The sequence below is a fragment of the Oncorhynchus clarkii genome, chromosome 20 (genome assembly GCF_045791955.1).
Source record: "Oncorhynchus clarkii lewisi isolate Uvic-CL-2024 chromosome 20, UVic_Ocla_1.0, whole genome shotgun sequence".
NCBI classification, from domain to species: domain Eukaryota; kingdom Metazoa; phylum Chordata; class Actinopteri; order Salmoniformes; family Salmonidae; genus Oncorhynchus; species Oncorhynchus clarkii.
The window spans coordinates 58936061-59008149 of record NC_092166.1 but is presented as its reverse complement, the minus strand read 5'-3'; the positions used below and the strand labels follow the sequence as shown (position 1 = coordinate 59008149).

The 72089-nt window shown below is 42.5% G+C and overlaps 3 protein-coding genes and 1 non-coding gene across 4 annotated transcripts; 2 read left to right on the top strand and 2 right to left on the bottom strand.

The window, feature by feature from the left end:
• The first annotated feature begins 30534 nt into the window (after positions 1-30534).
• LOC139375605 (neurotrypsin-like) lies at positions 30535-71649 on the top strand. Its single transcript, XM_071117395.1, has 14 exons — positions 30535-30672; positions 45538-45580; positions 55709-55951; positions 62155-62293; positions 62426-62604; positions 62708-62855; positions 63008-63186; positions 63332-63473; positions 63705-63928; positions 64030-64171; positions 65932-66219; positions 66307-66429; positions 66634-66905; positions 67087-71649. Exons 1-14 carry the CDS (start codon positions 30535-30537, stop codon positions 67695-67697), a joined length of 2871 nt encoding a protein of 956 aa, XP_070973496.1. The 3' UTR covers positions 67698-71649.
• On the bottom strand, positions 46437-49281 carry LOC139375604 (E3 ubiquitin-protein ligase TRIM21-like). Its single transcript, XM_071117394.1, has 2 exons — positions 49139-49281; positions 46437-48504 (listed from the first exon to the last, which is right to left on the bottom strand). The coding sequence occupies exon 2, from the start codon at positions 48500-48502 to the stop codon at positions 46850-46852; it is 1653 nt and encodes a 550-aa protein (XP_070973495.1). The 5' UTR covers positions 48503-48504; positions 49139-49281; the 3' UTR covers positions 46437-46849.
• On the bottom strand, positions 50610-52817 carry LOC139376621 (E3 ubiquitin-protein ligase TRIM21-like). The gene is made up of 2 exons (XM_071119410.1): positions 52680-52817; positions 50610-52488 (listed from the first exon to the last, which is right to left on the bottom strand). Exon 2 carries the CDS (start codon positions 52484-52486, stop codon positions 50846-50848), a length of 1641 nt encoding a protein of 546 aa, XP_070975511.1. The 5' UTR covers positions 52487-52488; positions 52680-52817; the 3' UTR covers positions 50610-50845.
• Positions 54060-54112, top strand: LOC139377754 (U7 small nuclear RNA). The gene has a single exon (XR_011628227.1). It is a non-coding gene; the product is annotated as a U7 small nuclear RNA (small nuclear RNA).
• Positions 71650-72089: the final 440 nt, after the last annotated feature.

The window sequence follows — 72089 nt, the reverse complement described above, 5'->3', positions numbered from 1 at the left end:
CAGGAAAAACAGCCCCAGACCATTATTCCTCCTCCACCAAACTTTACAGTTGGCACAATGCATTCGGGCAGGTAGCGTTCTCCTGGCATCCGCCAAATCCAGATTCAATCGTGGGACTGCCAGATGGTGAAGCTTGATTCATCATTTCAGATAATGCATTTCCACAGCTCCAGAGTCCAATGGCAGTGAGCTTTACACCACTCACGCTTGGCTTTGCACATGGTGAGCTTAGGCTTGTGTGCGGCTGCTCGGCCATGGAAACACATTTCATGAAGCTCCCGACAAACAGTTATTGTGCTGACGTTGCTTCCAGCGGCAGTTTGGAACTCTGTGGTGAATGTTGCAACCGAGGACAGATAATTTTTACACGCTTTGCGCTTCAGCGGTCTCGTTCCGTGAGCTTGTGTGGCCTACCACTCCACGGCTGAGCCGTTGTTGCTCCTAGACGTTTCCACTCCACAATAACAGCACTTCAGTTGACTGGGGCAGCTCTTTCTGGGCTGACATTTTATGAACTGACTTGTTGGAAAGGTGGCATCCTATGACGGTGCCACATTGAAAGTCAGTGAGCTTTTCAGTAACGCCATTCTGTGGTCAATGTTTGTCTATGGAGATTGCATGGCTGCATGCCCGATTTTATACACCTGTCAGCAAATGGTGTGGCTGAAATAGCCGAATCCACTAATTTGTAAGGGTGTCCACATACTTTTGTATATATAGTGTAGGGGTTTCCATAATCTAAATAGCCTACTGGTAAAAAGTAGTCACAACGTGCATGCGTGCTGCTTTCTCTCCATGGCTCAGCTGCAGTGTCTTCCAACCAGTGCTCTCAACATATACACACCCCCTCCTGCCCTTCCCATCAATCACTCACTAACTAACAGCCTGCTCACTGCCTGGTAGCAGCAGGTCACAGTGAAATATATATTTTTTGAGAGAAATGCCATTGTGGCCACAGTGCAATTTAGAAGTAGCCCCGATATAATTTTTCAAAGTAGCCCAAGTTGCAGAAAACCACAGGCATGGCAACTCTGAATGAAGCAGAGATATTACTCCTTCTTTGGGATTGTGTTGGCAAATTGCATTCAATTTAAAGTTACCCTGCCAACTATTAGCCCTCTCTAAAAATAAACAAAAACAAACACATAACCCCATTCCACTATTAACCCAATCTAATAATACTCCAGACGAACGTAACACTACTACTCAACACCCCCTGCAACTGCTCTGTCATAAAACCTCGCTATCTCAAGTGTTTCTCTGCCGCTGCCACCACAACCTCTGTTTTCTGGGACTTTCCATCCATTTCTGCAGTACAATTGACAACCATAGCTATGATTGCCAAGAAACCCACCTTACTGAAAGTACATATTCTTCCCAACACACTTGATTAGTCTCTGCCTACTCACAGGAATCGTCTCAGGATCCCTCACCCTGTACCCATCTTCCTCTACCACTCTCTCAGAGGTGGAAAAAGTACCAAATTGTAATACTTGTGCAAAAGTAAAGATACCTTAATAGAAAATGACTCAAGTAAATGTCACCCAGTGTCGTGACGTTGTATTGATCTATGTGACGACTGCCGTTCATCGATTGATTAACTGTTTATAATTACGTGATTAAAATAATTAGGCAATTATTAACTCAGTAACCGGGGGCACCATGGGAAAGTTTGGTTTTATTGAGTTTCTATTTCCCAAATGAACTCAAAGAATATCAGAAAATCGATTTTACAACCGTCGCTAATTCATTAATTTCCTCTACAGTCTCATCCTGAACATCGCATAATCCGGGAATCTGCACAAACCCGAATCCCATTAAATATGTCCGTACCACACCAATTGAGTTGATTATTTATTTACTAACAAGCTAAAATTCTCATATAAAAGATACACATACACAAACACACATTCTAGGCTATTGATTAGAACTTAGTACAATGAAACAGGTCCCTAGTGGGCCAACACAATATGACACGTGTTACACAAAATGGGGATTTAAAAAGAGAGCGAGAGAGAGAGAGTGCACAAGAGAATAGCACACTTGGGCACATTTGTAAACTATGCTAAGTTTAACCCTAACCTTGCCCCGAACTGCCACTCTTATGGGTCAGAATGTAATGAAGAAATTACGTGTCGAAGGTCTCCAATGGGGTCTCTGAGTTCTGACTTCTCCTCCGATGGCAATACTTCTGTTGTTACCGGGTGTAACTCTCTGATAGTCCACACAATGTCAGCGTCCTTTCTCTTAGTGGTCTGTTTCCTCGCCCTTGTTCTGAAAGGGGGTCTTCTGAGTACTGTCAGCCGTGTAGCTCAGGCCTCCAGTGTAGGAATGAAAGCAGTGTAGACACACGATTCCTTGGAGAGTGGTAACCGGGTGGTCCTGCTTGAATTCACCCTCTTAGACACAGCATTATTGCATGTTACTGTTCTGAGGTAGGTTCTCCATAGGCCCATCATACATTCCCTTCCTCCACAGTGAGAGGACAAAGGGATTTTGTCTGCTGCCTTAAGATTTACAATGGGTGTGAGGTGTCATTAAAAAAAACACCTCCATACCTCTGGATCTCTCCCCCTCTGGCAGGTATGAGAGATGTCTCTTGTAGGAATGTGGTCCACTGTAACCTGACCCGAACAGGCCAGTCATGACACCAGTAAAATACCACATGAATATAAGCCTAAAAGTATTTGGTTTTAAATATACTTAAGAGCCTGCTTGGTGTTAACATCCACTTCCTCATTCCCCTCTACTCCCACATGAGCTGGTACGCAGAGGAACATCACAAATACCCCCCCATCTGTCTCATCCTACACAAGCACTGCGAAACCGCATACAATACATCCTGTCTGCTCCGAGACACAAATTAAGCTCATCAGCGCTGCACAGGAGTCAGAGCAGATGACTACCCTGTCTAGCCACACCTCCTCCACCCACTCTGCAGCCCAGAGTATGGCCATCAACTCCATTGTGCAAACAGATAAATTATCAGTTGCTCTTTTTGTCACTGCCACCTTCGACTCAGGAACACTAAAAGCTGCACCTGTCCTCACTTCTCTGCAGTTGCCACCTACAATCAATAAAAACCCACTACCCCATTCCACTACTTTGACCCAATCTGCTCCTGCCCGTGCCACCAGCCTGGGAGGACGGGACACCACCCCTCAACACACCCTGTAACTCTTCTTAATAAGTAAAATCTAGTATACCCAAATACTTCTCTGCAGTTGCCACCACAACATCTATTTTCTGTGATTTACTTTCCATTTCTGCGGTTCAATTGATAACCATTGCTCTGAACACTAAGAAGCCAACCTTACTGTAGCATAACTCACTGTTACCCTATCCCTCTGTACTGGCACAAATCTGTTACTTACTGGGATCCTCTCAACATAAGCACCCCAACAATTGACACACACAACTTTATCCACCAAAACTACACAATCCTCTGTGCCATGCCCTCCTGCACACTTCCCGCATCTGGGAATCTCCCTCCTACACACTGCTGCATCATTACCATAAACATTGTACCTGAAACGCCGTAATGGGTTCGGGACAAAAGCTCTCAAGGTATAACTGACACATCCTAACTTGTCTTTATCTGGTAAAGACTGTATCAAAACTGTGTCTTCTCTGTTTTACCACACTCTCCACCGGGTTTGTGTGTGTGTGTGTGTGTCTGTGTCGGTTGTTAAAAATAAGAGATTTGGAGCTTTACTGATCAGTTACCATACCAACTGTCTTAGCCATGGCGATTGGTCATGGTAGACCTGTGATACACACCCTAACCTCATAAAAGCTTCAGATGTGTGTGTGTGTTAATGTGTTCTGTGCTCACTCAGCTTGTGTGTTAAGTGAAGTTAATCTTCAAAGCTCTTCCTATTATTACCCAGTGACTATAACCATCAGAATATGACAGAAGCCGACTCGTGGCCTGATTCCACCCGCCTAACTCTAATTCTTCAGTCTAATTCTAAATTCTAATTCTAATGTATTCTACACATGTGATTAACCCTGGTCACATCCTTCCCTGTCTAACAGTATGAGTGTTATTGTTCTGTTGTAGGTTCTCAAATCAATAATAGGAACTGGAGATAGCTCTCTCAACCAGTCAGATATGTAGTAAAGCCCTTGTGTTGCCATGACAACCGGTTGTTGGTAAAATCAGTACTGCACCATGTGGCTCTTGTAAAGCAGGCAAAGGTGAACTACAAGACAGGTATGTAACAACAGGAACAAAAAGACATGGACAGGTTCTCTCTATGTGTGTGTGTGTGTGTAGGGTTGGGGAATAACGAATTAGCCTACATGTACAGTACCAGTCAAAAGTTTGGACACACCTACACATTCAAGGTTTTTTTTTTATTTTTACTATTTTCTATACTGTAGAATAATAGTGAAGACATCAAAACTATTAAATAACACATATGGAATCATGCAGTAACAAAATAAGTTTTAAACAAATTAAAATATGTTTTATATTTGAGATTCTTCAAAGTAGCCACCCTTAACTTTGATGACAGCTTTGCACACTCTTAGCATTCTCTCAACCAGCTTCACCTGGAATGCTTTTCCAAACGTCTTGAAGGAGTTCCCACATATGCAGAGCACTTGTTGGCTGTTTTTCCTTCGCTCTGCGGTCCAACTCCTCCCGAACCATCTCAATTGGTTTGAGGTCGGGTGATTGTGAAGGCCAGGTCATCTAATGCAGCACTCCATCACTTTCTTTCTTGGTCAAATAGCCCTTACACAGCCTATAGGTAAGTTTTGGGTCATTGTCCTGTTGAAAAACAAATGATAGTACCACAATGCAAACCAGATGGCATGGCGTATCGCTGCAGAATGCTTTGGTAGCCATGCTGGTCATGTGTTCCTTGAATTATAAATCAATCACAGACAGTGTCACCAGCAAAACACCCCCACACCACCTCCTCCATGCTTCATGGTGGGAACCACACATCCAAAGATCATCCGTTCACCTCCTCTGCATCTCACAAAGACATAAGGTTGGAACCAAAAATCAAATATTTGGACAGATTTCCACCAGCCTAATGTCCATTGCTTGTTTCTTCTTGGCCCAAACAAGTCTCTTATTCTTATTGGTGTCCTTTAGTAGTGGTTTCTTTGCAGCAATTCGACCACGGAGGCCTGATTCACACAGTCTCCTCTGAACAGTTGATGTTGAGATGTGTCTTTTACTTGAACTCTGAATCATTTATTTGCGCTGCAATCTGAGGTGCAGTTAACTCCAAATAATATGTCCTCTGCAGGTAACTATGGGTCTTCCTTTCTTGTGGCGGTCTTCATGAGAGCCAGTTTCATCATAGCGCTTGATGGTTTTTGCAACTGCACTTAAAGAAACTTTCAAAGTTCTTGACATTTTCCGGATTGACTGAAACATTTCAGAACAAATACTAGTCGAATAAGACATGGGAGAGATGACGAATTTTGGCAAATAGATTTATTCATAGACTAATACACTTGAAACAAATAGCCAAACCCGAAGACTGCAGACATTACTAGGCTAAACTGACAACAGAGTGAAGAGCAGAAATCTCAACTAGTAAGCAAGTCGCAGCAATGGAGAATTGAGTGTGTCAAACCGCCATAAAAAATCAAATGAAACGCAGCCTGACGTGATCATTGACAGCTGCCTTGAAGGACACAAATAAAAAATGCTTTCGGCAACTAAGATCACAGTGACATTTAGGCACAACACCGGAACAAAAAGTGAGAGCAAGAAGGGGTGACCTGCAGAGTTCTGGAGGTACCATGAAAAAAAAAATCACTTTATAATGAAGCATTGCATATCATCGCATTTGCGTAGTGGAATAGAGCAGTAGCCTAGAGGAGAGGCACTTACAGAGGTTGCACACATGGTGAACATTTTAGTAGCCTAGGATCCCGGAAAAAAAATGTGTCCTTTTATATAAGCATTTTATGAAATTCTAAGTCGTTTTTACATGACTGGAGATTTTGGCAGAATCTTTTTTAATACAGCACAAATGAGTGACACTGACAAACAGAATCTGAGATCAATAAAAACGATAATCAATAGCCTAGGCCTAGGTGTGTAGAGACACACATATTGTAGGCTACAATATGAGAAGGAAATTACAGTCTTAAAAATGCCTGCCAGTTTCACTGACTCACCACCCAATGATGCACAGCTAACTCATGCATTCGCGCCAAAGGTCCATCTCTCTCATTTATCTTATTTTGGTAGCCTACAGCATAAGGATTAGTCTTCTATTTTCAGCAGGAGCCATTTGCTTTCCAACCTGTGTTTTCCCGTTATTGTAGGCTATTTGAAATATTGCAAATGGCCTTTTATGTCTGCATGCAGTTCACTGACCGATTTGTCGCAAGTTCCCGCCTGTAGGCTATGTCTTGTTATTGGGCTACAGTCAATCCACACCTAGGCACATTTTTTAAAAGAAGCTATTGATTCTTTGTGGATAAATTATAGGCCTTCGTACGGTGTAGTAGGCTATTCTGAATTATTTAATTTATTTCAGAAGAGACAGCAGTAATCTAGTTCTATAACTTTGGCAAATTTATCAGGGGTACTGCAGCTCCTCCAGAATACGTTGCCCGGCTATGATTCTATAGGCCTAAGAAAATAAATTATGAAGTTCAACACTGGAGAGATGAGAGTTGCAGGCTCATGTCTATCAGATCAAAGAGAGGGGGAGCAATCATATAAAGTGAATCTCATTCTAGTTCTGCGAGAGATACAGTTGAACTTCTCACACAGCCACGACGACGTGTTTGTCTCAAACATAGGGTTTGTTGTGCAAACCATAAGACCGGGCACAAATTAAGAGAATAATTAAAAAAGACTCAACTCAAATGAACTCTGATCGCTTTTATTCGTATTTTGACAATACAAAAAGTGAGGTACCGGATCCGGCCAATCAAGTTCCGGAAATAAAACAGTCATAAAAGGAGAGGAACAGGATCTGGCTCAAATTAAACACTGTTGATAGGGCCTATCTACATTGGTATGAACCCCACTGCTGCTCTCACATTTAGCTATTTGCACCTTAGGCATTGTGGTTGTTGTGGATGGCTGTTTACAAGCGTATAGCCTATTTGTATTTTAACACAATAATGGTTGAATTCAAGAAGTTTAAGCTGGCTATCAATCATTGTTTTTGCGAACAGTGGACAGCCAGTGAAAAACAGCGCAGTTACAAGTTCGAGGGAGTTCCTACCTTCTAAACTCCTCCGTGGTATTGTGCTCCATACTGTCAAAATCAAGTTTATTGCTCAATCTAATTCGCACTGGGGGAAAAAATCCTTAGGCCTAAAGGACTCGCACACTTTTGATAGACTGTAGTTGCTACATCCATTTTTGGACTGATAAATGAAGGATATACCTGTATACCCATTGATTCTTGAAGAATATAACTTATAAATGCCTCATGAGCTTAGTTCAACTGCTCAACTTCGTTCACCCCATGGTAACTGAACATTTAAGCTTGTTTTTCCTCCAATGTTTGTAAACATTGTAAATGTAAACAAACACTGTATAGCCTCAAAACATGGTAATAAAAAAACAATCGATCGTTGTCTCTGATTGAGAACCATACTTAGGCAGCCTGTTTTTCCACTATGATTTGTGGGTAGTTGTTTTCTGTCTCTGTATCCTTGCCAGACAGAACTGTTTCAGTCTCGGTCATTCTCTTTTGTTGTTTTTGTCATCCAGTGCTCAGTTTCTTTATTAAATTTACCATGGACACTTATCACGCTGCGTTTTGGTCCGATCTTTCATACTCCTCGTCAGAAGAGGAGGAGAACCGTTACAGGCTTTCTTGATGTCTATAGTATTCTCTCTGGTATGGAATCTGGTTTCCGCTCAGGTTATGGATGTGTCACGGCAACCTGAAAGGTACTAAATGATGTCACCATTGCCCTTGATTCTAAGCAATGTTGTGCTGCTATTTTTATTGACTTGGCCAAAGCTTTTGACACGGTAAATCATTTCATTCTTGTGGGCCGGCTAAGGAGTATAGGTGTCTCTGAGGGGTCTGGTTTTCTAACTACCTCTCTCAAAGAGTGCAGTGTATAAAGTCAGAAAATCTGTTGTCTTAGCCACTGCCTGTCACCAAGGGAGTACCCCAAGGCTCAATCCTAGGCCAAACGCTCTTCTCAATTTACATCAACAACATAGCTCAGGCAGTAGGAAGTTATCTCATCCATTTATATGCAGATTATAGTCTTGTACTCAGCTGGCCTCTCCCCAGATTTTGTGTTAAACGCTCTACAACAAAGCTTTCTTAGTGTCCAACAAGTGTTCTCTGCCCTCAACCTTGTTTCGAAAACCTCAAAAACAAAAGTCATGTGGTTTGGTGAGAATAATGCCCCTCTCCCCACCGGTGTGATTAATACCTCTGAGGGTTTAGAGCTTGAGGTAGTCACCTCATACAAGTACTTGGGAGTATGGCTAGATGGTACACTGTCCTTCTCTCAGCACATATCAAATCTGCAGGCTAAAGTTAAATCTAGACTTGGTTTCACACCTCTTTCACCCCAGCTGCCAAACTTACCCTGATTCAGATGACCATCCTACCCATGCTAGATTACGGAGACATAATTTATAGATCAACAGGTAAGGGTGATCTCGAGCGGCTAGATGTTCTTTATCATTCGGCCATCAGATTTACCACCAATGCTCCTTATAGGACACATCACTGCACTCTGTACTCCTTTGTAAACTGGTCATCTCTGTATACCTGTTGCAATACCCACTGGTTGATGCTTATTTATAAAACCCTCTTCGGCCCCACTATCTGAGGTACCTACTGCAGCCCTCATCCTCCACATGCAACACTCATTCTGCCAGTCACATTCTGTTAAAGGTGTTGGGGTGTGTCTCTTGTCGTGATGTGTGCTTTGTCCTATATTTTTATTTTATTTTTAATCCCAGCCACCATCCCCGCAGGAGGCCTTTTGCATTTTGGTAGGCCGTCATTGTAACTAAGAATTTGTTCTTAATTAACTGACTTGCCTAGTTAAATAAAGTTCCAATAAAATACAAATAAATAAATATATAACCAAAACACAGGAGGTTGGTGGCACGTTAACTGGGGAGAACGGGCTCGTGGTAATGGCTGGAGCGGAATAGGTGGAATGTTATCAAAAACATCAAACAGATGGTTTCCATGTGTTTGATGCCATTCCATTCGCACCGTTCCAGTAATTATTATGAGCCGTCCTCCCCTCAGCAGCCTCTACTGACAAAAAGGATTATATTGCTTGTTATCACTTGCTTCATGTGTGGAACCAATGATGTATATAAACCCTAGATTACTTTCAGGGGCGCTGTATTAAAGCCACCACGCAGCCATTTTGGTACTTCTACTCCATTGTAAAAAAGATTTTGAAAACTATAAAAATGCATTTATTAATGTCTACATTACTTTTTGCCAAGTACATTCTATTACAGACGCCTTATTAATACATACTTTTAAATTATGTTTTGTGAACTAAATATATACACTACTGTTCAAAAGTTTGGGGTCACTTAGAAATGTCCTTGTTTTTTAAAGAAAAGCACAATTTTTGTCCATTAAAATAACATCAAATTGATCAGAAATATAGTGTAGACATTGGTAATGTTGTAAATTACTATTGTAGCTGGAAACGGCATATTTTTTCATGGAATATCTACATAGGAGTACAGAGGCCCATTATCAGCAACCATCACTCCTGTGTCCCAACGGCATGCTGTGTTAGCTAATCTAAGTTTATAATTTTAACCTCTAGTGACTCCCCATCCCGCATGAGGGAGCGTAATCATCGACTGACACTAATTAGCATAACGCAACGGACGTAAATATTCCTAGAAAATATTCCTATTCATGAAAATCACAAGTGAAATATATTGAGACACAGCTTAGCCTTTTGTTAATCACCCTGTCATCTCAGATGTTCAAAATATGTTTTACAGCCAAAGCTAGACAAGCATTTGTGTAAGTTTATCGATAGCCTAGCATAGCATTTTGTCCAGCTAGCAGCAGGTAACTTGGTCACGGAAATCAGAAAAGCAATCAAATTAAATCGTTTACCTTTGATGAGCTTCGGATGTTTTCACTCACGAGACTCCCAGTTAGATAGCCAATGTTCCTTTTTTCCAAAAATATTATTTTTGTAGGCGAAATAGCTCCGTTTGTTCTTCACGTTTGACTGAGAAATCGCCCGGAAATTGCAGTCACGAAAACGCCGAAAAATATTCAAAATTAGCTCCATAATATCGACAGAAACATGGCAAACGTTGTTTATAATCAATCCTCAAGGTGTTTTTCAAATATCTATTCGATAATATATCCACCAGGACAATTAGGTTTTCAGTAGGACCGATTGGAATAATGGCTACCTCTGTATTTTACTCGAGAATCACTCTGGGAGCATCAGGTGACCACTTGCGCAATGTAGCCATTTACGGGTATTCTTCAACATAAATGCGCAAAACTACGTCACAATGCTGTAGACACCTTGGGGAATACGGAGAAAAAGTAATCTGGTTGATAGCCCATTCACTGCTCAATAGGGACGCATTGGAACGCAGCGCTTTCAAAACATGAGGCACTTCCGGATTGGATTTTTCTCAGGCTTTCGCCTGCAACATCAGTTCTGTTATACTCACAGACAATATTTTTTTACAGTTTTGGAAACTTTAGAGTGTTTTCTATCCTAAGCTGTCAATTATATGCATATTCTAGCATCTTGTCCTGACAAAATATCCCGTTTACTACGGGAACGTTATTTTTCCATAAATGAAAATACTGCCCCCTAGTCACAAAAATTAAAAGGAAAGAAAACCCTTTTGCAATTATGTTAGCACAGCTGAAAACTGTTGTCCTGATTAAAAAAGCAATACAACTGGCCTTCTTTAGACTAGTTTAGTATCTGGAGCATCAGCATTTGTGGGTTCGATAACAGGCTCAAAATGGCCAGAAACAAAGAACTTTCTTCTGAAACTCGTCGGTCTATTCTTGTTCTGAGAAATGAAGGCTATTCCATGCGAGAAATTGCCGAGAAACTGAAGAACTCGTACAACGATGTGTACTACTCCCTTCACAGAACAGCGCAAACTGGCTCTAAGCAGAATAGAAAGAGGAGTAGGAGGCCCCGGTGCACAACTGAGCGAAAGGACAAGTACATTAGAGTGTCTAGTTTGAGAAACAGATGCCACACAAGTCTTCAACTGGCAGCTTCATTAATAGTTCCCGCAAAAAACAGTCTCAACGTCAACAGTGAAGAGGCGACTCCGGGATGAGTACTAATGCTAACACTGCAACACTAAACACTTTAATAACGTTTACATATTTTGCATTACTCATCTCATATATATATATACTGCATCCTATTCTATTATACTGTATCTTAGTCTATGTCGCTCTGACATTGCTCATCTACAGTTAAAGTCTGAAGTTTACATACACCTTAGCCAAATACATTTAAACTCAGTTTTTCACAATTCCTAACATTTAATCATAGTAAAAATGCCCTGTCTTAGTCAGTAAGGATCACCACTTTATTTTAAGAATGTGAAATGTCAGAATAATAGTAGAGATAATTATTTATTTCACATTTGATTTATATCATCACATTCCTAGTGGGTCAGAAATGTACATACACTCAATTAGTATTTGGTAGCATTGCCTTGAAATTGTTTAACTTGGGTCAAATGAGCTGGTGTAACTGAATCAGGTTTGTAAGGCCTCCTTGCTCGCACACTCTTTTTCCGTTCTGCCCACACATTTTCTATAGGATTGAGGTCAGGGCTTTGTTGTCCTTAAAGCCATTTTGTCACAACTTTGGAAGTATGCTTGGGGTCATTGTCCATTTGGAAGACCCATTTGTAACCAAGCTTTAACTTCCTGACTGATGTCTTCCTGACTGATGTCTTGAGATTATTATATCCACATAATTTTTCTTTCTCATGCTGCCATCTATTTTGTGAAGTGCACTAGTCCCTCCTGCAGCAAAGCACCCCCACAACATGTTGCTGCCACCCCCGTGCTTCATGGTTGGGATGGTGTTCTTCGGCTTGCAAGCCTCCTCCAAACTTAAAGATTGCCATTATGGCCAAACAGTTCTATTGTTGTTTCATCAGATCAGAGGCCATTTTTCCAAAAAGGATGATCTTTGTCCCCATGTGCAGTTGCAAACTGTAGTCTGGCTTCTTTATGGCGGTTTTAGAGCAGTGGCTTCTTCCTTGCTGAGCAATATAGGTGTCGGTATAGGACTTGTTTTGCTGTGGATATAAATACTTTTGTACCTGTTTCCTCCAGCATCTTCATATTGTCCTTTGCTGTTGTACTGGGATTGATTTGCACTTTTCGCACCAAATTATGTTCATCTCTAGGAGACAGAACACGTCTCCTTCCTGAGTGGTATGACGGCTGCTTGGTTCCATGGTGTTTATACTTGCATGCTATTGTTTGTACAGATGAACGTGGCACCTTCAGAAATTCAGAAATTGCTCCCAAGGATAAACCAGACTTGTGGAGGTCTACAATTTTTTTCTGAGGTCTTGGCTGATTTCTTTTGATTTTCCCATGATGTCAAGCAAAGAGGCACTGAATTGGAAGGTAGGCCTTGAAATACATCCACAGGTACACCTCCAATTGACTTAAATGATATCAATTAGCCTATCAGAAGCTTCTAAAGCCATGACATCATTTTATGGAATTTTCCAAGTTGTTTAAAGGCACAGTTAACTTAGTGTATGTCAACTTTTGACCCACTGGAATTGCGATACAGTGAAATAATCTGTCTGTAAACAATTGTTGGAAAAAATACTTGTGTCATGCACAAAGTAGATGCACTAACCGCCTTGCCAAAACTATAGTTTGTTAACAAGAAATTTGTGGAGTGGTTGAAAAACTAGTTTTAATGACTCCAACCTAAGTGTATGTAAACTTCAACTGTATGTTTCCGTTAACTTGATCAGTGATTTTTTTTCAGACATTTAGAACGTTTGTATAGAAATGATGTGTGACATGCAACAATTCCATTGAACTGTCTTGTGTTTATAAAAACAGCTTGACTTTGTCACACCTTAAAAATATATAATTTTTGCAAAAACCTAGAATTTCGAGTAACAATGATGTGGTTGAAGTGTTTCCGTTATCCTATTAGTCAAATTGTGCATTAATAAAGTGGTGAAACCCTGCCCACCTGTCTTTCACGTCTCAGGTAGGCTGTAAAAGCCAGCATGGAAAGAAAGCAAGAATTGACTAATAGCTTATTTGTCATATTCTAATAATTCTCATGTGCCTACTTATCGCCATGGTAACTTGTACTCACATAGACCTAGATCTGAAGCGGTTGGATGAAGAAACTTAAAATATAATTCTGAAGCAATTTAGGCATTCTTGACAGTCTTTGTATTGAAAATAAACATTATTTTATAGTTAAATAAATATATTTTTCAAGCAGTACCCATTTAGAATTAAATGTGGAGTGGAGCTTTATAGTTACGTGAAAATATCACTTGACCCACATTTTTATTTATTTTTTATTTACCTTCAAAATTATTCGGCTATCCTAATAAAAAAAAGTAAACACTGTTTCCATCATCATCATCAATAAATAAAGTTTGACAAAAGACAAATCCACCCCGTAGAACGGATAAAAAAGTATTCTATCTCTAGAAAATTTATCCTACACGGCTGTTTCCATTACACATGTCGCAATTATCTTTTTTGCAACATTGCTTTTGACAGACGAAACCAGGGTCAATGAAAACCTGCCTGACTGTAATTCAAAGTTACAGTCAGGGATGGGCAAAAAACTACAAATTCTAAAATACAATTACAAAATAGCATTAAGATCAATGTGTCAATATAAAAGAAGTAACTATCTGGCCCAAACAGTAACAATATTCTCAAAGTAACGGTTACCGAAATGTTTTACAGTGATATGTTGTTGTTTTTCTACCTTAGCTGAATGCACTGACTGTAAGTCACTCTGGATAAGAGTGTCTGCTAAATGACCAGAATGTACTGTAAATGTATATGTGAAAATGAACATACCAAAATTAACTGCATAGCACACTGGGTATTATTATTGACCGTATTTCAGGGCAGAGCTCATTGGAATAATACTCAGCATGCTTTGCAATTGTTCATTTTTACATTGAACAAAAATATAAATGCAACATGCAACAATTTCAAAGATTTTACTGAGTTACAGTTCATATAAAGAAATCAGTAAATTTAAAATAATTTATTAGGCCCTAATCTATGGACTTCACATGACTGGGCAGTGGCGCAGCCATGGGTGGGCTTTTGAGAGCATAAACCCACCCACTTGAATGCCAAGCCAAACCAATCAGAGTGAGTTTTTCCCCACAAAATGGTTTAGGACCTGATCTATGGCTTTCACATAATTAGTATTTTATTGTTCCCAGCACAAGGTGCACCTGTGTAATGATTATGCTGTTTAATCAGCTTCTTAATATGCCACACCTGTCAGGTGGATGGATTATCTTGGCAAAGGAGAAAAGGATCAACACTTTAAATGTTGCATTTGTATTTTTGTTAAGTATATTATACTTTTAGATACAGAGAACAGACTACTGGAATGTGTGTTAGAATAATACCATTGCATCCATTTTGGATATCTAATATGCACCTTGTTCTCTGAAGTTAACTTTGATTCCATCTATATGGTTGTGTGATATGTCTTCAGAAAGTATTCATACCCCTTGACCCATTCCAAATGTTGTTGTGTTACAGCCTGAATTCAAAATGGATTAAATATATTTGATTCACCCATCTACACACAATACACAATAATGACAGATTGAAAACATGTTTTTCTAAATTTTAGCAATTGTTTCATTTACATAAGTATTCAAACCCCTGAGTCAATACGTATTCAAATAAGTCTCTAAGAGCTTTGCACACCTGTATTGTACAATATTTGCACATTATTATTATTATTTTAAATTCTTCAAGCTCTGTCAAGTTGGATGTTGATCATTGCTAGAATGCCATTTTCAAGTCTTTTCAAGCCACAGATTCTGAAGTAGATTTCAGTCAAAGCTGTAACTAGGCCACTCAGGAACAGTCAATGTTGTCTTGGTAAGCAACTCCAGTGTATAGTGATTAAGGTTACTGTCCTGCTGAAAGGTGAATTTGTCTCCCAGTGTATGTTGGAAAGCAGACTGAACCAAGTTTTCTAGGATTTTGCCTGTGCTTAGCTCTTTTCCATTTCTTATTATCCCCCCAAAAACCTCCCTAGTCGCTGCCGATGACAAGCATACTCATAACATGATGCAGCCACCACCATACTTGAAAATATGAAGTGTGGTACTCAGTGATGTGTTAATGCTTTGTATTCAGGACATAAAGTTTGTTTTCAGGACATAAAGTCATTTTTTTGCCACGATTCTTGTAGTTTTATTTTAGTGCCTTATTGCAAACAGCATGCATGTTTTGGAATATTTTTATTCTGTACAAGCTTCCTTCTATTCACTCTATCATTTAGGTTAGTATTGTGGAGTAACTACAATGTTGTTGATCTATACTAAATTTTTTCCTATCACCGCCATTAATCTTCTGAACTGTTTCAAAGTTACCATTACCATGGGGAAATCCCTGAGCAGTTTCCTTCTTCTCCGGCAACTGAGTTAGGAAGGACGCCTGTATGTGGGGTACATGGATGAGGTAGTCATTCAAAGATCATGTTAACACTCTATTATTGCAAACAGAATGAGTCCATGCAATTTATGTGATTTATTATGCACATTTTTTCTCTTGAACTCATTCCGGCTTGCCATAACAAAGGGGTTGAATACTGATTTAAGAAATTTGAAATTGTTGCATGCTGTGTTTATATTATTGTTCTGTATATGTATCTACTGTAGTTTATCAAAGTTGGTATATTTATGACATATTGGCCTTACCCAGGCCTCCTTTAAAGCACTCCATAATGTTTAATCTGTAGGTGTTACAAAGGAAATATTGCTCATATAATATTTGCTTTATAGGTCTGTAATTTGTGTACTATTTTGATTTCAGTAAAACATACCTGCATTTAGAAAATATTTAGACACTTTGACTTTCCATATTTTGTTAGGTTATAGCCTTATTTTATAGTGGATTAAATTATTTCCCCCTCATCAATCTACACACAATACCCCATAATGACAAAGTGAAAACAGGTATTTAGAAATGTCTGCAAAAAAACAGAAATACCTTATTTACATAAGTATTCAGACCCTTTGCTATGAGACTCGAAATTGTAACTCAGGTGCATCCTGTTTCCATTGATCATCCTTGAGACGTTTCTACAACTTGATTGGAGTCCACCTGTGGTAAATTCAATTGATTGGACATGATTTGGAAAGGCACACACCTGTCTACAGTCGTGGCCAAAAGTTTTGAGAATGACACAAATATTAATTTTCACAAAGTCTGCTGCTTCAGTGTCTTTAGATATTTTTGTCAGATGTTACTATGGAGTACTGAAGTATAATTACAAGCATTTCATAAGTGTCAAAGGCTTTTATTGACAATTACATGAAGTTGATGCAAAGAGTCAATATCTGCAGCGTTGACCTTCTGCAATCGGCCCTGGCATGCTGTCAATTAACTTCTGGGCCACATCCTAACTGATGGCAGCCCATTCTTGCATAATCAATGCTTGGAGTTTGTCAGAATTTGTGGGGTTTTGTTTGTCCACCCGCCTCTTGAGGATTGACCACAAGTTCTCAATGGGATTAAGGTCAGGGGAGTTTCCTGGTCATGGACCCAAAATATCAATGTTTTGTTCCCCGGGCCACTTAGTTATCACTTTTGCCTTATGGTAAGGTGCTCCATCATGCTGGAAAAGGCATTGTTCGTCACCGAACTGTTCCTGGATGTGTTGGTACCATTCTTTATTCATGGCTGTGTTCTTAGGCAAACTTGTGAGTGAGCCCACTCCCTTGGCTGAGAAGCAACCCCACACATGAATGGTCTCAGGATGCTTTACTGTTGGCATGACACAGGACTGATGGTAGCGCTCACCTTGTCTTCTCCGGACAAGCTTTTCTCCAGATGCCCCAAACAATCGGAAATGGGATTCATCAGAGAAAATCACTTTACCCCAGTCCTCAGCAGTCCAATCCCTGTACCTTTTGCAGAATATCAGTCTGTCCCTGATGTTTTCCCTGGAGAGAAGTGGCTTCTTTGTTGCCCTTCTTGACACCATGCCATCCTCCAAAAGACTTTGCCTCACTGTGCGTGCAGATGCACTCACACCTGCCTGCTGCCATTCCTGAGGAAGCTCTGTACTGGTGGTGCCCCGATCCCACAGCTGAATTAACTTTAGGAGACTGTCCTGGCGCTTGCTGGACTTTCTTGGGCACCCTGAAGTCTTCTTCACAACAATTGAACCACTCTCCTTGAAGTTCTTGATGATCCGATAAATGGTTGATTTAGGTGCAAAATCTTTGCCTGTGAAGCCCTTTTTGTGCAAAGCAATGATGACGGCATGTGTTTAATTGCAGGTAACCATTGATGACAGAGGAAGAACAATGATTCCAAGCACCACCCTCCTTTTGAAGCTTCCAGTCTGTTATTCAAACTCAATCAGCATTTGGGGGATTCAGTTCATTTGCATGGCAAAGAGACCCTTGCAATTCATCTGATCACTCTTCATAACATTCTGGAGTATATGCAAATTGCCATCATACAAACTGAGGCAGCAGACTTTGTGAAAATGTATATTTGTGTCATTCTCAAAACTTTTGGTCACGACTGTATATAAGGTCCCACAGTTGACAGTGTACGTCAGAGCAAAAATCAAGCGGTGGTTGAAGGAATTGTCCAAGAGCGTTGAGACAGGATTGTGTTGAGGCAGAGATCTGGGGAAGGGTACCAAAACATTTCTACAGCATTGAAGGTCCCCAAGAACACAGTGGCTTCCATCATTCCTAAATGGAAGAAGTTTGAAATGGGCAGACCTGGCCGCCCGGCCAAACTGAGCAATCAGGGGAGTAGGACCTTGGTCAGGGAGGTGACCAAGAACCCGATGGTCACTCTGACAGAGCGCTAGAGTTCCTCTGTGGAAATGGGAGAACAGCAGACTAGCCAGGATCAAGGGAAAGATGAACGGAACAAAGTACAGAGAGATCCTTGCTGAAATTCTGTACCAGAGTGCTCAGGACCTCAGATTGGGCTGAAGGTTCTCCTTCAAACAGAACAGCGAACAGCCAAGACAACGCAGAAGTGGCTTCGGGACAAGTCTCTGAATGTCACTGAGTGGCCCAGCCAGAGCCCGGACTTGAACCCAATTGAAAATCTCTGGAGAGACCTGAAAATAGCTGTGCAGCGATGCTCTCCCATCCAGCCCGATAGAGCTTGAGAGGATCTGCAGAAAATAATGGGAGAAGCTCCCTAAATACAGGTGTCCCAAGATTGTAGCATCATACCCAAGAATACTCGAGGCTGTAATCGCTACCAAAGGTGCTTCATTCAACGAAGTACTGAGTAAAAGATGTTAAGTGGTATTGTGTATATATTGATGAGGATTTTCTTAATCCATTTGAAAACGTGGCTGTAATGTAACAAAATGTGGAAAAAGTCAAGGGATCTGAATACTTTCAAATATACTCTATAGCCATATCAAAGTTCCAGAGTGGCATCTTTGTTAGTTTTAGAGTTCTGTCTGTGTCAGGAAAATGGGGATATTATAGGATGGCAGGCAGCAGCCAGTAATGGGCTGTGTGTGCGTGCGTGCGTGCCAGTAATGGGTTGTTAAAAATAAGAGATTTGGAGCTTTACCGATCCGTTACCATACCAACTGCTTTATCCGTGGGGATTGTTTCATTTCGATGGTTTGGGGAAGGGGAGTGTGAGCAGAGGAAGGAGGAAGGGGGGATTGGAGCCAGAGCCTCTGGGTAGAACTGTGACACACACCCTACAACAACACCATCAAACCTCATAGAAGCTTCAGATGTGTGTGTGTGTGTGTGTGTGTGTGTGTGTGTGTGTGTGTGTGTGTGTGTGTGTGTATGTGTGTGTGTGTGTGTGCGTCGTGCGTGCATATGTGTGCATGTGTGTTAAGTGAAGCTAATCTTCAAAGCTCTTCCTTTTATTACCCGGTAACTATATCCATCAGAATATAAAATAAGCCTACTCGTGGCCTGATTTTACCCACCTAACTTTAAGTCTACAGTCTAATTCTAAAATATAAATAAAATGACATATTCTACAAAGGTGATTAACCCTGGTCACATCCTTCCCTGTCTAACACAATGAGTGTTATCGTTTGGTTTTATAATCTCAAATTAACAATAGGAACTGGCGATAGATCCGTCAACCACTCAAATATGAAGTAAAGACCGTGTTGCCGTGACAACCGGGCATTTGTTAAGTCAGCACTGCAACTTGTTTACATGCACCTTAGCCAATTACATTTAAACTCAGTTTTTCACAATTCCTGACATTTAATCCAGAATAAAAGTAGAGAGAATTATTTATTTCAGCTTTTATTTCTTTCACCACATTCCCAGCAGGTCAGAAGTTTACATACACTCAATTAGTATTTGGTAGCATTGCCTTTAAATTGTTTAACTTGGGTCAAACGTTTTGGGTAGCCTTCCACAAGCTTCCCACAATAAGTTGGTTGAATTGTGGCCCATTCCTCCTGACAGAGCTGGTGTAACTGAGTCAGGTTTGTAAGGCCTCCTTGCTTGCACACGCTTTTTCAGTTCTGCTCACAAATCTTCTATAGGATTGAGTTCAGAGCTTTGTGATGACCACTCCAATACCTTGACTTTGTTGTCCTTAAGCCATTTTGCTACAACTTTGGATGTATGCTTGGGGTCATTGTCCATTTGGAAGACCCATTTGCAGCCTTTCAGGTTATGTCGATATGGGACTCGTTTTACTGTGGATATAGATACATTTGTACCTGTTTCCTCCAGCATCTTCACAAGGTCCTTTGCTGTTGTTCTGAGATTGATTTGCACTTTTCGCACCAAAGTGCATTCATCTGTAGGAGACAGAACACGTCTCCTTCCTGAGCGGTATGAAGGCTGCGTGGTCCCATGGTACTTATACTATTGTTTGTACAGATGAACCTGGTACCTTCAGGCGTTTGGAAATTGCTCCCAAGTATGAACCAGACTTGTGGAGGTCTACAATTTTTTCTGAGGTTTTGGCTGATTTCTTTTGATTTTCCCATGATGTCAAGCAAAGAGGCACTGAGTTTGAAGGTAGGCCTTGATATACATCCACAGGTACACCTCCAATTGACTCAAATGATGTCATGCCTATCAGAAGCTTCTAAAGCCATGACATCATTTTCTGGAATTTTCCAAATTGTTTAAAGGCACAGTCAACTTAGTGTATGTAAACTTCTGACCTAGTGGAATTGTGATACATTGAATTATAATGAAATAATCTGTCTGTAAACAATTGTTGTAAAAATGACTTGTGTCATGCACGCAGTAGATGTCCTAACCGCCTTGCCAAAACAATAGTTTGTTAACAAGAAATGTGTGGAGTGGTTGAAAAACAAGTTTTAAGGACTTCAACCTAAGTGTATGTAAACTTCCGACTTCAACTGTATGTAACAACGGGAACAAAGAGACACGGACAGGTTGTGTGTGTGTGTTAGTGTGTGGTGTCCCTCTTTTGATGAGTAGCACCAATAATAGACAGGGTACATACTATAGGAACAAGGACATAGGTACACTGTAAAAAAAATATCCTGTAATTGTCACTGTATAATCAACAGTAAAATACTGTATCAACTGAATACAGTAGATTACCGTAAAATACATTGCATTGTGGGAATTTTAAACAGCCATGAAATATTTTATTAATTTTATGTAAAACATAGTCGCAGTTCACTTACTATATTTGTGAATATTCTAAATAGAATGCCACACAAAAGGCACACGGGCAACAAAATCAAAGCACATCCTCTGAAGCGAAAACATGTTTACAAATTATTATTATAAATTAAACATTTTAATTGGTGCCTGTTTTGCTTTGTTTGTGGCCATGCTGTTTTATATTATAGAAAAAACATACAATAAGAAAGGCACATCATACAAATAAATCCTTTTCCATTTCTAAACGTAACCACTTACACACATAATAGGAGCTACATGTAAAACGCCCCTTGTGGACATTAGGCAAATTGCAACATCACTTAGCCTGAATTTAAACAACTCTCACCCTTCCCTCCCCCACCCCATACAATAGATTACAGTACCAGTAATTACAGTAATGGCATTGGTACCAGGAAACTCTTTTGTTTAAGGTAGCTTAGTGGCAGCCAGTTACCTGTAAGTGAGTGTAAAACAATGGTAATCATGATAATATTTCCCAGCATGCACTACTTGAGGTTGATTTTTAATATCTGTTATTTTGCATGTACGTGGATTAATCTTATGCTACACAAATGTAAATAGCATACATGTTTCAAAACTAATCAAAGCAGTTAGATTTTTTTGTTAGTGAAATGGTTGTTTTAGTTTAAATGGCTTAGTCACCTCACAATGTTTCCAACCCTGACAGTCATGTTGAGTGCTGGTCGCAGCTGAATAAAAACATTGACATGTGGGATATCATAACTCTTTCTGGATTCCAATAGGAACCACACATCACTTTGCAAGCCAGCATAATGTGACTTTCAGGTAGGGTTGCAAAATTCTGGTAACTTTACCAAAATTCCAAAGTTTTCCAGAAATCCTGGTTTGAAGTTTTATGGAAACAGAAGCAGGCTAAAAGGTCAGTTTTTGTTTTATTTTTATGTGTGAGTTTTGGGAAAGTCAACTGAATTTTGCAACCGTACTTGCAGGCCTGGGGCCTCGTTTATAACTGTTGAGTACATTTCACACTAAATATCTGCATGCGCCATTTCTGACAAGACAGTGCATGCTCAAAACTTGGCACAGGCCATACATACGCATTTTCCAGTTTGAAATCAGACCCATCTTGAAACTGTGCATGCATGAACGAGCAAAATAGCCTAGTTTAAATAATAGCCTAGCTCATAGGCCCAATTAAATGAGAGATCCGCATGGTAATTTGTTGTAGGCTAAAGTTTCTTTGGGAAAATGAAACCATCATGGCCAGAAAAGGTGGTGAGGAATTGTTTTATTCAAATATGTATAAATATAACATTATGCCTGTGGTGTGAAGTGCTTAAATAAAAAATACTTGAAAGTACTACTTAAGCAGTTTTTTGGGGTATCTGTACCTTTACTTTACTATTTATATTTTTTGACAACTTTTATTACATTCCTAAATAAAAGTATGTACTTTTTACTCCATACATTTTCCCTGACACCCAAAAGTGCTCGTCACAATTTTGAATGCTTAGCAGATGGAAGACAGGAAAACGGTCCAATTTACACATCAAGATAATATCCCTGGTCATCCGTACTGCCTCTGATCTGGCGGACTCACTAAACACAAATGCTTCGTTTGTTAATTAGGTTTGAGTGTTGGAGTGTGCCCCTGGCTATCCGTAAAAATAAAAAAATAAAAAAAATGGTGCCGTCTGGTTTACTTTATATAATGAATCTGAAAAGATTTATACTTTTACTTATCATACTTAAGTGCATTTTAGCAATTGCATTTATTTTTTGATACTTAAGTATATTTAAAACCAAATACGTTTACTGAAGTAGTATTTTACTGTGTGACTTTCACTTGAGTCATTTTAAGATGTCTTTCTAAGGTATCTTTACTTTTACCCAAGTATGACAACTGGGAACTTTTTCCACAACTGCATTATGCTGGCTTGCAAGGTGATGTGTGATTCCTATTAGAATCCAGCCAGTGTGGGCATGTCTAACTTTCTGATATGTTTATCACCTGTAACCTGCTTTCAAAATGTCAGGTTAGAAAGAATAAGTTAAACCATGTTAATTGGACCAACCCTTTCACTAGTGGGTGCAAGAAGTCCAAGTAATATACTGTCTTGTTATTTGTACTTGATTAGCATAAGATTAATTCATCAATCAATGTATTTGATTAGCATAGGATTCATTAATCAATCAATCAATGTACATGCAAAAACATAGATGTTGAATCAAACTATTTAAAAAAAAAATCGACCTACAATAGAGCAAGCTGGAAAATATGATAATGATGGGTGTGGTTTGGTTTCAAAGTGATGCCTGTGAGTTTCAGGCCCTTATATTAGGGTAAAACTAGACCTTGGAAATAAGGCCTTACAGAAATATGTGTGGTATTGTGTTAAAATATTTGTTATAACATTCATTATCTCATGTGGCAAAGTTGACAAGACAAATATGGATGACTGCAACAATGACAGAACTAATAAATACAGTCATGGGTAGTAACTCTGCAATTTACTCTAAAGGCAAGGCACCCTGGGAAATATTTGAATAAGGCTTTACACTGAGCAGTGTGTTAATTTAACACAGTTCCGGTGTCTACAGTATATGAGTCCACAGACTCCACACTTTCAGTGTTGTTTTAAAACTCTCAGTGTTATATATTGTTTTATTTAACACTGGACAATTCAAGTGGGCCTAATAGTCCAGAGGCCAAAAAGACTAGAAAATATGAATTCTCATACAACCACTCCGTAGAGTGGTAGCAGGACAAGTGCGCAAGACAAAGAGACAATTACTTTTCCTTCAATTTATACTCATCTGAAGGTGTGACTTTTTCAAACCACAACTGACCAATCAGACCATTCCCAGTTATAGTAACATCAAACTAGCCCAATCTCCACACGGGTCACAGCATCCAAAGGTTTGTATGGGGGTTGAGACCAACGCAGATGAGGCAGAACTCCTATGGAGAATAACACCTCTTGCATACGGTTGTTAGAGCTCACTTTGAACACATTCAAATGACCACAGAGATATATTAAACGTATAGATGGCATCAAAGTTATCTTCAGATAACAAGGTTCAGATAGAGACCAAGCATGGATGCAAGAGTATTACTCTAACACACATTCCAGTAGTACATTTTCTGGATTAGTGGGAAATTACTAATCAGATGAACGAGAGACCTGAAATTCTTTAATCTAGTGATCCATTAATGATGTGGTTATTTAGTAGTTATAATAAAACTAGGGCCGCTACAATAATTCATCGAGTTAATGGCATTAGTTAATCGTGATTTTAGAATTTGTTCAAATTTGCCATTTAAAAAGCAGTGCATTGAGATATAGGCATACTATGTTTTGATTGTAAGGGGAAAAAAGCCCTAAATAATCTGCATCAGAATGTTTTTAATGGCATTTTCATCGAAAAACATCGTAAACAACACACACACACACACACACACACACACACACACACACACACACACACACACACACACACACACACACACACACACACACACACACACACACACACACACACACACACACCCCAGTACGGTTAAAGCTTCAGGCATTCTAAATGTGTTCTCCCAGTTTCTGTAAAAAAAAGAGCTGTCTCAATGGATACAAAGAACAAAGAGCTTTTAAACCTGTCCAACAATGTTATGAATTCCACAGACGTCAAAACAACAGATCAGCCAGGTTTGATTTCATGCAAAATGTATGACAGCAATTAGATCTAACCTACATTATGCTACTTATCCATGTTCTTCAACATGAACTAGTCACAACCCGCTACTACTACAATTGGAATAATTTGCCTAAATCTTTTGACCTGAGAACTACAACAAAAACAGTAGCTATAAGCAATGGATGTCCTGTTCAGATTAAAATAATTGTGGGAAGTTGAATCATGAGGCATTCAGCCATGGCATTGTAAACATTATTTTGGTTACTATGCAGTGCATCTTCTGTCCCCAGGAAATATAAGTTCTTATTTAGTGTAAAATTTGAATTCCAAAAGGATTTAAATATAAAAGGTCAGGTGTCCTTTACCTTAAAAACACCAAAAAATGGATCCTGAAATGGAATTTTATGCATTATAAACACTTTTTAAAACACACATACATTTCCACCCTGTGACATTAAATTATGAACAAATTAAATTAGAAAAAAGTAATCAAAATGTTAAAATGTGCTTAGAGAAGTTAAAATCAAGTTCAGGTGTTCACCATTATGCTAGCTCAATCTTGCTCACTCACAGAGCTATGGCTAATTTAGGCTCAAAATGTCCCCCTTGTTAGATTCTACCCTGTTAGGATTATGCACCTTACAAATTGGAAATGTGCCCAAAACATTTACCAATATGTTGGTTGAAAGAAGCTGGTTGAGAGAATGCCAAGAGTGTGCCAAGCTGTCATCAAGGCAAAGGGTGGCTAGATTGAAGAATATAAAATATAAAATATATTTTGATTTGTTGAACACTTTTTAGGTTACTACCTGATTCCATGTGTGTTATTTCATAGTTGTGATGTCTTCACTACTATTATACAATGTAGAAAATATTACAAATAAAGAAAAACCCTTGAATGAGTTGGCGTGTCCAAACTTTTGAATGGTACTGTATATACTGCATTTATACTTTTTTTCCCCAAAAGTTTTGAGGTCCAAATGGTAGCTCACTAGTCCTAACTCCACGCTAACTAGCTAGCTTTATGCAATACATATAGCTAGTTAGATACAAACAAGTGTTTGTGACTTACCAGGGAGGAAGTGCTTTGAACACACAAAAATGTATCGCGTAACCAGAGCCCAAAGCTTTCTATCATCATCGCAGCGTAATAGCCTGAAATTATGTTCGCTTAACCTGATCCTTGGGCAGTTGATAAAACTTAATTTGGTGGACTTTTTTCCTACTATTGTTTAAACAAAATGGTACTCAACAGCTTTCCAGCATCTTAAAAGCAGGGTAGGTTAGCTAGTTGAAGAAAGTCTATTGGAATCGGCTCTTGATGTACATTCCATACGACAGTCTATCTGCTCATGCTAACATTTTTACGTGTTAAATGAAAGTGTTTTTAGGTATGATGTAGTTTGTTGATTAAGACGACATGGAAGTATGTCGAACTCGGTGTAAACAGTCATACGAAAATGACTCACCTTTTAGCCCGGTAAATTTCTATGGCAAATAATCCATCAAAACTAACCTGCTCAGGGGCAGGCTAACTCCACTTACCCTGAATGTAATGGCTGAGTCACTAGTTGAAGACCAATGAAATCAGATTCCCTCCCTCTTGCAAAGATTGAGTTATCATCCCCTTCATTTGAGGAGACGATTGATTAAATGTTTTATTAATCTGTTTTTTGTGTGTTCAAAAATAGTAATGTTAAAATATAGCACATTACACATTTAGTAATGACAATGCATCTTAAACTTCACACACAGTAACACTTTGGATGAGTTAATACAATTATTTAGTTGATGGGAGTGGGGGAAAAAGCACAGCAAAGTCAACATTAACCATTTGTATTTTTATTGTCTGAAGAAATTGCTGTTACAATATGTTCTTGTTGCCATCTGATGCACATTCAAATGGCATAAAAAAAAATCAACACTGCAAAGCGCTCACTGCCCTCTGCCGTGCCCTGATTCTATTACTGCTGATGATACAGTATCTGGAAATGTGCATGTACAACCTGGCCCGTCTACTATTGCTAGTCCCAATTCTGACTTGTGCTCTCGTAACAACCTGGGTTTTCTGCACATTAACACTAGAAGCTTATTACCTAAAATGTATCAATTGAAAGTGTGGGTTCACAGCTCCAATCCAGATGTGTTGGTCATTACTGAGACATGGTTAAGAAAGAGTCTTCGGAACACTGATGTTAACCTTTCTGGTTATAACCTTTTTCGGCAAGACAGATCTTCCAAAGGTGGTGGAGTGGCAATCTTTACGAGGGAACTCCTTCAGTGCAGTTGTCTACACCAATTCTGTCCCCCAAAAATGTTATTAGCTGGTTTTAAGCATTAAGCTTTCAAATAGCTCTTTGTTGACTGATGCATCGTCCACCATCAGCACTGGCCTGTACCCTACCTGCCCTATGTTCTCTCCTGGCCCCTTACACTAAGTCTGAATTTTCCTGCTAGGTGACCTAAACTGGGACTCCCTAAATCTCTCTCAGATTATTACCAATCCAAGGTATGACTCGAAATAGCCAGAAAAGGCTACTCTCTTTGATGTTATCCTCACAAATAATCCTGACAGGTATCAGTCTGATGTTTTGTGTAATGACCTTAATGGTCACTGTTTTACGGCCTGTGTTCGTAATGGCTGCTCAATTAAACGACCTGTCCTAATTGGTCATAGACACTTGCAGAAAAACGAATGAGCAAGCCTTCCTTCATGACCTGGCCTCTGTAAATTGGTATAGACTCAGCTTGATCCCCTCTGTCAAAGACGCTTGGCTTTTAAAAATATTTCCAGTGGTATTGTTAATAAGCACTCCCCCATAAAGAAAATGACATTTAAAAACAGCCCTTGGTTCGACCGTGATTTGTCAGAGTTACTCCACCTCAAGAACTGACTCACCAATAGATTGATGTTTCAGCAGTGTCTCAGTGAAGAGTTTGGCATTCGAATAGCCATGTGTGACATGCACACGTGGTTACAAGCCTGCTAGAGTTAGCGGCAGGCAGACGAGCAATATCCACAGTCGCAATACGGATTAAGCCTGAGCTGTAATGTGAAGCTAACTGAAGCTGTTTAGTTTAATTAAACCCTGAGGAGATATAGCTTGCTTCTTAGAATACCCCTCTGGTCAATGGCAACCTTTATCAAGTAAGACACACTTGACATCCTCGCACCGACATTGTGTGTTGTGCTTTGTTTTTTTTTGCGGTTACAACCACTCTTACAAACAAACAAATCTAATTTGTACTGAAGTGACAACTGCAAGGATTTCCACAAAAAGGATTACCACACTACACCAGATCATCACTGGCAAATTGTGAATTAATGTGTGTGTGATCCCGACATAAGTGAAAGAACTTGAATTCCATTCCTAACCTCAATATGGCACCGCCCAGTACTCGTAGAAAAAAATATTTCTGAGGAGAACTATGTTACTGCTGAAACCTTATGAGAGACCCTTGCCCAACAAAATACTATGAAGAAATGATAAACAGACAGGATGTAACGGTCGTCGGTGGAAGAAGGTGAGGACCAAAGTGCAGTGTGGTACTTGTTCATGTTATTTATTTAAACTGAACACTATCAAACTAAGAAACAAAAAGCACAACCGAAACAGCTCCGTCAGGTGCAAAACACACTAAACAGAAAAATAATCACCCACAACTCAAGGGTGAAAACAGGCAGCCTAAGTATGGTTCTCAATCAGGGACAACGATTGACAGCTGCCTCTGATTGAGAACCATACCAGGCCAAACACAGAAATAACAAATCATAGAAAAAAGAACACAGACTACCCACCCAACTCACGCCCTGACCATACTAAAACAAAGACATCACAAAGGAACTAAGGTCAGAACGTGACACAGGAGGCCAACTTCCAATCTTTTATGCAGATTGTGTTAGATTCTGCAAACAACCAGATTGACGTGCTAGTCAGGGAAGTACAAGACCTTATTAAGACCCGTGTTTGCAAACTCCCAAAAAGCCATTAATGAGCTAAAATCAACAGGAAAAAAGCTCAATTACAATGGAACTCAAGTTCACAGTCTTGTCTTGACACCTAAAAGGTGTTCCCCGAAATGTCTGACTGCCTTGAGCGATGTTACATGGAGAATCAAAGCAGGCACAACAACATTGTAATTGAGTGAATCGTGTCTGATCATGTGGCTGAAACACAAGCTGACACAGAGAGCAAAGTGCGGGAGATGTTAACAAGCAATCTGAAGCTGGACTCAAAAACCATTGAAATTGAACATGCATAGAGGAATGGAAAATTCCGATGGAATGCTGAAAGACCACTCCTGGTGGTCAAACTGCTGAGGTTCAAGGACCAGCAGCTAATCCTCTCCAAGGCCAGAACATTCCTGAAAAACACACCCGTATGCATCAACAAGGACTTCTCCGACAGACTGCATAAGAAGAGAGTAGAGCTGCTCCCTGCTATGAGGGAGGCCAGCTGTCATCAGCGCAGATCCCTTTGTTGTTAGGCCCAGAATGATGAGGAATCGCAGAGAGTAGAGATATTATGGATCCCCATCTCAACAGTGGTCATGAAAACATGACTCTGTATTCTGACTGTGTATCTCATTGTCAGTGATTATATCAGTCACTTAATTTCATTGTAACTGATATCCACAATATTAACTCTTGATCGTGTCTGACAAATCGCTACTCATTGCTTCCCATTAATGATGTGATTTATAATTAATGTTTCTACAATCTATGCGTGTTGAACCATTTTCCATCTTCTCAATGAGGAAGAGTTTGGAATAGCAATGTCTGGAACATCTAGATGGAATATAAATTACACCAAATGCTACACATTCCATTGACCAATTTAAGATTGATTTGATAAGAGAAAATGACTCCCATAGCAATACTTTTTGATCTGGAAGTGACCCTGACATAAATTGTTTTTCTGGGATAAAGAGTATTTTGTCTCACTGTAAGTATTATCTTGAGAAAGATTTAATTGCTGACATCAACCAGAAAAATATATTTTGACAGACTGCCTTATTGCTTTTGCATATAAAAGCCTCCATTTTTTAAATAATCTTATCCTTGAATTATCTAGCATTATTTACAGTTTTTATATTCTTGGAGTTACAGAGACATGGTTGGAAAAACAGCCCCAGACCATTATTCCTCCTCCATAAAATTTTACAGTTGACACTATGCATTGGGGCAAGTAGCATTCTCCTGGTATCCTCCAAACCCATATTTGTCCATTGAGCTGCCAGATGGTGAAGCTTGCTTCAACACTACAGAGAACGCGTTTCCACTGCTCCAGAAACCAATGGCGGTGAGCAATACACCACTCCAGCCAACGACTTGGCATTGTGCATGGTGATCTTAGGCTTGTGTGCGGCTGCTTGGCCATGGAACCCCATTTCATGAAGCTCCTCATTCAAACGGTTCTTCTGCTGAAGTTGCTTCCAGAGGCAGTTTGGAACTCGGTAGTGAGTGTTGCAATTGAGGACAGACAATCTTTACGCGTTATGAGCTTCAGCACTTGCCGATCCCGTTCTTTGAGTTTGTGGTCTACCACTTCACAGCTGAGCCGTTGTTGCTCCTAGATGTTTCCACTTCACAATAACAGCACTTGCAGTTGACCAGGGCAGCTCTAGCATGGCAGAAATTTGAACTGACTTGTTGTAAAGGTGGCATCCTATGACAGTGCCACGTTGAAAGTCACTGAGCTCTTCTACTGCCACTGCATGTCTATGGAGATTGCATGGCTGTGGGCTATATTTAATACACTTGTCAGCAACGGTTGTGGCTGACAGCTGAATCGACTAATTTGAAGAGGTGTCCACATACTTTTGTATATATAGTGTAGATGTATGTGTTTCTTTCTGTTCAGTAGAAGAGATGTGTGTGTTCTTCCATCACATCGAGAGAGATAGAGAGCGCGCGAGCGAGAGGGAGAGAGAGATAGAGAGCAAATGAGCCAGAGACAGAGCTCTCTTGGCATCCGCTGTCGAGTCCGTTCGCGGCAGAGAATAGCGGTCTTATGGGACAGAGATGGGAGAGGTGTGCCGTTTCTTTATCAGCCTATGACACTGACACAGCGACCAGGATGTATCTAACCACCCAGAAAATGATGCTTCTGATCGGTCTCAGCTGCCTCTGGCTCCAAGTGCTTTCAGAGGTAAGCTACTATGATCACTTGCTGTATGTGTTTAGTGGCTATAATTGCGTTCATTTTCAAGGTGCTCCCTATTTTCTCACCATTTCATGGCCAGCATGTAGCCTATGTTTACTCTTGCGGTTATCTTGGGCCGGGTCGAACTTACAAAACTGATTTAACCTAGATGAAATTAACCTGGAGAAATAGTTTACGTTAAATAAAACAACAATGCTCCTTTTTCTTTTCAAGGTGCGCCCCATTTTTTCTCCACCGACATAACGGTCATTATAGGCTAGGTGCTACACACTAAAAACAAATGGTTCAATATAGGGCCAAGTAAAGCTCCTTTGCTTATAACCATAGCAATACCCTTTTGGTTCTATATGGCACCTTTTATGAAGGTTCTATAAAGCTCTGGAACAGCTGGGTTTCTAATTGAGAACTTCTGACTTAGTCAACCATTCTCAATCGGTCCAAAATGTTCTAATGAGTTACCACCCCTACATGTTAATTATCACTAAAAGGGTAAAATGACCCTTTTTGAACTGCAAATAACCATTGACGGGCTTAAAGGGTTGTTTGGGTCAGTATGGTTCCATATTTAACCATCACCGTTCCCAAAGAACCCTTGAGGAATCCTCATTTTTCAGTGTGTAGCCTACATGTCATCATGGTTGGAATCACAGTATTATGGAATATCGTATACGTTCAGTTGCGTTTTTTAATGATTTTCTATTTCAACAATACTTTATTTTAGCCTACAGCTCTGCTACGTCAAGGGGTAGAGACGAATGTGCTGGACAAAGCAGTTTGAATGTAGGTACATTCATTTCTTATTGGCGAGCGCGCACACACACGCGCATACACACACACACACACACACGGTTCCCTCATAACGGGCTATCACAGGAACTCGCCCCAGTGATGAACGGTAACACCACGCGCTATTGCCCTTTGTCGCAGCAATTCAATCAACCTCCCTCAGCCTTCCAACAGCGCATCTACACCATTTGCATCTACAATATGTATGATTTTGGGTTGTGGCCTGTTTATATTATAATCATAAAGCCTTATTGAGACGCAATGTAGCCCTATTGCCTATAGGATATGCTTAACTGTTGGGCCATATTCGAGGTTATCCTTTCATACAGATCATTCAGAGTGGGTATTATATTACTGTCGAATGAATCTCTCAACGTGCATCTTTTAGATAAGGAGATTGGATGGAAATGGGGGGAGTGATGTGAGGTGGATTGTTGTTAGAATGGACACTAAAAGGCTTATTTGGGAAGGGTGGGTGATGGTTCTGACTATTTGAGCCCTTCAATGGTTCTTTGCCGTTAAGAAAAGTGTTCTTTGCTCTTTTAGCGATAATTAAAATGTATGGGGCGGTGGCTCATTAGAATATTTTGGGGCGTGGTTTGCTCGCAGCTCTTTTTGTGCAATCGTGAGTGAGTGACATTACAGTTGATATCATGTGTTGAGTTACGGGAATTTACGTTGAAAAAGACTATGGTCAGTGACAGTTTCATGTATTGCCTTGTGTCAACTAAGAACAGTTGACTGAATCAGTGGTTCTCAAGTCTCTCCTCAGGGACCCAACGCTGTTGTACAGTTAGCACGTAGTACTCAATTTGTTAATTTAAACAATAATAACCCTTTAGGAATTTCAACAATATAATATGGCTAACCAGGATTAAAAGAAATGATGGTTCTTCAAACGATTGAAAAATGAATTTTGAGATTAGCAAAAATTCTTTAGAGAATAATTCTCCATAGAGATTATATAATGAACCATCAAAAAGGGTTCTCTTTATCCCCCAAAAGGGCTGTAACCATAGCAAACCTCTTTTGGGGGGTGCTATATATAACCTTTTATTAATGGTTATTTATAGAATCTTAGGAAAGGGTTCTTTATAGCACCATAAATACTATAGTCCACAGGCTGTCATTGTATACTAATTTGTTCTTAATTGACTTACCGGGATAAATAACGGTAAACAAATATTCCATTTAAAACCTAATGATCTTGGTTCTTTATAGACCTTCAAAAAAAGGTTATACATAAAGCACCTGCTTAGCAAAGCATTTTAGCTAACCCTTTACCTTTATTTAACTGGGCAAGCCAGTTAGGAACAAATTCTTATTTACAATGATGGCCTAGGAACAATGGGTTAACTGCCTTTGTTAACTGCAGAACAACAGATTTTTACCTAGTCTGCTCGTGGATTTGATCTAGCAACCTTTCGGTTCGCTAGGCTAACATGCTAACCACTAGGCTACCTGCCACCTCAGGTAGCCTAATTCTCCTAACCTGTGACATTAATGCTGCTAACCTGCCACGAAAGGTCACTTTCATCCGTAGCTGTGTACCATAGTCAAAACCTGTGTGGTGTGTATAGGCCATGGCTGGTTGTGACAGGGTCAGGGTCATGGGTGAAGCCATGTTTCATCCAGACCAGGGACATTAGAAGTAGATCACCTCAGAGGCCAGATCAGCTGTGTAAACCATATGTTACAAGACACTGATTATGTGTCAATATTGTAGATTGCAATTCTCTCTAATCATCAATGCTGAGGAATTATAAACCCCTTTGGTTCCTCAAACCCTATGAGGCATATATCAATTAAATGGTCCATCAATTAATCAGTGAATTCATCTATTTTAATGTTTTATTTTTTCTGAATAAATCAGAAGGTTTGTAATGTATTATTTATGAAACCATGTAGATACGTGAGTGTTGAGTGTGGTGTTAATGTAACAGAGCTGGTTTGGTGAATCGTGAATCAAGTGAACACGTCCATTTGAAGAGAAACCTTGCCCTGAGACCTGTAGACTTGTCAATTCCCAGAGCTATTACTTGAGCTCCATGGGCTTGGCTGACAGTCCTGTGGTGCATATCTCTGTGTGTGTCTGTACCGGTTCTGTGACCCCGTCTCTGTGTGGCTGTGCAGTCACCTGTGCCGTGCAGATTGAAGGCTACCAATATGTTCCAATACCAACACAATTTTACAGTTTAGAATGCATGCTCGATATACTGATTCATTCAAAGTGGTGTGCTAGTGTGGATATTGGAACAGATCAAGACTGTGGTGCGGTAACATCTGAATGCTTCTCTATCAGTATGATAACCGTGACATTGATATGAGTGGAGATATCAGCATGTTAGATTTTCATCAGAAACTCCTGTTCACTGTATAGTATGATTAACCAGAGCAATGCCAAAGCACCCAGGACAGACTTTGGGGAAACTGTGCGAAATAACTAAATGCTCAATGTAAATCTGTGTGTGTCAGAGGCAAAGCAATGGAAGGGCCTTGCCCATTGGGTTGCCAACTGTCCCGTATTAGCCGGGATGTCCCTTATATTGGGCTAAATTGGTTTGTCCCATACCTGATCTCCCTTGTCCCATATATTCATCCAATCACAGTATAGCGTAAACGTGCCAATTCCTGCAAAGTTATTTCTGATGTTGTTCGGTTGGTTTGGCACATCAAGGAAATATGGATAAACCGGCAAAAAAGAAAAGACTGCATCTACAACAAACAACGGGAAGCAAAAAAGAAAAGACTGCATCTACAACAAACAACGGGAAGCAAAAAAGAAAAGACTGCATCTACAACAAACAACGGGAAGCAAAAAAGCCATGGTTAAGGCTGTCAGTGGTGACTCGAAGAAAGCTTTCTGTACTTTATGCCGTCAGGAATTCTCATTTGGCCATGGAGGGGAGAATGACCAAACTCCGCATGCATCCACAGAAATGCACAAGAAGGCCACGCTAGCTAAAGGTGCTAGCAATATTGGCGCATTCTTCGTGACGTCTACTGCGGAGAATCTTGTTTCTCATGATTTGTGAGTCCTTCAAGTTCCTTTTGGCAAACTCCAAGTAGTCTGTCATGTGCCTTTTACTGAGGAGTGGCTTACATAAAGGCCTGATTGGTGGAGTGCTTCGAAGATGGTTGTTCTTCTGGAATGTTCTCAAATCTCCACAGAGGAACTCTGGAGCTGTATCAGAGTGACCTTTGGGTTCTTGCTCACCTCCCTGACCAAGGTCCTTCTCCCACGATTGCTCAGTTTGCCCGGATGGCCAGCTCTAGGAAGAGTCTTGGTGGTTCCAAAATTCTTCCATTTAAGAATGATGGAGGCGAATGTGTTCTTGTGGACCTTCAAGACTACAGACCTTTTTTGGTACCCTTCCCCAGATCTGTGCCCCGACACAATCATGTCTCAGAGCTCTACGGACAATTCCTTCAACCTCATGGCTTGGTTTTTGCTCTGAAATGCACTGTCAACTGTGGGAACCTATATAGACAGATGTGTGCCTTTCTAAATCATGTCCAATCAATTGAATTTACCACAGGTGGACTCCAATCAAGTTGTAGAAACAGCTCAAGGATTATCAATGAAAACAGGATGTACCAGAGCTCAATTTCAATTCTCAGAGCAAAGTCGGAAGTTTACATACACTTAGGTTGGAGTCATTAAAACTCGCTTTTCAACCACTCCACAAATGTCTTGTTAACAAAATATTGTTTTGGCAAGTCGGTTAGGACATCTACTTTGTGCATGACACAAGTAATTTTTCCAACAATTGTTTACAGACAGATTATTTCATTTATAATTCACTGTATCACAATTCCAGTGGGTCAGAAGTTTACATACACTAAGTTGACTGTGCCTTTAAACAGCTTGGAATATTCCAGAAAATGATGTCATGGCTTTGGAAGCTTCTGATAGGCTAATTGACATAATTCGAGTCAATTGGAAATGTACCTGTAGATGTATTTCAAGGCCTATCTTCAAACTCAGTGCCTCTTTGCTTGACATCATCAGAAAATCAAAAGAAATCAGCCAAGACCTCAGAAAATAATTGTAGACCTCCACAAGTCTGGTTCATCCTTGAGAGCAATTTCCAAACACCTGAAGGTACCACATTCATATGTACAAACAATAGTACGCAAGAATAAACACCATGGGACCACGCAGCCATCATACTGCTCAGAAAGGAGACGCGTTCTGTCTCCTACAGATGAATGTCATTGTTGTGAAAAGTGCAGTGAACAGCATAGAACCTTGTGAAGATGCTGGAGGAAACAGGTACAAAAGTATCTACAGTGCCTTGCGAAAGTATTCGGCCCCCTTGAACTTTGCGACCTTTTGCCACATTTCAGGCTTCAAACATAAAGATATAAAACTGTATTTTTTTGTGAAGAATCAACAACAAGTGGGACACAATCATGAAGTGGAACGACATTTATTGGATATTTCAAACTTTTTTAACAAATCAAAAACTGAAAAATTGGACGTGCAAAATTATTCAGCCCCCTTAAGTTAATACTTTGTAGCGCCACCTTTTGCTGCGATTACAGCTGTAAGTCGCTTGGGGTATGTCTCTATCAGTTTTGCACATCGAGAGACTGAAATGTTTTCCCATTCCTCCTTGCAAAACAGCTCGAGCTCAGTGAGGTTGGATGGAGAGCATTTGTGAACAGCAGTTTTCAGTTCTTTCCACAGATTCTCGATTGGATTCAGGTCTGGACTTTGACTTGGCCATTCTAACACCTGGATATGTTTATTTTTGAACCATTCCATTGTAGATTTTGCTTTATGTTTTGTATCATTGTCTTGTTGGAAGACAAATCTCCGTCCCAGTCTCAGGTCTTTTGCAGACTCCATCAGGTTTTCTTCCAGAATGGTCCTGTATTTGGCTCCATCCATCTTCCCATCAATTTTAACCATCTTCCCTGTCCCTGCTGAAGAAAAGCAGGCCCAAACCATGATGCTGCCACCACCATGTTTGACAGTGGGGATGGTGTGTTCAGGGTGATGAGCTGTGTTGCTTTTACGCCAAACATAACGTCTTGCATTGTTGCCAAAAAGTTCAATTTTGGTTTCTTCTGACCAGAGCACCTTCTTCCACATGTTTGGTGTGTCTCCCAGGTGGCTTGTGGCAAACTTTAAACAACACTTTTTATGGATATCTTTAAGAAATGGCTTTCTTCTTGCCACTCTTCCATAAAGGCCAGATTTGTGCAATATACGACTGATTGTTGTCCTATGGACAGAGTCTCCCACCTCAGCTGTAGATCTCTGCAGTTCATCCAGAGTGATCATAGGCCTCTGGGCTGCATCTCTGATCAGTCTTCTCCTTGTATGAGCTGAAAGTTTAGAGGGACGGCCAGGTCTTGGTAGATTTGCAGTGGTCTGATACTCCTTCCATTTCAATATTATCGCTTGCACAGTGCTCCTTGGGATGTTTAAAGCTTGGGAAATCTTTTTGTATCCAAATCCGGCTTTAAACTTCTTCACAACAGTATCTCGGACCTGCCTGGTGTGTTCTTTGTTCTTTATGATGCTCTCTGCGCTTTTGATGGACCTCTGAGACTATCACAGTGCAGGTGCATTTATACGGAGACTTGATTACACACAGGTGGATTGTATTTATCATCATTAGTCATTTAGGTCAACATTGGATCATTCAGAGATCCTCACTGAACTTCTGGAGCGAGTTTGCTGCACTGAAAGTAAAGGGGCTGAATAATTTTGCACGCCCAATTTTTCACTTTTTGATTTGTTAAAAAAGTTTGAAATATCCAATAAATGTCGTTCCACTTCATGATTGTGTCCCACTTGTTGTTGATTCGTCACAAAAAAATACAGTTTTATATCTTTATGTTTGAAGCCTGAAATGTGGCAAAAGGTCACAAAGTTCAAGGGGGCCGAATACTTTCGCAAGGCACTGTATATCCACAGTAAAACAAGTCCTAAATAGACTTAACCTGAAAGGCTGCTCAGCAAGGAAGAAGTCACTGCTCCAAAACCGCCATAAAAAATGCCAGACTACGGTTTGCAACTGCACGTACTTTTTGAAACAAAAATATAATTGTTTGGCCATAATGACCGTCGTTATGTTTGGAGGAAAAAGGGGGGGCTTGCAAGCCGAAGAACACCATCCCAACTGTGAAGCACGGGGGTGGCAGTATCATGTTGTGGGGGTGCTTTGCTGCAGGAGGGACTGGTGCACTTCACAAAATAGATGGCATCATGAGGTAGGGAAATTATGTGGATATATTGAAGCAACATCTCAAGAGGAATCTCAGTCAGGAAGTTAAAGCTTGGTCGCAAATGGGTCTTCCAAATGGACAATGACCCCAAGCATACTTGCAAAGTTGTGGCAAAAGGGCTTAAGGACAACAAAGTCAAGATATTGGAGAGGCCATCACAAAGCCCTGACTTCAATCCTATAGAAAATATGTGGGCTGAACTGAAAAAGCGTGTGCGAGCAGGGAGGCCTACAAACCTGACTCAGTTACTCCAGCTCTGTCAGGAGGAATTGGCCAAAATTCAACCAATTTATTGTGGGAAGTTTGTGGAAGGCTACTCGAAACGTTTGACCCAAGTTAAACAATTTAATGGCAATGCTACCAAATACTAATTGAGTGTATGTACACTTCTGAACCACTAGGAGTGTGATGAAAGAAATAAAGGCTGAAATAAATCATTCTCTCTACTATTATTTAGACATTTCACATTCTTCAAATAAAGTGGTGATCCTAACTGACCTAAGACAGGGAATTTTTACTAGAATTAAATGTCAGGAATTGGGAAAAACTGAGTTTAAATGTATTTGGCTAAGGTGTATGTAAACTTCCGACTACAACTGTATATAAATAAGGTATTTCCGTGTTTTTTGTTGTTGTTTTTCCCCCAAAAAGAATTACCTTGTCATTATGTGGTGTTGTGTGTATATTGATGAGGGGAAAAAATCATTTAATCCATTTTAGAATAAGGCTGTAACGTAACAAAATGTTTTTAAAAAGTCAAGGAGTCTGAATTATTTTGGAATGCACTGTATATTTAGTTCATTTATCAGCTGCTCTCATCACACCGTAGTACCATTACACTTCTGATACCAATGCAAGGTGAAAGGGGGCCACAAAATTGTGAACCGCTGTAAAAATAGTTTTTTTTGTATAGAATTTAAAAAACAAAAACATTTTGACAATACATATTACAGTTCTCGAAAGTTTCTCATTACAAAACAGTGTAGTTCATCCCAGCGTTATACAAATGACAAAATACTCAGAAGTAGTTTAAATATACATTTAAAATGCATGGAACAAAAATGCTGCCCATATCTGGCGGCAGCGGCCTGTCTGCCAGGGTCTAGGACTTTTGCACTGAAATAATCACTTCAGGCCCCATGTGATCACTATCATAACTCTGTTATGGATGCTGAATTTACCCTGTTCATTCAGAAACTGCACCGAAAAGGAATTCCCATCCCTTATTGAGGTTTTGGACAGCTGCAGCCCTGACATTTTCCCTAACATCCATAGACTACTAAGGGCCATCATTGCCCTTCTTATGACTTCATGTAGTGTTGAGAGACTCTTCTAAACTACAAACCAGATCAAAACATCCATCAGATCTTGCATGCTGACTGCACATCTCAACAATCTAGCACTGTTGTACTTTGAAAGGGAACACAGTGACTCTTGTTGTTGACTGTCATGAAATAATCTCCATCTTTAACCAAGCCTACACACTACAACACGTGGGTTCCTCAAGGGAAGGGTGATGGTTCTATTTTTATTTATTTATTTAATTTCACCTTTATTTAACCAGGTAGGCAAGTTGAGAACAAGTTCTTGTTTACAACTGCGACCTGGCCAAGATAAAGCAAAGCAGTTCAACACATATAACAACACCGAGTTACACATGGAGTAAAACAAACATACAGTCAATAATACAGTAGAAAAATAAGTCTATATACAATGTGAGCAAATGAGGTGAGATAAGGGAAGTAAAGGCAATAAATAGGCCATGGTGGCGAAGTAAATACAATATAGCAATTAAAACACTGGAATGGTAGATTTGACAGTAGATGAGTGTGCAAAGTAGAAATACTGGGGTGCAAAGGAGCAAAATAAATAAATAAATACAGTAGAGGAAGAGGTAGTTGTTAGTGTTTCCAGTTTCAGATATTTTTGTAGTTCGTTCCAGTCATTGGCAGCAGAGAACTGAAAGTAGAGGCGGCCAAAGGAGGAATTGGCTTTGGGGGTGACAAGTGAGATATAAATGCTGGAACGCGTGCTACTGGTGGGTGCAGCTATGGTGACCAGCGAGCAGAGATAAGGCGACTTTACCTAGCAGGGTCTTGTAGATGACCTGGAGCCAGTGGGTTTGGCGACGAGTATGAAGCGAGGGCCAGCCGACGAGAGCGTACAGGTCGCAGTGGTGGGTAGTATATGGAGCTTTGGTGACAAAACGGATGGCACCGTGATATACTGCATCCAATTTGTTGAGTAGGGTGTTGGAGGCTCTTTTGTAAATGACATCGCCAAAGTCGAGGATCGGTAAGATGGTCAGTTTTACGAGGATATGTTTGGCAGCATGAGTGAAGGATGCTTTGTTGCAAAATAGGAAGCCAATTCTAGATTTAACTTTGGATTGGAGATGTTTGACGTGAGTCTGGAAGGAGAGTTTACAGCCTAACCAGACACCTAGGTTTTTGTAGTTGTCCACATATTCTAAGTCAGAAACATCCAGAGTAGTGATGCTGGACGGGCGGGCAGGTGCAGGCAGTTATCGGTTGAAGAGCATGCATTTAGTTTATTTGTATTTAAGAGCAGTTGGAGGCCACGGAAGGAGAGTTGTATGGCATTGAAGCTCGTCTGGAGGGTTGTTAACACAGTGTCCAAAGAAGGGCCAGATGTATACAGAATGGTGTCGTCTGCGTAGAGGTGGATCAGAGACTCACCAGCAGCAAGAGCGACATCATTGATATATACAGAGAAGCGAGTCTGCCCAATAATTGAACCCTGTGGAACCCCCATAGAGACTGCCAGAGGCCCGGACAACAGTCACTCAGATTTGACACACTGAACTCTGTCAGATAAGTAGTTGGTGAACCAGGCGAGGCAATCATTTGAGAAACCAAGGCTATTTAGTCTGCCGATGAGGATGTGGTGATTGGCAGAGTCTAAAGCCTTGGCCATGTCAATGAATATGTCTGCACAGTATTGTTTCTTATCGATGTTGGTTAATATATCGTTTTGTACCTTGAGCGTGGCTGAGGTGCACCCATGACCAGCTCGGAAACCGGATTGCATAGCGGAGAAGGTACGGTGGGATTCGAAATGGTCGGTGATCTTTTTTTTAACTTGGCTTTCGAAGTCCTTAGAAAGGCAAGGTAGGATAGATATAGGTCTGTAGCAGTTTGTGTCAAGAGTGTTCCCCCCCTTTAAAGAGGGGGATAACCGCAGCTGCTTTCCAATCTTTGGGAATCTCAGATCACACGAAAGAGATGTTGAACAGGCTAGTAATAGGGGTGGAACCATACTGATCATAAGAACCCTTTGAGCCCTTCAATGGTTATTTGCTGTTCAAAAAATGGTTATTTCCTCTTATAATGATAGATAATTACACTGGACCTTCTACAAACTGGAAACAACATATCTTGAGGCCGCATTTGTTTTAGCTGGGGACTTTAATGAAGCATTTTTGAGGAAAACGCTGCCAAAGTTCTATCCACACATTGCGCTTCAAAACTCTTGAAAATTGTTACTCTCCCTTCCGTGATTGCTACAAGGCCCTCCCCCGCCCTCCCTTTGGCAAATCAGATCAGGACTCCATTCTGCTCCTCCCTTCCTATAGGCAGAAACTCAAACAGGAATTACCCGTGCTAAGGTCTATTTAACGCTGGACTGACCAATCGGAATCCATGCTTTTGTTCTGATTACACGGAATGGGATATGTTCCAGGTTGCCTCTGAGAATAACATTGATGTATACACTGACACAGTGACTGAGTTCATCAGGAAGTGTATAGGGGATATTGTTCCCAATGTGACTATTAAAACCTACCCAAACCAAAAAACGTGGATAGATGACAGCATTCGCGCAAAACTGAAAGCGCAAACGACCACATTTAACCATGGCAAGGTGTCTGGGAATATGGTTGAATACAAACACTGCAGTTATGCCATCCGTAAGGCAATCAAACAGGCTAAACATCAGTACAGAGACAAAGTGGATTACAAAGGGAAAACTAGCTACGCCGTGACACCGCCACCTTGCTTCCAAACAAGCTAAACACCTTCTTCGCCTGCTTTGAAAATAACACAGTGGCCCGCTCCCGAGGACTGTGGGCTCTCGTTCTCTGTGACCGATGTGAGTAAGACTTTTAAGCTTGTTAATTAACCCTTGCAAGGATACCGACCCAGACGACATCCCTAGCCGCGTCCTCAGAGCATACGCAGACCAGCTGGCTGGAGCGTTTACTGACATATTCAATCTCTCCCTATCCCAGTCTGCTGTCCCCACTTGCTTCACGATGACCACCATTGTTCCTATACCCTATGCCATCTGGACGAGAGGAATACAGTACCTACGTACGAATGCTGTTCATTGACTTCGTTCAGCCTTCAACACCGTAGTACCCTCCAATCTCATCATTAAGTTTGGGGCCCAGGGTCTGAACCCCGCACTGTGCAACTGGGTTCTGGACGGGCCGTCCCAAGGTGCTGAAGGTAGGAAACAACACCTCTACTACGCTGATCCTCAACACAGGGGCCCCACAAGGGTGCGTGCTCAGACCCATCCTGTACTCCCTGTTCACCCATGACAGCGTGGCCACGCATCTTTCCAACTCAATCATCAAGTTTGCAGACAACACAACAGTAGTAGGCCTGATTACCAAATGATGAGATAGCCTACAGCGAGGAGGTGAGGTCCCTGGCGGAGTGGTGCCAGGAAAATAATGTCAACGTCAGCAAAATGAAAGAGCTGATAATGGACTTCAGGAGACAGCAGAGGGAGCACGCCCCCATCCACATCAACGGGACCGCAGTGGAGAAGGTGAAAAGCTTAAAGTTCCTTGGCATACACATCACGGACAATCTGAAATCGTCCACCCACACAGATAGTGTTGTAAAGAAGGCGCAAAAATGCCTCTTCAACCTCAGGAGGCTAAAGAAAATCGGCTTGGCCCCTAAGACCCTCACAAACTCTTACAGATGCACCATTGAGAGCATCCTGTTGGGCTGTATCAACGCCTGGTATGGCAACTGCACTGCCCGTAACCGCAGGGTTCTCCAGAGGGTGGTGCAGTCTGCCCAACACATCACCGGGGGCACACTGCCTGCCCTCCAGGACACCTACAGCACCTGTTGTCACAGGAATGCCAAAAAGATAAATAAGGGCATCAACCACCCGTGCCACGGCATGTTCCCCCTACTATCATCCAGAAGGCAGGGTCAGGTGCATCAAGGTGCATCAAAGCTGGGGCCGAGAGACTGATAAACAGCTTCTATCTCAAGGCCATCAGACTGTTAAATAGCAATCACTAGCCAGCCTCCACCCAGTACCCTGCCCTGAACTTAGTCACTGTCACTAGCCGGCTACCACCCGGTCACTCAACCCTGCACCTTAAAGACTGTTGCCCTATGTACATAGACATGGAATCACTGGTCACTTTAAAAATGTTTACATACTGTTTTACTAATTTCATATGTATATAATGTATTCTACTGTATTCTAGTTAATGCCACTCCGACATTGCTCATCCTAATATTTATATATTTCTTAATTCCATTGTTTTACTTTTAGATTGTATGAATTGTTGTGAATTGTTAGATATATAGACTGCACTGTTGGAGCTAGGAACACAAGCATTTAGCAATAACATCTGCTAAGTAAGTGTATGCAACCAATAAAATTGGGTTTGATTTGATTAAAATGTAGGGGCGGTGGCTAATTAGAATTTTTGGGGGGATGGTTTGTTGTCTGCTCTTTTTTTACAACTGTGAGTGAGTACCATCCCAGTTGATCTAATCTGCTGTGTTATGATATTACATGTTATATATGACAATGGCTGGTGATGGTGCCTTGTGACAGACTCATGTATGGCCTCGTGACAATTGAGAACAGTTGATTAAGTCAGTAGTTCTTAGTTCTCTCCTTGGGGACCCTTAGTGATGGGGAAATTAAGCTTCCTGAAGCATTGAGATTTTCCAGCCAATGGGTGTCGAAAATAGGTTAATTACGCAAGGCTTTGAGCGACACAGTGTACACTAGTGGCACATGCTGGTGTTATAGATGATGTCCCACACCCCGTAGCGCACGTGTGAGACGAAGCTTCGGACGTCATTGATCACGTGTTTCTGATAAAGTGATACAGGTATCGGCACACTGCTTTGAAGTACACTGCTTAGCAATTTCGACGCATGCCTCGGAGCTCTGGCATCAAACATGACATCACTAGGGACCCCCAGCCATTCCAGAGCAACTTGTTAATAAACACAATTATAAAACCTATGGAATTTTAACAATATAATATGGCTATTAAACCAGAACAACAAAACCAGTATGGTTTTACAAAGAACCTATGCTATTGAGAATGGTTCTATAAAGAATCTTTCTCCATACAGGTTCTATTAAGAACCATAGAAAACGGTTCTATATTGCCCCAAAAAAGGAGTCCTCTTTTATTCAGTATCAGCAGAAACAGGGGCCTCCCGAGCTTCGCAGCAGTCTAAGGCACTGCATCGCAGTGCTTGAGGTGTCACTACAGCCCCGGTTTCGATCGTGACCAGGTGTTCTATAGGGTGGTGCACAATTGGCCCAGCGTTGTCTGGTTTAGTGGAGGGTTTGGCCCGGGGGGCTTTACTTAGCTCATCGCGCTCTAGCGACTTCTTGTGGCAGGCCGGGCGCATGCAGGCTGACTTCGGTCGTCAGTTGAACGGTGTTTCCTCCGACACATTGGTGCAGCTGGCTTCCGGGTTAAGCTGCAGGTGTTAAAAAAGCGTGGTTTGGCAGGTAATGTTTCGAAGGACGCATGACTCGACCTTCGCTTCTCCAGAGCCCGTTGGGGAGCGATGAGACAAGATCGTAATTGGATTGCAATTGGATATCACAAAATTGGGGAGAAAAAGGGTGTAAAATACCATATATATATATATATATATATATATATATATATATATATATATATATATATATATATATAACTGAGTTTTAGACAGTTTCAGATGATATCTGACAGAATGCTGTGTAGTGCAGTCTCTTAGAGTCACATAAACCAGGTCAGAGTCAAGAGGAGAGAAGGAAATGGAGGAAATTCTCTGACTGTTTCTGATGATACTATATATATTTATTTTTTTAACCTTTATTTAACTAGGCAAGTCAGTTAAGAACAAATTCTTATTTTCAATGACGGCCTAGGAACAGTGGGTTAACTGCCTGTTCAGGGGCAGAACAACAGTACAACGCTCTAACCACTAGGCTACCCTGCCGTATATAGTATCAGCAGAAACAGTCAGAGAATTTCCTCCATTTCCTTCTCTCCTCTCGACTCTGACCTGGTTTCTGTGACTCTAAGAGACTGCACTACACAGCATTCTGTCAGATATCATCTGAAACTGTCTTAAACTCGGTTATTCAGTACCAGAGGAGGCTGGTGGAAGGAGCTATAGGAGGATGGGCTCATTGTATCAGCTGGAATGGAATTAATGGAACGGTATAAAAAAAAAACATCAAACATATGGAACATGTGAACATATGGTTCCATTTATTCCATTACAGCAATTACAATACTCCTAAAGCTCCTCACACCAGCCTCCACTGTTCAGTACCCAGGTCTCTGTGTTTTGTATGCTTGTGTGTCTGTAATGTTTGTCTATGTGACTGGTAGGGATTTCACCTGCATCATCGGCACGCCACAAGACATGCCCACTGAGCTAAAGCCTGTAACAGGCTTCGGGTCTTAGGCAAGGTCATGGGGGTCTATATATAATTGATTTGTTCTGTAACAGATATGATGTGAAACATTGACAGTAGGTTGTGTTATCTGAAACTATGTCTGATGTGTTCCTCTTCTCTCAGGTGGTAGCTGATGACAGTTATTTAAACGAGGTGCAAAACACAGGTAGGCTAACAGTCACCTCTCTCCTCTTCTTCCTGTTCCCTGATCTATTTCTTTGTGTTCTATAAAATGTGCCATCCCTTCTTCCCCCACTCATATTCTCTCCATTCCTACTCTCACTCCTCATGTTCTTATAACCTATTTTCCCCTCCTCCTATATCCCCCATCTCTATTCTCTCTCTCTCTCTCTCTCTCTGTGTGGCTGGTGGTTGTGATCTGGGTGGGGTTCTCTCTCTCTCTCACTAGCAAGACCAGCCAATTCGTAATTTCTGGCCTCAATCCAAGTGCTCAAGAAGCACACACACACAAGCGCCCAAATCTCTACAGTGCTGCTGATTAATTGAGGCCTTTGAATGTTGTCACATCAAGGAAAATAAACCCTGCCCCAACATCTGGCCAATCAGACAGCATGATAATCTGTAAGGCCCTCCTTGGCTTTGTTAGCGTACAGTACATCAGTGTGCTTTATTATTGTGTATCTGATGTTGTAGGTATGAGTGTGTCTCGTGTTTGTATGCACTGCCGGCATGTGTGTGAGGACAGACACATACCCACCCCCATATGGCTCAGCTCTGCACGTGTGAACCGTGTCAAATACTCATTGTGGCGGGGGAATGGATTATGGGAGCTGAGAGAATGAGTGTTCCTGTGGTGATGGTTCCCATAGCGATGGAGGAGAGTCTGGTTGTCGTAGCAACACAGAGTGTTGGTTGCCCTAGAAATCAGTGTGTGACTAGGATGTTATGAGTTAATTTGGGTTTAGGTCAAATCTTTTGAGATCTGGCAGGGTCCATCAAACAAGAAGGCAACTAAAAAACATGATTTCCTTCGAAACAGCACATATTTCCAAATCATACGCAAGATTGTTCTAAAATGTATTTCACACATGGTCTCACCACACTTGATAGAAAAAAGGAATCATGATCAAATAACCAAAATGATCAGGTTAAAACACATCATAAACATCTGATGTAAAAGATAAGGTGAAAGTAAATTACAACTCCTCTGTACTTTCAGTATGTTACAAACACTTAGACACACCTCACGCCACTAAACTTTAACACACCATTACATGCAACTACATCATATTATATCAAAGACATTACTGCCATCAACACATTTTACATTTTTAGTTTTCTTTCAAGTGCCTAATTGAATAACACAGTCTGACAAATGACCAAATCATCATTAGGTTATACGGTCACATCTCTGACTGACAGCATTATGAATACATATGACACTATAAGCGCTGTGACCTTATTGGATCACTATTTATTCTGTGTGATTGACAGTAGAGATGACCAATGAGGCAGTGTTTTTACCACCAGCATTACCACCCGAGTTGAAGTATGTATAGAGCTTCTCGGTGAAGTTGCAGCTAGTGAAAGAGTGGATGTGAGATCTGGCCTTTACATCATAAAAGGAGACTAGACCCTCCTCATAATCCACAAACACCCCCACTTTTTGGGGTGTCGGGGGCTTGCCGGAGAAGAAGGGCAGGTAGAAGAGGTTATCGTACATGTTTGCACAATACCAATGCCGGTGGTACCCACTCTTCAGACCCAGAGTCCAGAATCCATTCTCAGGGGTCAGTGGAAGCCAGCCCTTCCTGTTGGTGGACTTTCTAGCCACCCCTAACCTCCACCAAGTCTTCCCCTCTACCTGCACCTCATAGTAGAATCTCCCAGAGGAGAATTCATTCTTTCCCAGGATAGAGGGATTATAATCAAACCTCTCAGGGTTGTTAGGAAGTTTCTTTAGTACGTCTCCCAGTGTCACTTGTTTTCCGTCCTCAGACACGTTGAGGTATGGAAATGCTGTATCAGGGTCCAGAGTCACATCCACTGTGTACTGCTGCATCCTCTTCAGCTTGATGTCAGGCAACTTCTCGATCTCATTATGAAGTGTCTCCTCTAGTTGAGACACAACTCTCCTCACATTCTTCACATGTAGGTAGTAGTGAACACTGATCTCAGACCAGTCCTTGGTGAATGTGGGGGTGCACAGGGATGGGGAACTCTGGAGGAGGTGGAGGTGGTCCTCGGTGTGTGAGAGCTGCTCCAGCTCGGTGCGTCTTCTCTTAAGCTCGGTAATTTCTTGCTCCAGCTCGTTAATCAGCCCTTTAGCCCGCCTGTCTTCGGCTTTCTGCTTCTCCTCAATCTCCACAATGAGCTCAGCCTGGCTTCTTTCAATGGAACGCACCAGAGCATTGAAGACCTTCACAATGTCTGCTTTCTCTCTCTCTGCAACTGTCTTGCTGAGCTCTACAGAGTCATTGATCTCCCTAACCTTCTGCCAGCGGTCATGGATCATCTGCCGCATTTGGGCTATGGAGTTCCGCAGTTGAGCCTTCTTCTTTTCAAACTCTTCCTCTAGAGGCACAGTGTGGTGAGTCTTGTGGTCTGTCTCAGTGCAGAACTGACACACACACGTTTGGTCAGTCCTACAGAACAGCTCCAGGAGTCTGTCGTGCTTCTTACACAACCTGTCTTCCAGGTTCTCCACAGGGTCGATCAGCTTGTGTCTTTTCAGGCCTGCAACTCTCTGATGAGGCTGCAAGTGAATCTCACAGTAAGAGGTCAGACACTCCAGGCAGGACTTCAGGGCTTTAAGCTTTCTCCCAGTGCAGAGATCACAGGCCACTTCTCCGGGCTCGGCAGGGGACAAATCTCTGTCTCTGTCACTCATTCTTTTGAAATGATCTGCAACATTTCTCAGTGTTGTGTTGGTCTTTAACTCTGGTCTTTTGTAGAAAGTATGCTTACACAGTGGACACTGGCTCCGGCTAGTGGTATCCCAGTATCCACTAATACAGGCCTTGCAGAAGTTGTGTCCACATGGAATGGAGACTGGCTCAGTGAACACATCCAGACAGATGGAGCACTGGAACTGATCTTCAGACAGGAAACTGCTAGAGGACGCCATTTCTGCAACACAAAGAGCAAGAGCAACCATATAATTATGTTCTGGAAGGAGTACAACCACAATTCAGTCTCCTTTTATCCAGACGAGGAAGAGTTTAAAAAGATGATGGATTCAGAAAGAATATACTTTACACTAACCAACAGTATATAATATAATACCGATAAATGAATCAGTCAGATTTACACATTTCCATCAGATATTCCCGGTTTAAAGAAGTGACCCAGTAGTGATTTATAAACTATATACTGTAGTGAATGTTTGTCAGAACTGTTCTGTTCGTTCTCCTGTTTGTAGACTGTGTTTTGTGGTTGTGAACGAAATAGTTGTCATACTCTGTTGCTGATCGATATGTAATGTTACTGTTGTGACTATCTGTTTTTGCATGTCTTTCCCTGAGACATGTACAACAAAATTGACTTCTGTGGTCAATGAAATGTAATTCCAGGAAAATGTAATAAACGGATACAATAAATCATCTTCATAAAATTCCTCTAATATTGTCGACAGGGATCATGGCTTTTAGCCAAGGGCGTAGCACGTGAATACAGCTGAGGAAAACAGGAAGCACAGCGATTCTGGTAGAAATAAGCCATACCTGTTCGGGTAAACCCTCCCTCCAACTCGATCAGTACTTACTTGAGTTTGCTTGTGCCTTCTATTTCTTTATGAAAGGTGGACTCTGTGCAGGCTGCAGCTGTGTTGCTATTTTCGCGAGCAGGAACGTGCTTGTTACCGTGTGCAGTTTCCTGCTCTCAACTGAACTCTGACTTCAGCAAAGTGTCATCTCGTAACTCCTCCCTGCTCCTACTTCCCTATAGTAGGGAAGGTGTGTCATTAGCTTTAATCGTCCATAGTTATTTGCTTGAAAGTATACTGAAAAACAAAAAAAAGGTTCAGAAAATGCTCATTAACTCGTGGAGTACAATGGAACGGAGGATGAAGAGAAAGAAGGAGAGGGAAGTGTAATGAGATGAGCAGAAGGAAGAGACGGTGTGTACAGTAGGAGGAAGTATAGCACAGTAGTTTGTTTCATACAGGCCTCTACTATCGGCTGTGATATTCCCCAGAGATGATAGGTCAGTTTTATATAAGCCTCTACTATCGGCTGTGATATTCCCCAGAGATGATAGGTCAGTTTTATATAAGCCTCTACTATCGGCTGTGATATTCCCCAGAGATGATAGGTCAGTTTTATATAAGCCTCTACTATCGGCTGTGATATTCCCCAGAGATGATAGGTCAGTTTTATATAAGCCTCTACTATCGGCTGTGATATTCCCCAGAGATGATAGGTCAGTTTTATATAAGCCTCTACTATCGGCTGTGATATTCCCCAGAGATGATAGGTCAGTTTTATATAAACCTCTACTATCGGCTGTGATATTCCCCAGAGATGATAGGTCAGTTTTATATAAGCCTCTACTATCGGCTGTGATATTCCCCAGAGATGATAGGTCAGTTTTATATAAGCCTCTACTATCGGCTGTGATATTCCCCAGAGATGATAGGTCAGTTTTATATAAGCCTCTACTATCGGCTGTGATATTCCCCAGAGATGATAGGTCAGTTTTATATAAGCCTCTACTATCGGCTGTGATATTCCCCAGAGATGATAGGTCAGTTTTATATAAACCTCTACTATCGGCTGTGATATTCCCCAGAGATGATAGGTCAGTTTTATATAAGCCTCTACTATCGGCTGTGATATTCCCCAGAGATGATAGGTCAGTTTTATATAAGCCTCTACTATCGGCTGTGATATTCCCCAGAGATGATAGGTCAGTTTTATACAAGCCTCTACTATCGGCTGTGATATTCCCCAGAGATGATAGGTCAGTTTTATATAAGCCTCTACTATCGGCTGTGATATTCCCCAGAGATGATAGGTCAGTTGTATATAAGCCTCTACTATCGGCTGTGATATTCCCCAGAGATGATAGGTCAGTTTTATACAAGCCTCTACTATCGGCTGTGATATTCCCCAGAGATGACAGGTCAGTTTTATATAAGCCTCTACTATCGGCTGTGATATTCCCCAGAGATGATAGGTCAGTTGTATATAAGCCTCTACTATCGGCTGTGATATTCCCCAGAGATGATAGGTCAGTTTTGGCATTTAGTGGATTTATTGAGTCTTTTAAGGTTGTCTGGCAGTAAGCCAATACAAAAATACAAAAAACGATTCAGTACACCCAATATTCCAACACAGTACACCCCCATTATCTTACACAGCACATACATAGCCAACACTATAATACATTATGTTATTTACTCATCATTGCATGATAAAATTATATCAACAAACTAATTGCACATAAAATGTGCTAAATTACGACATTTTATTCAGTCTGTGTGATTGACAGGACAGATGACCAATGGGGCTGAGTTTGGACCCTCAGAATTATTACAAGGGTTGAAATACGGATAGAGTTTCTCAGTGAAGGTGTTGCCAGTGAAAGAGTAGATATGAGACCTGGCCTCCACATTGTAGAAGGAGATCTGACCATCCTCATAATCCACAAACACCCCCACCTTCTGGAGCTTCTCTCTCAGGGAAATGGGGACACGAGTATAGTTGCAGGCCTGGTACTTATTTTTACCTCTCATATACACAGTCCACCGTCCACCCTCAGGGCTCTCAGTTGTAGGTTCTTTTCTCATGATGGACTCTTTGGCCACTCCAAAAATCCACTCAATCTTCCCCTTTACCTGCACCTCATAGTAGAATCCCCCTGAGGAGAAGCCCTCCTTTCCCAGGACAGAGAATAAATAATCAAACCTCTTTGGGTTGTCAGTGAGAAGCTGTGGTCCTTGTTCATATCTCACTTGTTTCCTGTCCTCAGACAGGATGAGACAGTGATGTGCTGTATCAGGGTCTAGAGTCACATCCACTGCACACCTCTGCATCCTCATCAGCTCGGCATCACACAACTTCTCCATCTCTTTGATAACTGTCTCCTCCAGCTGAGACAAAGTTCTCCTCATGATCCCTGCACACAGTGCACTGTGAACACTGATCTCAGACCAGTCCTTGGTGTTGGTGGGGGGGCTCAGGGATAGGGAGCTTTGGAGGAGGTGGAGGTGATCCTCAGTGTGTGAGAGCTGCTTCAGCTCAGTGCTTCTCCTCAGTAGCTCATTAATTTCCTGCTCCAGCTCTTTAATGAACCCTTCAGCCCGCATCTCTGCTACTTTCTGCTTCTCCTCAACCACCTCAATGAGCTCAGCCTGGCTTCTCTCAATGGAGCGCACCAGATTAGAGAAGATCTGCACGCTGTCCGCTATCGCTCTCTCTGTGTCTCTCTTCCTAAACTGTACTAAGTGTTTGATCTTCTGAACCTTCTGCAGTCGCTCCTGGATCATCTGCTGCACTTGTGCCTCCGTCTTCCCAAGCTGAGCCTTCCTCTCTCCACACTCTTCCTCTAGAGGGACAATGTGGTGAGTCTTGTGGTCTGTCTCAGTACAGAACTGACACACGCATGTCTGGTCAGTCCTACAGAACAGCTCCAGGAGTCTGCCGTGCTTCTTACACAACCTGTCTTCCAGGTTCTCCACAGGGTCGATCAGCTTGTGCCTCTTCATGCCTGTAACTCTCTGATGAGGCTGCAGGTGAATTTCACAGAAAGAGGTCAGACACTCCAGGCAGGACTTCAGGGCCTTGAGCTTCGTCCCAGTGCAGACATCACAGGCCACTTCTCCAGACTCTGTAAGACTTTGGTTTGGGCTGCCGGGAGCTTCCACTTGAACTGACCTCCTGAACTGAGCAGCCATCTCAGAAATGAAGGTATTGACGAGAAGCTCAGGTCTCGTGAAGAACTTATGCTTATACATTGGACACTGGCACAGGTCAGTGGTATCCCAGTATTTGCTGATACAGACCTTGCAGAAGTTGTGTCCACATGGAGTGGAAACGGGCTCAGTGAACATATCCAGACAAATAGAGCACTGGAACTGATCTTCAGACAGGAAACATCTAGGGGACGCCATTTCTGGAACACAACAGAACAAACACATCAAAAGACGTGCTAGAATGTGTCAGCATTTAGACAGTACACTTTGTACATGTCCTTTTTATCACTCTCATAGTGACCTTGGTGTCTTCAGTTCAGTTCCCACTCTCACTCACAAGGTTTTGCTATCTCCCTATTAAGCATCTTCACCATCTCCTCTTGCTACTCACCCGAGTGTTTGTTATTCCCTTTTATATCTCTATGAAAGGTAGACTGTCAGCTGCAGTGTTCTTTTTGGGAGTTGCTGGAGAAAGTTTGTTTCTGTGTGCAGATACCAGCTCTATATTTAACTTTCACTTCAGCAAAGTGACATCATTTAACTCCACCCTGCTCTGCTCTTTGCAAATATTTGCCCTTAAAGGGACAGAGTTGATATTTTACCAGCCTGTCTAAAGTCTCTTCTGATGTTTTTCCTCACATCATTTTGTATTGTAATTTGCTGATTATTCGAATCAGCTGTGTAGTTGTAGGGCAAAAAAACAAAATGTGCTCCCCTTGTGGTCCCGAGGACCGTGATTGGGAAACCATGCTCTATCGTGTGTGGGACGTCATCTAATATAATAATTTAGCTGCTATAAATTCTTGATTGAAGCCTTGGGTAATGAACCTGTTTACGACACAATTGTCTGGAAAGCCTCAATGCTTCAGGAAGCTTCATTTCCCCATCACTATTTCATACCAGAACGCAGAGGAATGTGTGTGTCAAAAAAGTGGTTTCCTTCAAAGCAATGTGTCGATGCCTGTATCTGTCAGAGTCGTGTGTATAGGTGGCAGGGAAGTCAGGAGCAGGAGAATCAAACTTGTGGAATGGAGTTGTTTAATAACTTTAAACAAAACATAACTCCAAAACTATGAATGATATAAAACAAAGTGGGTACGAGGACCCGTCGCGCACCAATACAAACACGAAATCTGAACAACAAAGAATCTCCGACAAAGACATGAGGGGAAAAAGAGGGTTAAATACATAACAGGTTATGAATGGGATTGAAACCAGGTGTGTAGGAAGACAAGACCAAACCAATGGAAAATGAAAAATGGATCAATGATGGCTAGAGAACCGGTGACGTCGACTGCCGAGCACCGCCCGAACAAGGAGAGGCATCGACTTTGGCAGAAGTCGTGACAGTATCACTTTATCAGAACCATGTGATCAATGACATCCAAAGCTTATTTTTGTCAAACAACTACCTGATTGGTTTGGTAGGAGACAAAAAGGCTACCCTGCGCAGGCGCTACGGTGTGTGGGACATCATCTATAATAATTTGGCTGATCTAAATTCTTTTGACAAGCAGGTGCCGCTAGTGTACACTGTGTTGCTTAAAGCCTCAAGCAATGAAAAGTTTCAAACACAATTGGCTGAGCCTTAATGCTTCAAGAAGCTTTGTTTCCCCATCACTAGTAAATACTACATCACTTAATTTGCATATACCCTGCCCATTCCCCTCCCCAATAATCCCAATTTGTGCCACCCATAAGTGAAAGACCTACATAACCATAAGGTTATAGAAAAGAACAGAAGTGTGAAGTTCTACCTACAGGTTATGGAAAATGTGCTCTTATAGTTTTTCTCCAGTAGGTTTTTTCAAGGAGAAAGCCCCAAACTTCCATGTCAAATATAATAAATCACTTTAGTAATTACTACAGTAACATCCCCAAAAACACTATAGTAATTATTACAGTAAACCAAAACACTACAGTAAATATTACGGTATACTACAGTTTGCAAAAACACTACAGTAAATACTATAGTATATATTTCTCTTTTTTACTACAGTATTTATGCTATAGTAAACTAGAGAAAACACTACAGTGAATACTATAGTATTCCGACCGTAGTATACACTACAATATTTTTTCATGTGGGTCCCTCTTCTTTTTTCTCTCTTCCTCTTCCAGATTGGAATGAGGTATGATGGGTAAGGGCTACAGCCTCTGGAAAGAGAGAGAGAGAGAGAGAGAGTGTGTGTGTGTGTGTGTGTGTGTGTGTGTGTGTGTGTGTGTGTGTGTGTGTGTGTGTGTGTGTGTGTGTGTGTGTGTGTGTGTGTGTGTGTGTGTGTGTGTGTGTGTGTGTGTGTGTGTGTGTGCGTGCGTGCGTGTGTGCGTGTGTGCGCGTGCATGGCATGATTAGATGATGTTCAAGGACAGCCAAGCTGTGTGTGAGAGATAACACTGGTCCTGGCTATTGCAGCTCCTCTCTCTGTCCTAGCTATTAATCACAGGGTGTGTGTGTGTGTGTGTGTGTGTGTGTGTGTGTGTGTGTGTGTGTGTGTGTGTGTGTGTGTGTGTGTGTGTGTGTGTGTATGTGTGTGTGTGTGTGTGTGAGTGTGTGTGTGTGTGTGTGTGTGTGTTCGTGTGTGTGTGTTTGGGTGCGTGTTTGGGTGCGTGCATGTATGTCTGTGTTTGTTTGGGTCTGGCAGAGTGTGAGTTGCTTAGTTACTATAGAGTTTGATCCTGCTACTCAATGGAATGTCTAATACATCTCTCTCTCTCTCTCTCTCTCTCTCTCTCTCTCTCTCTCTACTAATACTGCTCTAATTACTGCCTGGGAGATTATTGTTGTTGTGTGTGTGTGGGTGGGGGGGTTGGGGTAGCATAATTTTCGTGTCAGCAGCAGTTTTATTTAGCCTTTGTTGTTTATGCCTCTTCCACTAATTCCCCCTCTACAGTACAGAGTGTACACTCCTTAGGGACCCTCAGACTACAGACTGTACCCTCCTTAAGGACCCTCTGCTGTGTGTCCTCCTTCTTTTTGAGTAAGAATGGGAGTGGGAGGTGAAGGGATTTTAACATGGATCAGTTGAGTAACCGTATTACAGAGGTCCCCTGCTGTGTCATCGGAAAGTGGATATTAATACGTCTTGTAACTCTGTACATGAATATAGGAGAAGCAAGGCGATTTTCCATTTTGAATCAGGACTCTCCATCTCCCTCTCTCTCTTCAGCTCCTCTTCTCTGCCTCTCTCTCCAGGTCCACTGCCCTGCTATGAAGGGTTTACAGCTCTACTGTAACATTGTCCCTTTTCTCACCTTCCACAACTGTCTTTCTCTATCTCTCCTCCAAGCTCCTTGCTCCTGTTCCAAGGGTTTTTCAAAGCTGGGTTACTAACATTATCCTCTCTCTCTCTCTTCCATTCTCTCTCTCTCTCTCTCTTTCTCGCTCTCTCTCTCTCTCTCTCACTCTCACTCTCTATTCAGCCCCTCTCTCCTGTTCGGAGGGTTTTACAGAGCTGGGTTACTATAACGGCTCTGTGTCTCAGACGGACTCTGGCGCTCTCTGCCTGCGGTGGACAGAGTTTCCAGACTACGTGCTGCAGTACCCTGGCCGAGGCCTTGGGGAGCACAGCTACTGCCGTAACCCTGACAGAGAGTCCAACCCCTGGTGCTTCTTCAGACAGACCTCTGGGGCCATCGGCTGGTCTTACTGCGACTGCCACCAGGGTAGGTCGACAGCACATATGTGAAATAGGCATATTAAATACATGCAGTAGTTTGTGTGTATACACAGTACCAGTCAAAAGTTTGGACACACCCACTCATTCCAGGGTTTTTCTTTATTTTTACTATTGTCTACATTGTCAAAACTATGAAATTACACATATGGAATCATGTAGTAACCAAAAAAGTGTTAAACAAATCAAAATATATTTTATATTTGAGATTCTTCAAAGTCTCCACCCTTTGCCTTGATGACAGCTTTGCACAGTTTTGATGTCTTCATTATTGTCCGTCAATGTAGAAAATAATAAGAATAAAGAAAAACCCTGGAATGAGTAGGTGTGTCCAAACGTATGTCTGGTACTGTGTATATATATATATACAAAACATTAAGAACACCTTCCTAATATTGAGGCACCCCCCCCCCCTTTTGCTCTCAGAACAGTCTCAATTCATCAGGGCATGGACTCTACAAGGTGTCAAAAGCGTTCCACAGGGATGCTGGCCCATATTGACTCCAATGCTTCCCACACTTGGCTGGGTGTCCTTTGGGTGATGCACCATTCTTAATACACACAGGAAACTGTTGAGCATGAAAAACTCAGCAGCGTTGCAGTTCTTGACACACTCAAACCAGTGTGTCTGGCACCTACTACGACCCTGTTCAAAGGGATTTAAACATTTTGTCTTGCCCATTCACCCTCTGAATGGCACACATACACAATCCATGTCTTAATTGTCTAACCTAAATTGTTTAACCTGTCTCCTCCCCTTCATCTACATGGATTGAAGTGGATTTAATGTGACATCAATAAGGGATGATAGCTTTCACCTGGATTCACCTGTGCAGTCCATGTCATGGAAAGTGCAGGTGTTTTTGATGTTTTGTACACTCAGTGTATATATATATTGTGCATTCGGAAAGTATTCAGACCCCTTCACTTGTTCCACGTTTTGTTACGTTAGAGCCTTATTCTAAAATTGAATAAAATACATTTTTCCTCATAATTTTACACACAATACCACATAAAAACTAAAACAGGATTATGTCAAGGCATGGATCTGGGTTAGGGTACCAAAACATTTCTGCAGCAATGAAGGTCCCCAAGAACACAGTGGCCTCCATCATTCTTAAATGGAAGAAGTTTGGAACCACCAAGACTCTTCTTAGAGCTGGCCGCCCGGCCAAACTGATCAACCGGGGGAGAATGGCCTTGGTCAGGGAGATGTTTATATATCTGGCATTACTCATCTCAAATGTATACACTGTATTCTATACTATTCTGTGGTATCTTAGTCACTTAATGTTTACATATATTGCATTACTCATCTCATATGTATATACTGTATTATATACTATTCTATGTATCAAATCTAATTTTATTTGTCACATACACATGGTTAGCAGATGTTAATGCCAGTGTAGCGAAATGCTTGTGCTTCTAGTTCCGACAATGCAGTAATAACCTACGAGTAATCTAACCTAACAATTCCACAACTACTACCTTATACACACAAGTGTAAAGGAATGAAGAATATGTACATAAAAATATATGAATGAGTGATGGTACAGAACGGCATAGGCAAGATGCAGTAGATGGTATCGAGTACAGTATATACATATGAGATGAGTAATGTATGTAAACATTATATGAAGTGGCATTGTTTAAAGTGGTTAGTGAATCATTTTTTTTCGTCAATTTTTACATTGTTAATGTGGCTGGAGTTGAGTCAGTATGTTGGCAGCAGCCACTCAATGTTAGTGGTGGATGTTTAACAGTCTGATGTCCTTGAGATAGAAGCTGTTTTTCAGTCTCTCAGTCCCTGCTTTGATGCACCTGTACTGACCTCGCCTTCTGGATGATAGCGGGGTGAACAGGCAGTGGCTCGGGTAGTTGTTGTCCTTGATGATCTTTATGGCCTTCCTGTGACATCGGGTGGTGTAGGTATCTTGGGTTCCGGCGCCGACAGAGATGGCCGCCTCGCTTCGCGTTCCTAGGAAACTATGCAGTTTTTTGTTTTTTTTACGTGTTATTTCTTACATTGGTACCCCAGGTCATCTTAGGTTTCATTACATACAGTCGAGAAGAACTACTGAATATAAGAGCAGCGTCAACTCACCATCAGTACGACCAAGAATATGACTTTCGCGAAGCGGATCCTGTGTTCTGCCTTTCACCCAGGACAACGGAATGGATCTCAGCCGTCGACCCAAAAAAACTACTTCGTAAAAGGGGGAAACGGAGCGGTCTTCTGGTCAGACTCCGGAGACGGGCACATCGTGCACCACTCCCTAGCATTCTTCTCGCCAATGTCTAGTCTCTTGACAACAAGGTTGATGAAATCCGAGCAAGGGTAGCATTCCAGAGGGACATCAGAGACTGTAACGTTCTTTGCTTCACGGAAACATGGCTCACTGGAGAGACGCTATCGGAGTCGGTGCAGCCAGATGGTTTCTACACGCATCGCGCAGACAGAAACAAACATCTTTCTGGTAAGAAGAGGGGCGGGGGCGTATGCTTCATGGTTAACGTGACGTGGTGTGATCATAACAACATACAGGTACTCAAGTCCTTCTGTTCACCTGATTTAGAATTCCTCACAATCAAATGTCGACCGCATTATCTACCAACGGAATTCTCTTCGATTATAATCACAGCCGTATATATTCCCCCCCAAGCAGACACATCGATGGCTCTGAACAAACTTTATTTGACTCTTTGCAAACTGGAATCCATTTATCCGGAGGCTGCATTCATTGTAGCTGGGGATTTTAACAAGGCTAATCTGAAAACAAGACTCCCTAAATTTTATCAGCATATCGACTGCGCAACCAGGGCTGGAAAAACCTTGGATCACTGCTATTCTAACTTCCGCGACACATATAAGGCCCTGCCCCGCCCTCCTTTCGGAAAAGCTGACCACGACTCCATTTTGTTGATCCCTGCCTACAGACAGAAACTAAAACAAGAAGCTCCCGCACTGAGGTCTGTTCAACGCTGGTCCGACCAATCGGATTCCACACTCCAAGACTGCTTCCATCACGTGGACTGGGATATGTTTCGTATTGCGTCAGACAACAACATTGACGAATACGCTGATTCGGTGAGCGAGTTCATTAGAACGTGCGTTGAAGATGTCGTTCCCATAGCAACGATTAAAACATTCCCAAACCAGAAACCGTGGATTGATGGCAGCATTCGAGTGAAACTGAAAGCCCGAACCACTGCTTTTAATCAGGGCAAGGTGACCGGAAACATGACCGAATACAAACAGTGTAACTATTCCCTCCGCAAGGCAATCAAACAAGCTAAGCGTCAGTATAGAGACAAAGTAGAATCTCAATTCAACGGCTCAGACACAAGAGGTATGTGGCAGGGTCTACAGTCAATCACAGATTACAAAAAGAAAACCAGCCCCGTCACGGACCAGGATGTCTTGCTCCCAGGCAGACTAAATAACTTTTTTGCCCGCTTTGAGGACAATACAGTGCCACTGACACGGCCCGCAACTAAAACATGCAGACTCTCCTTCACTGCAGCCGTCGTGAGGAAAACATTTAAACGTGTCAACTGGGTACTGGACTTCCTGACGGGCCGCCCTCCTGACGGGCCGCCCCCAGGTGGTGAGGGTAGGCAACAACATTTCCACCCCGCTGATCCTCAACACTGGGGCCCCACAAGGGTGCGTTCTGAGCCCTCTCCTGTACTCCCTGTTCACCCACGACTGCGTGGCCACGCACGCCTCCAACTCAATCATCAAGTTTGCGGACGACACAACAGTGGTAGGCTTGATTACCAACAACGACGAGACGGCCTACAGGGAGGAGGTGAGGGCCCTCGGAGTGTGGTGTCAAGAAAATAACCTCACACTCAACGTCAACAAAACTAAGGAGATGATTGTGGACTTCAGGAAACAGCAGAGGGAAGTTTTAAATAATAATAAAAGTAAGTTTTAAATTCCTCGGCGTACACATCACAGACAAACTGAATTGGTCCAGCCACACAGACAGCATCGTGAAGAAGGCGCAGCAGCGCCTCTTCAACCTCAGGAGGCTGAAGAAATTCGGCTTGTCACCAAAAGCACTCACAAACTTCTACAGATGCACAATTGAGAGCATCCTGTCGGGCTGTATCACCGCCTGGTACGGCAACTGCTCCGCCCACAACCGTAAGGCTCTCCAGAGGGTAGTGAGGTCTGCACAACGCATCACCGGGGGCAAACTACCTGCCCTCCAGGACACCTACACCACCCGAAGGCCATAAAGATCATCAAGGACAACAACCACCCGAGCCACTGCCTGTTCACCCCGCTATCAACCCGCTATCATCCAGAAGGCGAGGTCAGTACAGGTGCATCAAAGCTGGGACCGAGAGACTGAAAAACAGCTTCTATCTCAAGGCCATCAGACCGTTAAACAGCCACCACTAACATTAAGTGGCTGCTGCCAACACACTGACTCAACTCCAGCCACTTTAATAATGGGAATTGATAGGAAATGATGTAAAATATATCACTAGCCACTTTAAACAATGCTACCTAATATAATGTTTACATACCCTACATTATTCATCTCATATGTATATGTATATACTGTACTCTATATCATCTACTGCATCTTTATGTAATACATGTATCACTAGCCACTTTAACTATGCCACTTTGTTTACATACTCATCTCATATGTATATACTGCACTCAATACCATCTACTGTATCTTGCCTATGCCGCTCTGTACCATCACTCATTCATATATCTTTATGTACATATTCTTTATCCCCTTACACTTGTGTCTATAAGGTAGTAGTTTTGGAATTGTTAGCTAGATTACTTGTTGGTTATTACTGTATTGTCGGAACTAGAAGCACAAGCATTTCGCTACACTCGCATTAACATCTGCTAACCATGTGTATGTGACAAATAAAATTTGATTTGATTTGATTTCTTAGTCCACTCTGAGATCGATCATCCATAAGTATATAGTCTTAATTCATTCCAACTTAGATTTGTGTGTATTGGGTATATGTTGTGTAATTTGTTAGATATTACTGCACTGTCGGAGCTAGAAGCACAAGCATTTCGCTACACTCGCAATAACATCTGCTAGTCGCGTGTATGTGACCAATAAAATGTGATTTGATTTGAACCTGATGGTCACTCTGACAGAGCTCCAGAGTTCCTCTGTGGAGATGGGAGAACCATCCAGAAGGACAAGCATCTCTGCAGCACGCCACCAATCAGGCCTTTATGGTAGAGTGGCCAGATCGAAGCCACTCCTCAGTAAAAGGCACATGACAACCCGCTTGGAGTTTGCCAAAAGTCACCGAAAGAACTCACACACCATGAGAAACAAGATTCTCTGGTCTGGTGAAACCAAGATTGAACTCTTTGGCCTGAATGCCAAGCGTCATGTCTGGAGGAAACCAGGCACCGCTCATCACCTGGCCTATACCATCCCTACGGTGAAGCATGGTGGTGGCAGCATCATGTTATCAGCGGCAGGGACTGGGAGACTATTCAGGTTTGAGGCAAAGATGAATGGAGCAAAGTACAGAGAGATCCTAAATTAAATTCTGCTCCAGAAGGCTTAGGACCTCAGACTGGGGCGAATGTTCACCTTCCAACGGGACAACGACCCTAAGCACACAGTCAAGACAACACTGGAGTGGCTTCTGGACAAGTGTCTGAATGTCCTTTAGTGGCCCAGCCTAAGTTCAAACCCGATCTCTGGAGAGACCTGAAAATAGTTGTGCAGTGACGCTCCCCATCCAACCTGACAGAGCTTGAGAGGATCTGCAGAGAAGAATGGGAGAAACTCCCTCAAGAAGACTCACGGTTGTAATCGCTGCCAAAGGTGCTTCAACAAAGTACTGAGTAAAGGGTCTGAATTATGTACATGTGATATTTCAGTTTTTTATTTTTAATAAATTAGTAAATGTTTATAAAAACATATTTTTGCTTTGTCATTATGGGGTATTGTGTGTAAATTGATGAGGGAAAAAACAATTTAATCAAATTTAGAATAAGGCTGTAATGTAACAAAATGTGAAAAAGCTGAAGGGGTTTTGAAACTTTCCGAATGCACTATATATGACAAATAGCAAATAATTTGGACATAATATTTGGATTTGATGAGATTCCTGTCATGTGTCTTTCTTCCAGATTGTTGATTTGCTGATGTACCTGTCCATCTCTCCCTCTCCTAGGTGCAGCTCGGCTGGTGGGCGGGACATCGTCAGGAAGTGGACGTGTGGAGGTGTACCTGAATGGCCAGTGGGGGGCAGTGTGTGACTCTCATTGGACAGACAGAGATGCCAGTGTGATCTGCAGACAGCTGGGACTGGGGTAAGAGGGATATGTGTGGTAAGAGTGTGTATGTTTGAGCGCCTCCTCATCAAGATCGGCATTGTAGTATCGCAGCATTTCCATTTCATCTGTAAGATGAAGATCAGTAAGATTGTTAGTGTTTGTCCTCAGTGAGATTGGCACAGCGTTGCAGAACTCCCGGTTTGGCTCGGGCTCCGGTCTCTTCCACTATGAGCGGCTGGGTTGCCGTGGTGATGAGAGCTCCATCAGCCAATGCCGGAGCAGGACATTTGTTACCGGGGATTGTAGCCATGGAAACGAGGCAGGAGTGGTGTGTGCTCCACCAGAAGGTCAGTAGAAAGCATCGGGAGCTAGAGAGAAGGGAAAAAAGTGCATATTGTTACGTCTTGACCCTACTTAGCATCCATATTGGGTTATTGTTTCCTCCCCTAGGCAGTGGTCCTCCTCTACGATTGGTTGGAGGAGAGGAAGACTTTGAGGGGCGTGTTGAGGTGTTCCATGGCGGTAGGTGGGGCTCCGTCTGCGATGACCAATGGGACGACAGAGATGCAGAGGTGGTCTGTCGACAGCTGGGCTTCGGGTGAATATATGTGTGTGTGTGTGTGTGTGTGTTTACGTGCGCACAAGAGAGAGAGAGAGAGGAGACAGAGGGAATCTGTAGTAGCATTTATACTCAGCTAGAGGAAGAGTCATTATTGTGGTTTTGACACATTGATGTACACATGTGTTTAGGGGTGTGGCGAAGGCCTGGTCATGGGCCCACTTCGGACAGGGCTCAGGTCCCATTCAATTGGACGCCGTAAGGTGTACAGGAAATGAACTCTTCTTGGACCAGTGTCTTCATGGAGACTGGGAACAACACAACTGTGACCATATGGAAGATGCAGGGGTGTCCTGCAGCCCCTACACAGGTACACACACACACACACACACACACACACACACACACACACACACACACACACACACACACACACACACACACACACACACACACACACATATCCTGAAAACAGATATAACATGCACACAAATGACTGTGTGTGTGTGTTCCAGACGGTGTGGTCCGGTTGGTAGGAGGAGACAGTCCATGGGAGGGTCGTGTGGAGGTGTTCCACTCTGGGGACTGGGGTTCGGTGTGCGACGACCACTGGACTCAACAACACGCACAGGTGGTCTGTCGACAGCTCGGATACAGGTGTGTGGGTGTGTACTTTCCTTTGCAGACATGGCCACACTTGGAAGAGACAATAGTGCCCGTGTTGAATTTCATTGTTGTTGATTCCTGTAACTAGGGAGTCTCCACTCTGTTCATGTTTTAAAGGTAGACTCAGTGATATGACAACATCATAAATGTCAGAGCTTTATGGTAATCAACAACTACCAAGTTGTACCTTGAAGTTGAAGTAATTTCGTGGTCCACCTCTAGGGGCCATGCTGACGTCATGGCTGACAGAACGTTTGGCGAGGGTTCCGGGCTCATCCTATTGGACGACGTTCGTTGTGAGGGGACGGAGTCATCCCTGCTGGACTGTCACCATGGCATATGGGGCCGTAGCGACTGTTCCCATGGAGAGGACGTGGGCGTCCGTTGCAGAGCCGGCGCTAAAGAAGAAGAGACCAATGAGGTCCCGGCTGTTGCACCTGCCACAGGTGAGCCTGACAATATGGCCAAACTTCCATCCAGCCCTTTTTTTCTGGGGCCCAGTGACTACAAAGAAATATGTGATTTGTATCATGTCTGTGTGTTGCAGGTCCCCTGGTGCGTCTGGTAGGGGGTGGTAGCCATAAGGAAGGTCGTGTGGAGGTGTATCTCCATGGAGACTGGGGAAGTATCTGTGACTCAGGCTGGAGCAACCTGAATGCCGCCGTGGTCTGCAGACAGCTGGGCCACAGGTGAGTGTGTGTGTTTGTGTGCTTTAGTGTGCACAGACCTACAGTTGAAGTCGGAAGTTTACATACACCTTAGTCAAATACATTTAAACTCAGTTTTTCACTATTCCTGACATTTAATTCTAGTAAAAATTCCCTGTATTAGGTCAGTTAGGATCACCACTTTATTTTAAGAATGTGAAATGTCAGAATAATAGTAGAGAGAGTGATTTATTTCAGTTTTAATTTATTTAATCACATTCCCAGTGGGTCAGAAGTTTACATACACTCAATTAGTATTTAGTATTATTGCCTTTAAATGGTTTAACTTGGGTAAAACATTTCGGGTAGCCTTCCACAAGCTTCCCACAATAAGTTGGATGAATTCTGGCCCTGCCTCCTGACAGAGCTTGTGTAACTGAATCATGTTTGTAGGCCTCCTTGCTCGCACACACTTTTTCAGTTCTGCCCACACATTTTCTATAGGATTGAGGTCAGGGCTTTGTGATGGCAACTCCAATACCTTGATTTTGTTGTCCTTAAGCCCTTTTGCCACAACTTTGGAAGTATGCTTGGGGTCGTTGTCCATTTGGAAGACCCATTTGGGACCAAGCTTTAACTTCCTGACTGATGTCTTGAGATGTTGCTTCAATATATCCACAACATTTTACAGCCTCATGATGCCATCTATTTTGTGAAGTGCACCAATCCCTCCTGCAGCAAAGCACCCCCACAACATGATGCTGCCACCTCTGTGCTTTTTTTCCTACAAACATAACGATGGTCATTATGGCCAAACAGTTCTATTTTTGTTTCATCAGACCAGAGGATATTTCGCCAAAAAGTACAATCTTTGTCCCCATGTACAGTTGCAAACCGTAGTCTGGCTTTTTTTAATGGTGGTTTTGGAGCAATGGCTTCTTCCTTGCTGAGCTGCCTTTCAGGTTATGTCGATATAGGACTCGTTTTACTATGGATATAGATACTTTTGTACCTGTTTCCTCCAGCATCTTCACAAGGTCCTTTGCTGTTGTTCTGGGATTGATTTGCACTTTTCGCACCACAGTACGTATGTTCATCTCTAGGAGACAGAACGTGTCTCCTTCCTGAACGGTATGATGGCTGCGTGGTCCCGTGGTGTTTATACTTGCGTACTATTGTTTGTACAGATGAATGTGGTACCTTCAGGCGTTTGAAATTGCTCCCAAGGATGAACTAGACTTGTGGAGGTCTACACATTTTTTTCTGAGTTCTTGGCTGATTTCTTTTGATTTTCCCATGATGTCAAGCAAAGAGGCCCTGAGTTTGAAGGTAGGCCTTGAAATACATCCACAGGTACACCTCCAATTGACTCAAATGATGTCAATTAGCCTATCAGAAGCTTCTAAAGCCATGACATAATTTTCTAGAATTTTCCAAGCTGTTTAAAGGCACAGTCAACTTAGTGTATGTAAACTTCTGACCCACTGGAATTGTGATACAGTGAATTATACGTGAAATAATCTGTCTGTAAACTATTGTTGGGAAAATTACTTGTGTCATGCACAAAGTAGATGTCCTAACCGACTTGCCAAAACTATAGTTTGTTAACAAGTAATTTGTGGAGTTGTTGAAAAACAAGTTTTAATGACTCCAACATAAGTGTATGTAAACTTCTGACTTCAACTTTATGTGTGTTGAAGTAATTGTGTATTCAGTCTATCCAGCATTTTCAATGTTTCTTATAAATTATCTCAGTCTATCATCCTCACACTCCCACCCTTTCTCGTCCCCCTCTCCCTCAGTGGTCATGCGGTAGTGGTGGGTGGTTTCGGTCGGGGAAAGGGTCCCGTCCACCTGGACCAGGTGAGGTGTAGGGGGAAGGAGGACTTCCTGGGGGAGTGTCCATCTCTGGGCCGGAGCCCTGAGGGCTGCAGACAGAGAGAGGATGCAGCGGTGAGCTGTGACCCCGCCCCCCAGGCAACAGAGGGCCAAGTCAGGCCAAGTGAGCGCACCTGTGGAGTGAGGAAGGTTGTGGAGGAAGGGAACAAGAGGAAGAGTGGAGTGGGAGGAGGAGGAGAGAATATACTCGGGTAAGAGAAGCTTTACCTACTGTTCAGATGTGCAGTACAGTATATCATACATGAGAACACATATACACATCTCCCCCTCTTCTCTAGCACGTCGTGGCCGTGGCAGGTGTCAGTGTGGTTGGGTTCTGAGGGGAAAGATGGCCATCCTATTTGCAGCGGAACTCTGATCACTCCCTGCTGGGCCCTCGCCTCCGCTCACTGCTTCACCAGGTGAGAGCACTTCTCCTTTGTCTTTTCTCCACTCTTTTCCGGACATTTGTTTGCTCATTAGTTTTTGTTGCTCACGTCTTCTTTCTCTGCCTACATTTCTCCCCATCCAATTATCTGTCCCCCTTTTCAAAATCCTTACTCCCCCTATCTCTCCTTTGTCTCTCGCTCTCTCTCACACTCCATCTCTCTCACTCCATCCTCTAGGTTTGGTATTGACCCGTCCCACTACGTTGTGCGCGTGGGGGGTTCTGACCGAACTCTGACCCTGGAGAAAGTGGTGGTCCACAGGAAGTTCAGGTCAGATCAGGGCCCTGGGGGTCATGACCTGGCCCTGCTGAGGGTGCCCAGCCCCAAGGGTCACTGTTTGACTTTTGACCCCCACACCAATGCTGCCTGCCTCCCCACCCCGGAAACTGCGGGTGGCAAGACCCCCTCCTCCTGCATCGCTGCGGTTACCGCAGGCTGGGACGGCCCAGGTACGCCTCACCTTCCACTCCCTCAACTCTGATCTCTCAACTACATCCTCGGAGGACATTGATTTGTGGTTTAGCATTGCCAACTTTTTTCTCTCTCTTTCCTTCCTACTGTACATCCAGTCTCCCCATTCACTCACAATCTCTTACTCTTCCTCCAACCACTCCCCTTGTCCCTTCACAGATGCTGTGCTACAGTCCTGGGTACCCCTCCTGTCGTCATGGCAGTGTAAGAAGCGTTATGGGGATGGTTACTCTTCCCACGGCACGCTATGTGCCGGCAGCCCCCCTGACACACGCCGTCTCCACAAGAACAACGGTTGCCAAGGCAACTGGGGTGGCGGGCTGGTGTGCCAGGGAGATGAGGGGCGATGGGTGTTGACCGGGATTGTCTCCGGGGGTTACGGTTGCAGTGACCCCTCAACCCCGGCCCTCTACACACGGGTCGGCCGGTTCCGACGCTGGATCGAGGAGGTCACACAGCGGGAGCAGAACACACACAGTCAGGAGCACGAGGAGCTCACACACACGGAGGAGCGGAGCATACTCGCATACGTTTATGACGAGCTGCAACACACACACTCCCAAGAGCAGAGTACACACACTGATGATCAATTCATACACACACAGCATAACAATATCCATACACACGATCACAATGAGCATAAACACACTCACACTCACAATCTGCAAAGCAACACTCCCAATGAGCTCAAACACACACACAATCAGCATGCACATACACACACTCACGATACCCGCGAAGCTGTCACTCACACACACGCCCTGGTCTGATCGATGACACGCCATTGGCTCACCGGCCGTGCCATGTGACTTTCCGAGGAAGAGGAGGAAGAATGGATGATAAAGTAGGAAGAGGAGGGGGAGAAAGAGGAAAAGACATCAGAGATCAGAGATCCTCCTCTCCTTCTGCCTCCTGACCCAGACGTTGTAAACCTCTAATATTCATATCAACTCTGTCTGATTATTATCATAACTTAGCTGTGGTGTGTGTGTTACGCTAGCTGTGGGGTGTGTATGTGTAACACTAGCTGTGATGTGTGTGTGTTACACTAGCTGTGGGGTGTGTGTGTGTTACGCTAGCTGTTTGGTGTGTGTGTTACGCTAGCTGTGGGGTGTGTGTGTAGCGCTAGCTGTGGGTTGTGTGTGTAACGCTAGATGTGGGTTGTGTGTGTGTTACGCTAGCTGTGGGGTGCGTGTGTTACGCTAGCTGTGGGGTGTGTGTGTTACGCTAGCTGTGGGTTGTGTGTGTGTTAAGCTAGCTGTGGGTTGTGTGTGTTACGCTAGCTGTTTGGTGTGTGTGTGTGTTACGCTAGCTGTGGGGTGTGTGTGTAACACTAGCTGTGGGGTGTGTGTGTTACGCTAGCTGTGGGTTGTGTGTGTAACGCTAGCTGTGGTGTGTGTGTGTGTGTTACGCTAGCTGTGGGGTGTGTGTGTTACGCTAGCTGTGGGTTGTGTCTGTGTTACGCTAGCTGTGGGGTGTGTGTGTTACGCTAGCTGTGGGGTGTGTATATTACGCTAGCTGTGGGTTGTGTGTGTGTTACGCTAGCTGTGGGTTGTGTGTGTGTTACGCTAGCTGTGGGGTGCGTGTGTTACGCTAGCTGTGGGTTGTGTGTGTGTTACGCTAGCTGTGGAGTGTGTTACACTAGCTGTGGGGTGTATGTTACACTAGCTGTGGTTTGTGTGTGTTACGCTAGCTGTTTGGTGTGTGTGTGTTACGCTAGCTGTGGGTTGTGTGTGTGTTACGCTAGCTGTGGGGTGCATGTGTTACGCTAGCTGTGGGTTGTGTGTGTGTTACGCTAGCTGTGGGGTGTGTGTGTTACGCTAGCTGTGGGTTGTGTGTGTGTTACGCTAGCTGTGGGGTGTGTGTGTTACGCTAGCTGTGGGTTGCGTGTGTTATGCTAGCTGTGGGTTGTGTATGTGTTACGCTAGCTGTGGGGTGTGTGTGTTACACTAGCTGTGTGTGTGTGTTATGCTAGCTGTGAGTTGTGTGTGTTACGCTAGCTGTGGGGTGTGTGTGTTACGCTAGCTGTGGGTTGTGTGTGTTACGCTAGCTGTGGGGTGTGTGTGTGTTACGCTAGCTGTGGTTTTTGTGTTTAACGCTAGCTGTGGTGTGTGTGTTATGCTAGCTGTGGTTTGTGTGTGTTACGCCAGCTGTGGGGTGTGTGTTTAACGCTAGCTGTGGTGTGTGTGTTATGCTAGCTGTGGTTTGTGTGTGTTACGCTTGGTTTCGGGGTGTGTGTTTAACCCTAGCTGTGGTGTGTGTCTGTGTTATGCTAGCTGTGGGGTGTATGTTTGTGTGACTGTGTTAAGCTAGGTGGGGGTGTGTGTGTGATATGCTAGCTGTGAGGTGTGTGTGTTTATGTGTGTGTTATGCTAGCTGTGGTGTGTGTGTGTTTTGCTAGCTGTGGGGTGTGTATGTTAAGCTGGCTGTGGGGTGTGTATGTTACGCTAGCTCTGGGTTGTGTGTGTGTTACGCTAGCTGTGGGGTGTGTGTGTGTTATGCTAGCTGTGGGTTGTGTGTGTGTTACCCTAGCTGTGGGTTGTGTGTGTGTTACGCTAGTTGTGGAGTGTGTGTGTTACACTAGCTGTGTGGTGTGTAGGTTAAGCTAGCTGTGGGTTGTGTGTGTGTTACGCTAGCTGTGGGTTGTGTGTGTGTGTCACGCTAGCTGTGGGGTGTGTGTGTTACGCTAGCTGTGGGGTGGATGTGTGTGTGTTATGTTAGCTGTGGGGTGTGTGTGTGTTATGTTAGCTGTGGGGTGTGTGTGTGTGTGTGTGTGTGTGTGTGTGTGTGTGTGTGTGTGTGTGTGTGTGTGTTACACTAGCTGTGGGGTGTGTGTGTTAAGCTAGTTGTGGGGTGTGTGTGTTACACAAGCTGTGGTGTGTGTGTTTTTTAGCTAGCTGTGGGGTGTGTTTGTTACACTAGCTGTGGTGTGGGTGTGTGTGTTACGTTAGTTGTGGGGTGTGTGTGTTACGCTGGCTGTGGTGTGTGTTTGTGTGTTATGTTAACTGTGGGGTGTGTTTGTTACGCTAGCTGTGGTGTGGGTGTGTGTGATATACTAGCTGTGGGGGTGTGTGTGTTACACTAGCTGTGGGGGTGTGTTAGTTATGCTAGCTGTGGGGGGGGGGGGTTACGCTAGCTGTGGGGTGTGTGCGCGTATGGGTGCCATATGTGTGTGTGTGGAGGGGAGGTGGGATCCTATATTGATCATGTTTAGACAACATGTCTTTTCTCTGACAGTGGGTTTGGCTTTTTTATGATTGGTCTTATGATGCCCTATTTAAATGTAAAGTCCATCCAGACTGATTGGTTATTCCTTAACCAGTGGTAAAAAAAATGCTGTTCTTCAAAAGCTGTTCTGGACCATCTAATACCACGGTTGTATTTCTGAAGATGCTATTTCATTTACCTGGGAAATGGACTGGACTTTCTCTTCTTTCGAATGTGAACTGGACAACTCTTCTTCTCTCCTTTCAAATAAACTGGACATTCTTGGGGGCTTAAAGCCGGACTCTTTGGGGGACAGCAGTTAAGCCTTGAAGTGTGGGCCAGTGACCTGAGCTTAATGGTTCCAGTTCCCAGATTGCATCTGCCGCTGTGCCCTTGAGGAAGACACTTTACTGTTAGATCAAATTGCTCCAGGGATTCTACACTGTGGCATACCCTGTGCCTCTCAACCGCACTGCAACATCACAAAAAAGGACAATACAATTGTATGCTACTGTACTCTACTCTGTTCTACTCCTAATGTACTATGTTCTTCTCTCTCCTGTCAAAGCCATAGAGCCAAGGGATAGATGGATCATATTCATTATTTTCTACTGATCTCCCTGAACTGTTCTAGTTGTTAACATTGTCTGTAAATAGTTCTGATTGTTTGTGTGTTGCATTAATTATTGTCTTATTCCGATGGCCAAACAGTTAGACTTCCTGTAGTTGAATGTTCCTGTCTCTGTTCTCTGAGCGAATGTGTGTGATCTAACCAGTAGACGGCTATGTTGTCGTATATTCAGAGCCATAATTTATCGTACGCTTGAGGGAGAAGTTGTCCCTAACCACCGATCTAGGATCAGATTAGCCAACTCCAAAGCTTAGCCATTGGGGAGGATACAAAAATATATGACCCAGGAGCAGTGGTTAGGGACAATGGCTCCCAACCCCAGACAGTATATGACCATGATTGTTTTCTGTTCTTGTTTTTTACTGGATGGACTTCCTCATTCGTGTGCTGTGCCCTGGTGTTGTGTAGCGTATTGTATTCTATAACTAATTGTTTCTCTCAAACAGGAAATGCTCCTATGCCTCTTTTTTGAATCCTCTACAGACGCCTACCTATCCAGTAACATGATGTGGTATACACTATATAATCGTTTCATGAGACTCCTCCCTGATGCTTGAATAAAACACTGTCCAGAGAATCATATTAAGTCAATGTAAATACAGTATTTCCATAGCTGGACATATTCCACCAAACCCGCATTGCATACTGTACACAGTGTCTGTGCGCACATAGGCAGCAGTAGTTTGTAAACGCAGGCACTGCGTAAACAATGCTTTTGCGGGTTTGATTGAATCCCGGCCAGAGGATTCATGTCTCTGTTTAACGCTGTGAAGAGTCTGACTCAGTAGAAATGTACTGAAACACGGTGGACTATTAAAAGAGAGCAGGTCCTGTGTTGGTCTCGATGTGGACTTTTCTTTAATAAAACAGCTGCTTGATGGGTAGGTCCTGTGTTGAGCTGTATGTGGCTGTAGTGGTCCTTACCTCATAGTAACACCTGGGACGGGGGGGGACGGGGGGGGACTGTCCCTTTAAGAGCTGGAGTTGAGTGACACCGATTAGCTAAAAGTGTGAATGAGTGGGTTACAGGGGCGAAAACGAAAGGAAACGAGGAGTAAAGTTGTGGTGGAAAACAGGAATCCCCTAGACTCGTTTTTAGTCGGAGTGATGGGTTTGGACCAATGTAACCTGGGAGATCCTTTTGATGTCTAGTTAAATGTCATCGATGCGTTGGGTGACGTGGCGTCAGTGAGGGTCACAAGAAGTGGGCTCATTTGGATTTCATGTGTGTCTGCGGAGCAGAAGAATCATACATTAGGCCTCAAGAAGATATATGAGTGGAATGTTTTGTGTATGGCTCTTCAAAGCAGAGCGCCTATAAAGG

Bases quoted from the DNA above. Each gene is read 5' to 3' on its own strand.
- LOC139376621 (XM_071119410.1), bottom strand. From the start codon at position 52,486: ATGGCGTCCCCTAGATGTTTCCTGTCTGAAGATCAGTTCCAGTGCTCT.
- LOC139375605 (XM_071117395.1), top strand. From the start codon at position 30,535: ATGGGACAGAGATGGGAGAGGTGTGCCGTTTCTTTATCAGCCTATGAC. The intron at 63,474-63,704 runs GTGTGTGGGTGT...GTCCACCTCTAG, and splicing joins TGTCGACAGCTCGGATACAG to GGGCCATGCTGACGTCATGG. The intron at 66,220-66,306 runs GTAAGAGAAGCT...CCTCTTCTCTAG, and splicing joins GGAGGAGAGAATATACTCGG to CACGTCGTGGCCGTGGCAGG.
- LOC139375604 (XM_071117394.1), bottom strand. From the start codon at position 48,502: ATGGCGTCCTCTAGCAGTTTCCTGTCTGAAGATCAGTTCCAGTGCTCC.